Raw genomic sequence first — 62,820 nt, 5'->3', positions numbered from 1 at the left:
ATGAAGGGCAGCTGAGACTGTATGTGAAGATTAACTGGAAAAAAAGAAAACAGAAGGGAAAACAAATTTAGATAGGAAGTCTGGAGCTGAAGGCTGGGACCTGCTGGAAGTGGTGGGTCACTGCTCTCCAAGGATGATAGCTGTTCCTCAGGGAACCTTGGCCTGCCTGTCCCAGCACAGAATCATACAACAGTTTGGACTGGAAGCGACCCTGAAGATCATCTCGTCCCAGCCACCCTACCATGGTCAGGGACACCTTCCACTAGATCAGGTTGCCCTAAGCACCACCCAAACTGGCCTTGGACACTTCCAGGGATGGGGCAGCCACAGTTTCTCTGGGCAACCTGTGCCAGGGCCTCGCCACCCTCACCGGGAAGAATTTCTACCTAATATCTAAGCTAAACCTATCCTCTTCCACTTTGAAGCCGGTCTCTCTTGTCCTGTCACTCCAAAACCTTGTCCAAAGTCCCTCTCCAGCTCTCTTGTAGCCCCTTCAGGCACTGGAAGGGGCTCTAAGGTCTCCTCGGAGCTTTCTCTTCCCCAGGCTGAACAACCCCACCTCTCTCAGCCCATCTTCATGGAGAGCTTCTTCTGAGCATCTTTGTGGCCTCCTCGCTCACTCCAGCAGGTTCACAACCTTCCTATGTTGGGTGGGGGGGGGGGGGGCAGCAGATGGATATGCACACCCTCAGTTTTCTGTTAATCCCAATCTGTTAATGCCCAAATTGTTCCCTGTGACCCATTCTTTCTCTGAGATCCTGAGGACTTTCCAGGCCTGCCTTCTAACCAAAACACAACAACTTTACACCACAGGGGTGACACAAAAGCAGCTTAGAGGCAGTAACTGGAATCCAGTCAGAAATTTATTTTGCTAAAAAGAGGCTTTAAGGCACTTTCTCCCCCCACCCCTCACCATTTTAGCTTTCGCTAAAACTCTCCAGCTGCCAGTTCTGCTACTGCTACAGCAATGCTTCAGAGATGTTTGGAAATTTTTTATTAAATATCCTGTTATGTTATAAAAAAAATGTAACTTCACAACACCAAGATGACTCCCTTGGACCCCTTGTTATTTTCATAGTTAAATCAGCTGGGGGGAAATGTGCGAGTTCAAGGACTTCAACCTTAATTTTTTCCATCCCACTTCCTGTCCCAATAGCTCCACAATAGTCAAGAGTCCAATCAATACCTTTCAGTATCTTCTGCTGATATCGTTTCCAGCAAATAATTTGGCAGGGGAGACAAGAGAGAAATATTGTTAAAGAAATAACCCAAGCAGAGGAGGCCAAAACAGACATCCCTGCTCCAGTCAGGCACAGCAGAGACCTCGGCTAAACCTTGTGCATTAGAACCTTAATCACTGCATCACTGTTCTGTAAGGGGAAAAACAAGAACAAAAATCAAACCCTTATTTTCTGGTTTGTCCACGTGCAATAATGAAACGAAAGCAATTTTTAAACCAGCCTCTCGCTCCTCTCTCCGATTTCAAAACTGGCAGAACGTGGCCAACTAGTTAAGGCTGAGCTGTGAAATGGTGTCTCACTTTGCTATCAGAGACTTGAACTAGGACTGATAAAGACAGCTCTATTTCAGTGAATTCCTCTGGAATTAAGGAGTGGTCAGTGGATAAATTTGTTTAGAGACTTCAGTGAAGGGATGTGTCGACAGGATGAAAGGACAAAAGTCAGTAGATGTATCCTGCACCCTCAAAAATTAAAAAAACCAGACTACTACTTAGATTAATGCAAACATATTTTGCATTGTAACAGGCCCACCTAACAAACTACGAGGAAAGTCCTCGCCTTCAGGATTAATAATGAAATAAACAAAGATTCATCTGGAAAACCCCTCCTTGGTGATTTCCACTAATGTGCTTTTGTTCAGATAGATTTTTAAAGACACAAAGAACAGACTTCCCAGAGACTGGTTTATAAGATAGTAAGAGGTTTTCCTTCTAATCACTCTGTTTTCCTTGTCTGCCTCAAATCCATTCTGCTGAAGTTATAGCTACAGTTCACTATTAGTTCTGAAAATGCCCAAAGAGAGTTTTGTTCTCCTCCTATGATCTCACCCAGACTTGCTTAGCCAAGTCATGTTACCTTTGGCTCTCATTTTTTTCTTTCTGAAATAATCCCTTACTCCTAAATGGTTTGATAACATATACATTGCCATAACAAACTCCATCCCATCACCATATCCTGCAAGCTCCCTCATTCCAGTGGGGTTAAAACCTAAAAGCGAAATCAGTGTCTGATGTCAATAAATAAGAGGAGAATGTATCCAAAGCGGGGAGTGACTTTGAGATTCAAACACTTTTTGCTGAAAAAGGTGGGTTTCAGTAATTTGTTGAGGACGCTGGTAGATGGGATGAAAGCCCACCACTGACAGCACAGTGCATTGTTTGGAGAGGGATGAACGGCTGCAAGGGAAAGCTATCTGGTAGCACAGAGGGGATGATATAGGAAAGGTAAAATAACTGGGATATGACTCACAGAAAAGAATGACTGGAATTGTGCTGGTGGAGAGAGGGGAACATATGGTATGACTCACAGAAAAGAGTGATTATTTTATCAGTCACATGTTTAGCTCATTACAGCTCATGTAAAGTCAGCCCATAAAAAACATGGTGTGACAGATGAGAATGTCACCCAAATTGAGAATTGGTTCAGAAACTACTGCAGAAAGGGACCCAAACTCTAAGCCACAGCATGGAAGACACCTCTGAATCTACCCCCAGCATACTTTGACCAAAAAGAAAAAATGAGCAACTTTGTGCTGCCATATAGCATTGTGGCTTTTAATCTATATTAACAAGGAACAATTAACTTAGTGGTTATAGTTAAAAGCCAACAGAGAATTTCAGCATAAATTAGAGCACAGAACTCACTGCCTGGCTTCAGTTTGAAATCACAGCCTTCTGATTTCAGAAAATTTCTGTCTTTCCTTTGCATGCACGTTTAGGGCATTAGAAATGCATAAATGGAGATTTCTTGTCACCACCTGATGAGTCCTTTGGTTCAGAAATGCTCTCAAAGCAGAAACTGATAAATCCTCTGTCTAGGAATAGGTGGAGAATACACACAACCCCAAAGCATAGACTAAGTGGAATATAAGGCTTTTCTGGGTGAATACAACCTCTGTGAACTTGATTTGGCACAAGATACTCATATTTCTTTCCCACAGGCTCACATTGGTGATTCTACCTTCTCCTTTTCCCTCTCACCTTTTTCCACAGAGATATACAGGTGTCTATAAATACACCTCTAGCCATTTCCTGATAATACTCCATTCATCCCTTCTGCATTCAAAACAGTTCCAGTTTAGCAAATGCAACATTATGCTTCAGTCATCTCTGAAAACAAAAATTAAATCTTTGCATAAAAATGCAAATGAAACATAAAGCTATGCATGCACATATCAGATAGCATCAATAGTTTCAAAGAAATGTTTAAGGCATTAAGTCATGTCAGGAAGAGTCTTTCTAGCTGCAAGTTTCATAACAAGAATAAATCAGTCTTGACAATGAACATGAAAGAGGGAAATAAACCTTTTTGAACACTCAAGGTGGTTTGTTCATTTCCCCCAAACCAAAACGAACTAATTAGTTGATATATATGAAAATTAACTTAAACTAACAACATAATCAGAGAAGATAAACTTTAAAGTTAAAATTACATTGCAAAGATAAAGATATTACTTGGGGCTGAGGAGAGCACATGGTAACTCCACAGTAGCTGCTGAGCCGAGCCTTTGTAAGTTAAAAAACGACAAAAAAAAAAAAAAAAAAAAATCCCATATATTTAAAAAGAGCTGACCTCAGCCCCTGGACTTTGCTCAGGCACTAATCAGACTTCCAATGTTTAGCGTTTATCCTCTGGCTACTGATTGACCATCCATACCTGGACACACATAAACACAGCCTCCAGCACTGGGGTAGTTCCTGAGGCTCCCTGTGCTAACCCTGCACACAAGTTTCACACCTTCCAACGCCACTCCCGTCAAATTAATTAGTCTCAAATTGCAGCAGTAAGTTTTAATAAACTTGGACGTTTTACTTTTAGTGAGAATATTAAAAAAACCTTGGACTAATAAAAACAAATTACACACGTTCCCATGATTCTGCTGTAGCAGCCCAATGGAGCTCCAAGTATTTCCACTGTGGAGTGTGCAGTTATTTATCGAAACCAAATGTATATTTAACTGTATATACTTAGGCAACATAAGAACATTATTTGAAAGCCCTAATGCCTGTTTATATAATAGCAGACTGTTTTTAAGCCCCAGGGAGCTGTGTTGCAGCAGGATATTTAAGCCTCAGGATGTTGGGGCTCAATGCAGGAAGATCAGGAGCAAAGTGACCACTCGTTCTGTGGAGTCTCAGCCCCACTGTGAATCTTATTAACTGCCATAAAAAGGTCACAAAGTCACCTTATCTTACTGCTGAAAAATCCTCATGCCATGAGGAAGCTGAGGAATGGAGAAGAGCAGAATAGGGCTTAAAGATAAGAGGGATATGGACCCCCAGTATGGAATACCTTGTTGGACACCAAGGAAGTTATCATGACACCAAGGAATGGGTGACATAAGTAGGAGCTCTAAGAATCCTGGGGCAGTAAAATTATACTTATGCCCTTTTTGTCTCTGCCACTCCACTCCCCAGCTGGTAAAATGCAACAGAACTGCTCTGCAGAGATGGAATGTCCTTCCGCTGGGGAGAGACATTTGTTCTGCATGGTCCATACACTCCATCTTCTGCACTGCTGTCTGGAGACACACATGGGGAATGAGACATTCCCTTCTCTATGAAAACTCAGTTACAGTTGATAGGTAAGGTCTGTGACAGAAGGGGAATACAGTGCATCTCTTCAGGAAGAGCTATGGAAACAGGGAATGAACCTTCATTTTATCTCAAGACACCTTCTGCCTCCACGAGTGCCAGGTCAGGGATGCTTTCATTTCCTTTAACATCTGTCAGCCCAAAAGCATCCCCCTTACTTCATTACCTTCTAAAAACACAGGGGCTACCACTGAGAACAGCTGAAGGAGACGAATGTGAGATACACAGCATTTTAAATACTATGCTGCAGGTGTAGATATTTATTGGATATACCAGAGTCCCATCCAACTTTAGACATTTCAGTCACATGTCCAATTCAGGAGTCTCATTCCCTTGTATAGGCAACGGATCAAAGCATCTAGATATCCTGAATTCCTTGGAGGGGTCTCCCTGATGGAGACCCCTCCGCCTGTCCGCAGTTTTTGAAAGCTCTTCACTGGAGGGGACAAAACGGAGAATAAATGACTGAATATTCAATAAACTTAATCAACAGAGTTAAAAAAAAANAAAAAAAAAAAAAAAAAAAGAAAAATACTCCAGCAAAACATAGAACATGCAGGGAAACACATGCATCTTACATTTGGACTCATAATTTTGATGTAATTTTTCCAAACAATGCTATTATAGGAAACATTCACCTGCCTAAACAGAAACCTTATATTCTGGCTGTTCACATTAATATTTGCATTGACATGGAAGAAAACACTAACAGAATATTATAATCACAAGCTGCAGAGCAGAATTATTACGTATCTTGTATTATTATTATAATACATAGTTGTAAAGCAGAAGGAAAAAAAAAAACAGCTAATTGAAAGGTACAATTATGGGCAACGAATTACGATGAACTAACAAAGATCAGAGGAATAATCTTCAGATTTTCCAGTAATGAGACATTTAGTAATAAACATAACACTTGAAAAAAATCACTTGTAAAAGCAAAAAGAAATTCGCTTTCGCAGCCACAATGAGCTCCCACGAAGCCCAAAACTGTGATTCTCCTTTTGGAGCCTGACGGGGGCTGTCTGCTATTAGTTTTATCTATTCAATCTCCAAATCCCAAACTCGGAGGTTACTGGTGTAGGTCAGTTGGGAGACCGTGTTGACTCTCTTGCCATTCGACATGGAAAACCAAACAACAAAGTCTGCACTATGTCAGCAAGCATTTCACATTCTTCGGTTTGTCATGCAAAGCACAAAGGCCCCCGATACAGTTCAGAACAGGTCTTTGTATCTACAATCTTGTTTACCCTTGGAATACAAGCTTAATTTCCCACATGCCTAAAGTGCTTTAAAAGCCACTTCATACAACAGAAAAGACAGTGCTAATCTCTGGCAATGGAAGCAGAAATAGAGAGTTTCAGAAGAGCCTCCAAATCAGCAGCGGGATCAGCTTTATACTTATACACCCCAAGTGGGGGAGTATGAAAGGAAGCATCTCTTCAGGAAAATCTAGTTCTAGTGGCGTAGGGTCACGATTTTGCCATCCCCAAAAGCAAATTATTCATCTGCTTACACTAGGAAGTTTGTCCTTTTCCCACAGAATCAGTATCCAGAATTCTGGAAAAGGTAAGGTCCCTTCAGTTGTCCACACAGCGCAGCCTTCCAGAGGAAGTGACAATCTGTGGAATCCAAGGGCAAAAAGAAACTCCTGGCTCAGCCGTGATGAATTGTTCCCTTCAGGGCACCTCCCACCTTCCCTTAGCTTTGTAGTGCTCCTGACTTAAACATTTTAATTAGACGCTAGAGGGGAGATGTAAATACCCCCTAACATACAGAGGAATGCAGAATCCAAATCACAGCGACAAAAGCAAGGGCCGTGACACCAGGGGGAAAGTTTCAACAGGAAAGACAGCTCCTGAAGCTTAGATCCAGCCTACCTCTCCAGTGTTTACATCTAAGCAAAAAGGCAGTTCTGAAGAGGTTTAGAATTATAGTGATAGTCAAGCACGTAGAGATTGCCTAATCTACTGATTTCAGAGGGAACAGCTTGCAGCTGCAGGTTGGTTTTTAGTACTGAGTGGTAGAATTGCCCCTCCTCAAACAAAGAAAGTTCTTGAAAAAGATGAAGAAATGCTCTCAACTGCCTTGTCAGCCTCTAAACCGGGTATTAGAGAATACCTGAACAAGAGAAGAACAGGATAATTCTTGGCTTCTTGGATGCACTTGGATAGGATTTAGGACTTGGATAGGTCCTAACTGCAGTAAAATCTGCTTCATTTTTGTGGCCATGAATGCATGGAAAAGGAATTCACCCACAGGAAAACAAATTGCATTTCTACAAAAAACCAGTTAACTAATAGGCACAAAACTGCTTCAACTACCCCATATCAATCATATATACCTGCTATTGCTGTATGATGTGGTAATTTGAAGCCTGGATTGAAAATTTTACACTAACACAATTTCTGCTGACAAAATTATCTACTTTCTTAATTCATCCTCTCCTCAAAACTCTCTCCAGCCTTCAAACAGCTCCTAACCTCACTAAGTTGACTGTTGGAAGCAAGCTCTGTGCTACCATCATGCAATGGGTAAAATTAGATCCAGCCTGGGAAACAAACAAAACTTGCAAGCCTGTCTCCATTCCATCACACCTCTCTAAACAGAACTGACACTATCACCAAATCCTACAGAAGTATATCCCAGAATACTTCATCCAGTGTACCATATGTATCCCCAAAAATATGTCTGTGGAAAAAAAAATAAAATTACTGTGTCCACTGAACAAATCCACACAAAGGCACAAATTTGGGCAGAACCCAATTACTCAAGGGGGTCATCTCTGACCTCTTCCTTCTCATCTTCAAGGGAGCTCTATAAAGCACCTTCATAGCATCAAAGAACAAACCAGAGTATGAAAATAATAGCAGTAGTGAATATTAAACCCCAGATTCAATAAAGAGACGGCCCTCAGAGCCTGCAATAATCTGCTCCCTCTCCCCAGTTAACCCCTCTGTGTTACTCAGGTGATAAATCATCCATCTCTCTCTTTTCTGCAGCACAGAAATGTCACATCACACCTTTCCTTGCTAAATCTTCCTCTGCTTTGTCTAAGAGTTGGATTTAGAGCAACTGCTCCTCAAGTAGATTTAAATAAAGAAAATTAACACTTCTGTTTCAGGCCTGAAGTTTAGATGCTGAGAAGTTTGTCATCTTTAGGCCACTGGAACAGATCTGTCAAAAGACATTGCATCCCTTGACTAACCTTTTCTTGTTTGGAAGTGGAGTGGCCTTTCTTTCCTCCTGGTAATGCTAATTTCAGCCCTCAGGTATAGCTACTACACCTCTGCTTTCAACTACTGTATTTGTTGCTTAACTTGGCAATTACTTTATGTAACCTAAAACCACTTTGGATTACAGCTTGTGGAAAGAGTCCTTGGAAAATAAAAGTATATGGTATTGTGATTCTAATCAGCAGATCCCAAGGCCATAAACTTCAAAGAATCTTTGCAATGTGAATTTCCCCTGTTTCTGAGAGTCAGTTTGCAAGATAAAATGTGGGATCTTTCAAAGACAGAGAGATGGGTATCTACAGGTACCCGGGTCCAACCTGCATATTTAGGAGCACCAGTACTTTTTTTCTAATTCAGTGATAAAATCCAGATGGTCAATCAGAGCAGACGATCTGTTAGGCATGAATAATTTCACCAGTCCTGTGACTTTCCTGTTAAGCATCTCTAGATGGGCATAAATATACAAACTGCAGTGACTCACAGCACAGACACAGAGAGCAATGAATGCTAAAAAATACTTTTTGATCTATATTATCTTAGAACAATTCAGAGACTTTTAAATTATTTTCTACAAAATTATGCTTATTTAGTATACAGGATCCTTAAGCAGGGGTGTAACACTGTACCAGCAAGGAAAAGAAAAGGGAAAAGTTGGCTTTATAAATTATCCTAATCATAAAAACTGAATGCCAGTACAACTGCCAGGGCTTTCTGGAAGTGAAGGAACTGTGAACTGATGGCATGAAATCTTCCAGGTAGAGTGGTAACAGTGCAGCAGCAACTTCCTCAGCTGAGATCTCCTGAGGGCCTGCAGACGATTTCCATGGATACAGTTACTCCTTCTCCTGACAGAAAGGACACCCTCCCTCCGGAAACTCCTTCACATAAAATACCAGAGGAATCTCCCTGCAAGTTCATTTACAGTGAAACTCCACAAACACTTACATCAACACTCCTCAGAGAGCCCTGCAGGAGAAGGAGATGCTGCGGGGGAAGGAGATGATGGGAATTCCATTGCCTTTACGAGGCAGGAATATCTATTTCTAGGTATTATTACAAGAGCTGGGTCCATCTCAAGTTTAAGATGTAAGCCAGTCATGCTTTAAGATTTTAAGACAAAGACTACCCAGTCTTTTGTCTATATGCATCTGTTCCAGAACAATTTTCTCTGGTTTTCCCCCTTTCCTTATGCATCATGCTAGAGTAGTAAAACTACAGCACTGATGAGATGGGTAGTGATGGGGCAGTGTTGCTAATGGATATTTTTTGTGACTGGAGGATTTAACTCCTCGTGCAAAGCCAGGAATTACAGACACCTTCATTTAACTTTAGCTTCACTGTCTCAGTTGAGAAGAAAAACCTAAACCACACAATCAGTCTTAAAGCTGTTCTTATCTTACTATAAAACTACATAAAGAACATCTTAACAAAAAATTTCCATTTTCTTTTCCTTGTAAAATTTTCCATTGTCTACAATAAAGCAGCATCAAAAAAAAAAAAAAAAAAAAAAAAAGGGAAATTTGATGCGGCTTCTTAAGCAACACCCATCAACACCATGGCTGTAATTCTGCTTTCAGTGGAATCTGCCTCCTCCCAAAAGCAGTGACATCTTCTCTCCCCACTTTTCAGAACAGGCCAATATTGCCCCCAACCTGAGGATTTGCTTCAACTTGCTTTCCAGCCCTTCTGAAGTGTGATCCAAGTTCCCATGGTTATGAAGGCAATCCAGCAATCTCCCTCCCATCACCAAGCACTAACCCATCTTTTCAGTCATCTCATCACTGTAGCAGGATTCAGGAAATTAAACTGTAGTTAATGAATTTAAATGTACTCCAGCCAAAGGGGTTTGCTTCACAAAGAAATGTGAAGCATTGTCTACCACCTGAGCCAAAAGGCATATAAATAACTTTAATCTGTTTTTATAAAATGCAAAAATAACAGCAAAATACTACTCTTCAGCTATTTTTGAAAGCCATAATTTTTACCATTTGTAGAAATTACTAAAAATCTGCACTCGATGACATTCTTACTAATGTTGATGTCTGTGTGCTGTGCATGGAATGTCCCCTGGCTTTCTGCTCGGCTTCTGCTTCCCTTCCAATTCTTCTTTCCTGTCCATCCCCTGTCTTGATTCCCCAGTCTCCTCTGAGATTAGACAAAGAGCTTTCCAAAGGCAGGAAATACCTCTAAAATGCTACTGACTGCCAGGAAGCAGCTTCAGTCACAAATCCTTCTACGAGTTCAACTGAACACGGACTTTTTTTTCAACTAAGAGTGCGACAAGGTTGGTATTTTAGCCATCACAGATGGCACAGACACACTCAAAGAGCACACTGAGCACCTGGGCCATGTTCTACTTAGAGATGCAGCTGCTGAGAGTATCAAGACAACATAATCCACTATTTGATGAGACAGGTCCTTACAGTCAGAAGCTGGGAAGGCCTTTTTATGCCTTTATGCAAAGTTATGTAATTCATGCAACCTCAAATAAAATTGTAATAAGGAAACAACACAAGATAATCACGCCCAGAAGTAGTCATTAAAGCACTTCATCCCTGTAGGATTTTTTAAAAGGTCATATAGACATTTCCCTAATGACAGCGTTGAAGTTACTCTTGACAAGCTCACATTCATTAAACAGCCTCCTGTCCTAGTCACAAAGATATGATAAATCGACACGGGTCTGAATTACCTTCTCTAAATAACAGGTTACACAAGTAAAAGATTACAGAAAGATTTATTCAAATCCAAGTTTCAAATGTCTTCTCTCCATTCTACACATAAATGCAAGTTAAGGAGGCAAAGGCAGAATTTAGTCTCAGATCAAGCAGCTGCGTCTGCCAATGTGAAATCAACTTAAATAACCAGAGGGTAACCAAGTCCATATATACAGGAGTGACAGAACAATAGGAGATTAATTTCCAACCTCTTAAAAAAAATAACCAAAAAGTAAATAAAAAGATTTTTAAATGCCTTTTTTATTTAAAATGCCTTTGTTCTAGGCAAATACCAATTGTCTTCAAGTCAGAAAATAAGCTCAGCTGTGCTGCGCAACAGTTCCATTAACCTTGCAATCAAGCATTAAATTCAAGTGCCTTGTTTGGATTTCCCTGCTGCAGGGGAAAATGTACCTTTCTAAGGTCTGTGCTTTATGTTACCAGAGCCAATGAGCAAAAGCCTCACAACTAAACTTCTACAATTAAAAACACAAGAAACTAAACAAGCAAGCATATTGCAAGAATTCCTCTGATAACTTTTTAATGATTAACCTCATACTCACAGGTTCACAGTCTTTCACACTTGTTCTCCCATGCATTCAATTAACATCTGCTTTGAACAAGTTAAATATAATCTTAATATGTTTTCTACATGTTCCAGTAAAGCAACTCAGCACTCCTGCTCACTGCTCCCATTCACAGAATGAAGAAAACAGTTACTGCCTTTTTTATTCAACTCTTTTTTTCTTATGCCCATTTTCACCTTGAAAAACTGCTGCTCAAACTAAAATTAATTTTTTTTTCTTTTGTTTAAACTGCACAGCATGGTCACCCAGCAAGCAAAGAGGAGCTCTTTTTAAATCACTGTCCTATTGTCAGAAACCTCTCACCTCCTGCATAAGGTGAGTAGCTTTATATTCTAAACAGAAAAGACTAAATCAAAGCAGCACAGAGCAAAATCACCAAGGGTAATTATTCTGTGATCCTGTGTCGCAGATAAATCACCAGCCACACAGAGAAGGGATTGTGTGCAAAGTCCGACCCCTCCACATGAACTGAAAGGATGATTTTCCAAGCTGAAACAACTGACAAACTGAGGATTGCATTTCAGTGGGTCACAGTCCCAGTCTAGGTGGAGTACATTTAAACACACAAATAATCTCTCTTGTCAAATGTACCTAATTGGTACCTGATGTGTTGTGTCTTCGGGGAAGGAGCTCAGCGAAGGAAAAGTGTTGCAAAGCACAGAAAACTTTGGAAGGGGGAAGGAACCAAGGAGGAGGAATGTTATCACTGGCTCTCCACAAGTCTGACAGTTGGTTGAACAATAATATACTTTATCTCAGACCAATGCTGTGTTTTAAACCGATGCCTGTGTTACTGTGGCAATGGTCAGAAGCCATAGCAGGGGAAGAGGATGATACTTTAGATTATTGCATCACAAGGTGGCAATGCCTTCACCCACAGCACCAGCAGGGAGGGCTGGTTGGGTTTCAAGCCGCAAATTTCAGAGAGAGATACGAGCTCCTGAAAAAACCCAGGCATATTTTACTACTGGCAAGCATATGCTGACTTGTAATTCAAACCGAGCTGGGATTCTCTGCGAGGTTTTAGTTCTTTTGTTTAGATTTACCATCCTGCTCTCTACTAATATCACGAGGATGCCGAAGCAGATTTGGTAGAGCCAGCTTAGAAAACAAGGCCAAATTCTCCACCACTTGCATTTCCTTAGGAATAAAGGCATCACTATGAAGGAAGTGTCATATCAAGCTCAGTCAAGTGCATTATGCCCCAGGAATGACTTATTGATAACAAAAAAACTTTAAATTCAGGTATTGGTTCTAACACGTACCTCAAAATTCATATTTTATACTCAGAGGCCCCTCATGGAAGAAAAAGGATATGGGTCACTTACTGCATCAACAGTAACACTCATCAGGGTTTGGAAGGGAAAGAAGCAGCTATATGCTGATGACATTAAAAGTAACAGCATTTAACCCAGTTATCTGAGCTCCAACAGAACATATCCATCTCCCTGGGTTCTTTTCTAATTGCGCTCCCATAAATTACGGATTTTCAGTCCCCTAATTCTTGATCTTTGGCCTTAGCTGTTCACACTGAATCACTGGACTTGGAAGAATCAGTGGAAATCAGGACAGGATTAGGTCTTTTGTACTTCAAACACTACTAAAATAGAAGCTTTACGTTTCCTTGTGCTACATCCTGTCCGCAAAAACCCAGAGGAGATTTCAGCAAGGCAATCAGAAGACATAAAATCAGCATTTATCCCGGCACCTCTGCGAACACATAACACAAAAAAAAAAAAATGGAGAAACATACATCCCCAGGCTCAGCCTCTGAATCCCCAAAGCCATTTAATCTCTCTCAAGAGGTCCACGGTGCGGTGGACACAGTGGGAATTGCACCACGGCTGAGGCCTTACCTGTCAGCATCCCCGAGCCCCAGGGACGTGTTCCGCTGCAGCGTCTCCCGCACCGCAGCCATTCCATCGGGAAGCCGGTTCAGCCTCCTGGTGTAGAGGCCCAGACCTCCATCAGTCATGTACCTTGGGCACAGCAAAACAAAAAGTCAGGCTCAGTAAAACCATCCAAATGTGACATTTCATTGCGGCCCCCGTTTTCTGCGTGTCTTTAACTGCGGGTTGCGCTTTCCCCCCGCTTTTAAACCAAGGATAGGACTTGGAATTGGAAGCAAGGAAAACTTTATTCTTCATCAGATCAGAGATGATTTTTGCCTCTCATCGCTCTCCATTACACTCTCTCTCATCACTAAGAATTGAATTTCAACATAAATGTGATAAAGGAAGAAGACACTTCACTTTCATTAAGGATGCCTACATGGAAGTAATTTAATATTGTGAATGCTACCATTAATGATCCCTTCCTGCCCAAAAAAAGACATGGTTTATGCCATCCTGGATTTTTCTGCACGGGCTAAAACAACACAATTGAAATCTCAAACCTTCACAAACCAGCTACAAAAATCACATTGAATTCACCCCTGGATTTGGTCAGTGATCCATGAACATTAAGTATCCCACGATTTATAGAAATCAAAGTTGCAGCATGACTGAAAAGTTTTTTTCAACCTTGTGATATAGTTAGTGAATAATATATTTTAACATATTAACAGGGAAATTAAGACGTTACTCCAGTCTTGCCTTCTTGAATAACTTCTCAACCAGATGCCCTACACCAATGTTTCAATGACGTCTTAAAATACTTCGTGGCATTTTACGAGAGTAGTAGGTCAACAGGTGTCAAGATAAAACAGGAGGATTTTTCTCTTGGTTTAGGCTTCATTTCTTTAAGTATTCTGACTACAGATACATGCAAGAGCTTTAAACTGGAAAGGCAAGTCCCATTTCACCTCTAAAGACATTGGCATGGAGTGGGCTCTGTGCTACCACCACCAGTTCATCAGCCCACGCAGATCTCCATGAGCAGCACTGACAGCTGAGTGAACAGACCATTAGGATTTTCACACACCTGAGGCTGAAATAACTCCAACAGGCCCAGCACTATGGTCGCTGTTTCCAGCATACTGCTGGACACCTAACGTACCTCAGCGAGTTCAGAGCTGACGGGGTTGTGTCTTCTCCATCCTTCAGCCACTCAGCAAATCCACAGCAGCCCACAGAATAATATCCAGACACTCAGGACACCTTCCCTCTTGCTTAAAAAACAGCACAGAGCTTTCTCCCTGACAGGGAGACACCCTTATCCACAGCAAGGAAGGAGAGATGCTCTGAGCTGCAGCCAGCACCTTTATAAAAGTGGGATGGTGAAGAGTCGGGAAGCCTTGCCCAGTCTGCTGGGTAGCATTTCACTTACATGTATAAATAAATCTGCACAGAGCCATCCCAGGAGTCTCTGTGGAGTTTAACGAAGAGTTTGTTGCTCAGCCAGTCAGAGCAGACACAAGAGTATTCTCCATTCAGCAAATCTGTGGGGACTGACTCTCCAAACTCGTAAACAAAGACTGTGAAAAGCATGTTTACAGTTGCCCTGTAAACAAGTGGAATTCGCCTTAGGTCTGGCATTCTAACTTCTGTTTGACAGTTTATAAATATTTTATCGTGGAAGAATATTTTTTTTTTTCCCCTAAGCTACTAAAATAAAGGGAAATAAGAGAGAAGCAGAGCTTAGGACCACACTGTTATACCAACATGCAAACAGCATTTTGCAAAAGCATCCAATGTACACACACTAATTGCTTTAGTGCAGCTGCTTGTCTGCACATGAAACACATTTCTGTGTGAGATACCCATTGCACACGTATTGGAAAATGAAGCCTTTTAGCTCTGCTGTCAGATTTCTGGCATATGATTAGCCCTTTAACAAAAGAGATCTACTACAGCCAAAATACACTGTTTTCCCTACCTATTACTCGGAATATGTGAAAAATAAATACGTTACTTCCAAGAGTTAGCCATGCCGAAATCAATGCATTTTCACCAGCATCAGCATATTTCATGTTCTTACACAGAAGCTCAGCAAGCTCAAAGATGAGAATAATTCTGCAGGTGCATCAAACTGAAAACTAAAGAGTCAGGTTTTTATTGCTTTCAAGCACTGATGAATCTTACATTAAGTCAGTGGAAGTTGGATGTCTTTGGCCATAACAGTTTTTCTAACCAAGACCACGGGAAAAAGCACAGACATAAATGATGACTTTCAGCCCCCACACCACTAGGACGAGTTTCTTACATGCCAGAACAACACAAAGGTACATCTTTGTATTTGGAAACAGGCTTGTGTAATCACAGTTTGAAAGCTTTATATCTTATTTTTATTTCACGCAATATCCTCTACCCACAAATGTTTAATTCTGAAAGAAGCCAAAACCAATGACGCCTTCTCAGTCCTGCACGCAACAGTGAGGTGAAGGAAGAAGGAAAGGTACTACTTCTAAAGTTTGGGGAGAAAAGCACATTTACAATGAATATACTTTAAAATAAATTAAAAAAAAAAAAGTTCTCTACTATCCATTTGTTAGTACAGAGGAGATTAAAAGTTACCAGTGCCACAAAACTCCAACCATTGCTTTCTTTTTCTTCCTCTCCATCCCTTCAAACTTAAAACTGTCTTGGCTCTAAGAAACTGTCTTGCCTTTATGAATACATTACTACTGCTGTAGATATTTGCTTTATGAGAAATGAGAATATAAGGAAGGCATATTTTTCTTAAGACAACCTTACAACGTTTGACTTGGGGAGGGATAAAACTAGGAAATATTATCCTGGATATAATTGTAACAGTACTCAATGTTACCTGAATTTATTGTCCTATCACACCCACACAATATGGAACACAAGAATATCCTCTACAATGACCCACCACAGTTCAAACAATTGTATTAGGCCAGTTATCAATTAGGGGTAATTTATTTGACTTTTCTTCTTAAAAAAAAAATCATAAACTTGCACTAGATGCCTTGCTAACTTCATGACTCCTAAAAACTCTGCCAGCTCACTCAGTGCAAAAAAACTCCAGGGCTTGGAAGTATTTTTTCATCTGTCCCAAAATAAGAAAAAGTTTAAACATATGATCTGGGGAAGAGTGTCATATCCAGACTCCAACTTTCATACAGATGGGTAAACTCCACAAAAAATTCAATCTCACACATGCTTTAAGAATGGTACCAAAGGCCAGTGGGGAATGACTGCCTTTAATGAAGTTGAATGTAATAATATTTAATGAATGGACAGTGACACAGTGATGACATTGGTTAAAAGGAGTTTCTAATCTTTCCAGGAATCAATGTTTAAATATTCATCGCTATAGTTTCACTCTTCATCAGCAAGGAAAAGAAAATAACCAAACTCCTGTCGATATGAAAAGAGTCAGGTTAAACAAGAGAAGTATTATGCACTTCTAACATAACAACTGAGACTTACAGCCCACTTTCTAGGTGACAATTTTTTTTCCTGTAAGAAAGTGGCTCCCTGCCCTGCATTACAGGCCTAAAGTAATTTGCTTTGGACAACCTGGACCTTTAAACTCCTCTTTTCTTTAGCCAAACACACTCTTTCTGTGCCTCTGAAATTCTGAATGCCATAACAAGCCCTTCCAAGTGCAATATTTTTAGGGTATTTCTGATGCTGAATTGATTTATTTCCCTTTCCTGAAAGGCACGCTGAGGAAGCAGGAATGGGTTATGCCAGGGATCGGTAAAATCCAGTGGTCTGAATCACTTGACTTCTGCCTGCACTCCCTACTTCCCCATGGATACAGCCAGCCAGCAGCACACTTACGTTTATGGTCTGACAAGTCTACCACTTCATATATATTCACTTCGCTCCTTTGTGTCTGAATGTGAATCTTCCAAGTTTGAAAATAGATAGCCAAGGGACAGGCATTCTTCTCTTGGGTATTAGGAAGAGAAGGAGCAGCACCTCTTGGTGCTTTGGTTTCCAGGTTGGTTTGGAAATAGCTGCCCAGGTATCTCCTGGCAGAAGACTTGCCCAGCAACCCCAAGTGCTGGAAGCTTTAAGAAACAAAAAGCTTGTAGGAATTACAGCCCTTGGATTCTACCACGTATCAACATCCGCTGTGACGTGCAGCAGTGTTCTCCTACAGACAGTAACACTGTTATCCTTAATGTTTTCTTTTTAATGTTTCATTTTTTCATTAGGCTTCATCTGTCTCGTCGTTACAGTCAGTTAAACAAGATCAAGAGGCTCAGCAAGCTTTGAGTATCAAAGAACAAAACTCTGACCTTGCCAGTCGCTAAAATCCAGCAGCAGAAAATTCTCCACCGCTGTGTCTGAAATACGATCAACGGGATCAGAGCGATCCCGTTACTGCAGCAAGGAACGTGCCCTAAATATGACATAAAAAGAAATGCTAGCCTAATGGCAGGATGATGACAACTCCAAATTTCTCACTTTAACATGAATCTGGTGTGCATTTTCCATCATAACCTTGGCATTAGGCCACATGGCCTTTCCCCACCTTTATATCTCCCAGAAGTCTTTCCAGTCCCTATTCTTGCCTGGCCACTCTCTGTTAGAACATCCTCCCCACTGGCTGATAGCCTGAAGCCAGGGGAAGGCTCACAAGAATTGTTCAGTGGGGCTTTGCACGTGCCAACTTTGATTTAAATGCCTAAATCCTTCCTCAGAATCTATTTCAATGAAAATCACAGAAGTAAGCAGTGGAATAAGTTTCATTACCCTCTTTAATTTTGTTCAGGAGAGGAATGGCCTGTGACCAAAGAGGAGTATGGAGGAAGTGCTGCTTCTCCAGAGGTTCTCAGCAGTGCCAGCAGCAGAGGAACTGTAACTCCACAGCGACTCTGGATTCCCAATTCCTGCAGATGATCCATATTGACACAGCGTGATTGCATCCCCCTCTACTGGTTAGCCCCAGACTGGGACTATATTTTGAACTTTAGAAACTGTCCTTTCACTGAAATTACAGCAATCTGTTGTCAGTGATGCAGCAGTTCAAACACTGCTGAGGTGTTTATTACAGAAAGCAGCTCAGAGTGGGATAACTGTAATTAAATGGCATTTTGGTAACTGTTATTCATGTCTCCAGTACAGAAGTATAAGTGCAGTTCTTGGAATAACAGTGCCATAGTTTTTTCTTGTTATTCTTACAGCACCCAGATGTCTATGACTTTAAATCCAAACTCGCTTTCAATCTGGTTTACTACAAAGTCTGAAGTCAAGGTTTCCTTACACCTTATCATAAAAGTCAAACTTTTGATTTTGCTTGCCTGACCCCTTAATTATTTGTGTTAATTATCAATTTACCATATATAGATACTATTCTGCAATGTTGAAAAGATCAAAATGTAAAAGAAGTCAGGCCTAACAAGACAAAAGGCAGTTCAAATAAACACTCTGCTCAAAGACAGAAGAAAAATAAAATAAACTTCCTAACGAGTCTTAGTCATGTTGAATTGTTAGAGCCATATAAGGAATGCAGTTTTACCCATCTGCTGTATTTAGATGAAAACTTATCACTAAAATCATACCATTTAAGGAGCAATGCCCAGTAAAGGACTAATCCACTGTAACTCAAAATGTACAGAAAAAAATACAGTGATAACCACGGCAAGAAATAGGTCAGAAAAGACTATACACAGACACTGAATCAATGCACAGGGCACACACGTTCTCACTCAGCCCAGGATTAGCTCAGCCACTCCTGATTTCCAGCCAGCCCCGTGTTACCTGGAGCAGCAACCATTCCTGCTGCAGGAAGCTTAGAAGGGAAGGGTTTATCTTACCTACTGTTACCACTCATTACAGCAAAATGCACAGCCCTCCTTCTCTTTCTCTGAACCCTCAGCCCAAGGGAAGGTCTGTTATGCCACGTATGGCCCTGACATCTGAAAAAGATACATCACTGCCTGGCTGACATACAGCACAAACTAAGAATCCTATAAATGTCAAATACTTTCAACACCCAACAAAATCAGCCCTCAATTTCAAGCTTTGCTTTGCCTCATGACAGATATAACTCCTAAACTTAAGCTTACTTCAGAACTCTATTTCAGTGATGGTTTTGATCCATTAAGTGCTTCTGCGTGGGTTTGATAGACCTGAGCAGAAGAAGGGCCAAAGCCCGGTTCCCCAGTCCAGAGTGGCCTGTTCTCCCTTTTAGCATCCTTTATCCATGTTCCAAATTCAACTGCTTGCAGTGCTTGTATAGAAAAACCCCCAGGGAGCATAAAGGTTTGAATAAACAAGAAGGAATCTTAATCCCAAGAGCATTTTGCACACAAACACATTAAAGAGGTTGTGGAAGTTGAGAGCTGTAATGGGAATGTATCAGCCCCAAATCATCATAAACTGGGGAGGTTAATAAAACAGCATGTTTTATTTATGTGTTTCCCCCCCACCCCACCCCAGTAACAGCCACTGCAAGGAGAGGTCACTGCAAGGAGAATTTTAACACAGTGGCCCTGAACATCGTATGCAGGCTGTGCCCTTCTGTCCTTATCTGAAAGCTGAGGGAGCAGTTCACTGCCAGGCTGGCCAAGTGAGGTTTGAGAGTCACTAGGCAACATTTCTTAATGAGAGACACTCCAAAGAGTGAGCTGGGCATGCCTCAAAGCCCAGCCTGGCATGGACCCACAGCCCAGGCTGCTCACTGCCCTGCCTCGAGGTGCAGGCTCTCAAGTGACTGAGCTGACAAACCATCAAACCTGCATTCTGTTGGAATACAGCTGGAACAGCCACTCTTCTGCCAAAAAATGATTTTGACAAAGGTGTGTTTGCAGAATCAAAGCCATTTCCTGAGAAAACAGGTGACCAGCACTTTCTGCAGAGAAAGCTGCACACTAAGGTAATGAAAACAGGGACAGAGCATTAATTAAATTGAAGGCAAATAATTCTAAAAGTTTTTTGTTTTTTTTTTTTTTTGACCAACAGCCCTGTTGCTGCTTTCTAAAGATAGATAAAACCAAAATCAGCTCTACATCTCAATAGAGAGAACTGGAGTGGGGGAGAGACAAAGGTAGGAATGAGTATGTTAGTAGCTAAAGGGAGACTGAACTGGACAAAACCTTCTGAACAAACCCAAAAAACCCAAGAGAATTAAAATCCCCACCTGGCACAGATCTGTTCTGGGCTCTGAGATGCCACTTTCTGATGAGGCTCTGAGCCTTGAGCTCTGCCAGCCACCAAGGGGAGGGGGCTGGGGGCTCACTCCCCAGCTCACACAGGTCTTAGTCCTCTTGCTTCAGCATCAGGTTATGTTTTAGCTCCCGCCATAAGGCAACTTCTTACCTTTGATCCACCCCCTGGAGACTTCCTCAGTTTAAGAGCTGTTTTCTGTCCATTTGGCAAAGATACTCCTCCCAAGCCTAAGAAAGCAATCCTGGTGCCTGCCAGAGCTCTGCTTGAGCCGATTCACTCGAGGAGGCCAAACGAAACTTCCCATGACCCAGTACATTTCAGAGAAAGCGTCAGGATCACAGGGCTAAAATAGTTTTCCTTGGCTATTGGATTTATTTTGGCTGTAACAAATATTTTGGCTTCCTTCCCTATCGGTTTGCCAATGAAAACACAGATCCAAGGTTTTCAGACTGCAGGATTGTAGCAATTCTGAAAAATGACAAAGTGAAACACATACCAGCTAATAAAGAGCTATTCATGCTCTAAATACCCTCTTGTGCTGCTCTCCACATACTGTAACTCAGCTTCTGGAAATACTGAGCCTGTTTGCCCTAACACTGATCTTGGTGATTTGTTCTGCAGCAAGTCACACGGATGCTTTCTTTACAATCAACCTCTCTGATTTCTAAGCAGTTTATTATCCCTGCCCCACAAAAACACAATGCTATCCTATTTTTTTTTTTTACTATTTGGATTTAACTGACATTGGGGAAGATAATTTACGGAACAGGCTACCAAACATTTTTTCACACTGGAGATGGTAGCCCAGTGTCATTAGGTGTCTCACTGACACTCATTTTTTTCACTCTTTTTTTTTTCTCTCTCTCCCCATTAATATTGGGATTATAACCAATGCTGTTATTGCAATATTCCCTTCCCTGGGAATCCACACACACAATTACTCTCCATAAACTTCTAGCAATGCTTCCTCCAAGTGCCCACCAGTGCAGCAAGGAGAGGACTCCCAAACTGCTCACCTCCAAACCCTGCCCACAACCTGGAAATGGAGCTGGATCTTTCCAACAATTGACGTACAGTACCAATTCTGCCCTTGGGACGTAGTCAATGACTCCAACAGTGCTGTATAAACCGATAAACCAACTCATATTTTTTAGCAAAACAGGTTTTTGTAGCTAAAGGTAAAAAAATGTGGACTGCTTGTCTGAAGAACTTTAAATTGAGATCTCATTAATCAATCTGTGGCTAGTTATATGAGTAAAAAAGTGAAAAGTTATCTCCCTCTAAAAACCACTGGGGAAAAAAGAGTCAGTCAAAGATGTCCTAACACTCAAGGCTAGGAGTGAGGTGGGGATATGAGTCTTTCTGCAAGATTCATCATTGTTGGCATTATTCTTAGAATATAACAGAAGTACCAACTGGCAAAATAATTTTATTGCACTATTAGTCCCTTAGACCCAGAATCTAAAGACCACGCTTTTACTTTCAGACTATGGATCTGAATCCTTTTACCATCTTTTACCCTGCTGGATGACCAGACTGACACAGAAAGAAAAGGAAATGATACACAGAGATGAGTGAGGGCACAGATTTCTCTGGTGATACCTTTCATAAATTCAACAGCTTTCTTTTTCCTCCCTTTTCCTCAACCTGGAATCTGAACCTAATACACTAAGTAAAGATCTGCAAGGACTGGAGCTCCTCTGGGATATGAGCAGCAGAAGCCTGAACTGCCAGAGATACTTCTCAACTCCTGCTCAAGGTGTTTTATAGAAGCCACGGTGCTACTCAGAATTTATTTTCCTCACTTCCAGACCAAAACTGCAGCCACAAGTTTGAATAAAATTCATAGTCTAATGAAAAAGCAGTAACTTACTATGATAAACTCAAGTGTAAGTTGATTTATTTGGGAAAAACAAGGTGCTTTAGGGATATGATGCATTATTAATGCAGTTACAGCTACTGGTGCTTTATCCAAAACAGAATTTCATGCTGGTTTTTTGCATCAGTTTCTTCACTATACGCTTCCCTAACAAAGAATTAAAAATAAAGTGTCTGAGTTTTTGGAAAGTGTGAAAATATCCAAGTATTCACAATGGACAGAATGAATGGAGGTTTCCAGACGGTGTCACTGAACTGGTTAAATCAGTGGCGCAGCAGCAGGAGCTGGATTCCAGCTTTCTATTCCACTAAGAGACACTAAATCTTCCAAAGAAGCCGATGCCACAAGAAATGTCACATATAACAAAACTACAAAGAAGCAAAGGACGTAAGATGGCCAGACAGGGGAAAAGGCTGATGCAGTTGAGCTAAGAGAAAATGACTCTACATTATGGTGGAAACCGAGAACAGACATGCTGAATTGAATACTGACTTCAGAGCAAAAGAACAAATGCTTTTTCCATTCAAGGCAGAGATAAAATGTCCACGTAAAACCTTGTTAATAATTGTCTATCCTCTCATAGTTCTGCCCACTAACTTGTTCTTTAAACTTTATTTAGCGTGTACACCTATTCTACCTAACCCAGAGATGCCAACTCATGTCCTTCCAGTGAACTGTCCCCTTACAGTTCAGACAGCAAAAGAGTTCAGTGAAATACAAAAAAATGCCTCACTCTCTCCATCTCGTGGGCACAAATGAGTGTAGCAGCACGTGCTTGACCTAACTACAGCGAACCTCGACTCAGGCAAACTTTTTATCACGTGCAAGGATATGTTTATACGCAGGAATGTTTTCTTAACACGCGCTTAAAACTTGAATCGTGCGTTTTAAATCCCACTGACTGAATTATCTGTGACACCGGGCTGTCCCTCCAAACACTTATTGAAACTACTCGAACACGTTCGGTGTCGGTTCAAATTCCCCCTCGCGATAATCGCGGAAACGAAACGCGGCACCACTAAAAAAAAAAAAAAACACCAGAAGAACGACACGAAGCCGTCAGCTTACCCGCTGGTGATGTCGTCAGCTCTGATGTTCTTGCCCAGCACGTCCCCGTCGCTCATGTAGCCGGTGGCGTCCATGGCGATGCCCTCCAGGTCCATCTCGTCGCCGCCCTTGTCCGAGATGTCCACGTGGCAGACGCCGCTGCCGCGCGACGCCAGCTGCCGGCGCAGGGGGGCCGAGTACACGTAGCGCCCGGGCTCGGCGCTGGTGAAGCGGCTGGCGTTGCCCCGGGGCGGGTACCCGTTCCCCATGGACGGGGCGTCGCCCGCCTGCAGGCGAGGGCTGGACTGCCCCAGCCTCCAGGACAGCGGGGTCGGGCGCCCCGTCAGGCTGAGGATGCTGCGGCCGCTGATCTCGGTGGTGACGTTGGTGTCGAACGTGGTCTCCAGCGTGCTTGAGGGGAGAGAAACAACGAAACAAAACAAAAAAAAAAAAAAAAAAAGAGATGTGCAGGATTAAATGCGGCTGCTGAGGTTTCAGGGGGCTGCAAGACCTACGGCCTGAACGCTCGCCAAGTTGCAGGTTGCGAGGAACAGCACTGACAGAATTCACCTGCTGCAAAGCTCTGTCAGAGTGGGAGTGAGGTCCATTCCTCCAGGCACTCAGACCTCAGGTGCTCAACGATGCAGGAACTTTTTAATGGATTATCCACAGTATCAAAGCATAACTTTTTCATCTTCAGTCATATACAACTCCATTATGCCATGGGTTTGCTGCTCTAGGCAAGGGAGTGGGACAATAAGATGGCTAAAGAAAAACTAGCTGAAGTACTACTTTTCTGATACATTTTCTTTTTTTTTTGGTCTGCATTTATTAAAGTCCTAATATTCTGGAGATGTGTCCAGCACTGAGACGGAAGCTATTTCTACACTAAGGAGAGGCCTAAATGAAAAAAAGTAAAAAGAAAGGAGAAAAAAAGTCTCTTTCAAAATGTATTTTATATATCACCAAACCAATGAATGAACTAGCAATAGTTTTGAAGTTGCTCAAACCCAAACATGGGAGTAAACCCAGGAAAAATATTTAATTACTTACATATATGCATGACTGGGGTATATTTTTAAGAATATTGGTATTATTTCTACATGGAACCCTAAAAATGGGACTGCTCCACCATGACACCTCAGGTGATGTGTATACATTGCAAGACTTCACCCTGAATACTCACAGCTTCCTTGCAGCTAATCCACAGCTGCAACTTCTCTTGCCCACATGAACTCCTCTTTTCCTTTCCTGCTCAACTGTGTCCCTTTTTTTTTTTTATTATTGTGGATATTTGTTAAAATAAACAGCACTGTACCATTCACAATATAATGCTGCAGAAACCCACGTATCCTCTGGTTACAGTAATTAAGTCATAACAAGTTGACGCATTAATTGAAATTTGAAAAGAAAAACAGCACTGGGAGTTTATCTTTGCAAGCTCTGCCTCAGTTTTAGACATAAAGCCAAAAAACAAAGCGTGCCCCCAGTGAACTCATTTAGGTCTGGAGTCCATAAGGCCCAGAACTCATTAGGGGCCAAACAGCTTATTCTCCCAAACCTCCTGTTCAACACTGAAAAGGTCTAAGTCACGGAATGTTTAAATGCAATAGCAGTCATTGTTTATTTACAGCATATTTTAAATATTGCTGAAGATTTCCAAATGCTGCTTCACAAAATAGAAGCAGTTAAATACACGGATGACTAGCAAAATCACAAAAATTTGTTTGACCAAAGACTGGTCAGGAATTCAAGGTATCCACTTGATAAAGTGGGTCAAGCACAGTTCACCTGCTTATTTTAACAAAATATTACACAGGGGAGGTGGGGGGGGTGTAATGCACTTCAGCTATTCAATAGTAAGATGAAGAGACATTTTACTTATATTCAAACATCACCTCACACATTTAACAAGAACTGATTATTCTCCGCCTCTTACTCTGTACACAGTGCACCCCATCAATTACTCATCAGACATCTCAGCAACCAGTGGACAATATGCAGAACCAGTGCACTACAGACAATAATTACAAGACCAGCATCTTCCACTGTCAGTGTTGATCATTTTTCAAGGATGCAACCCAGCCAGGTCTAAGAGGTGGAAAGAGAGAGCCCAGTGATTTCTGTTTTCTCGTGGACAGGTGTCCCGTTACCTGTGAGTGACCTGGGTTCCCCTCAAGCTGGACATGGTTTCCTCCAGGTTCTGCCGAAGGTCAGCGATGTTCTTCACAGTCCGTAACCGCCGCGTCTCTGGGTCCTCTCCTGCAGGGCAAGACAAGCCATGAGAAAGGCTAAGGCAGGAAACAGCACAGAACCCAGCTGTTACCTGTGCCTGAATCTGGCTCAGACACACTTTTTCACTGACTTTATAAACACTTTAAATTGATTAGGATTGAAGTTCCATTCCCTTCTGCATTGTCACATCCTGACTGAGACAAGCTCTGTGTGGTCAACTTCATTGCCCAGGCTGCCTTTGGGATGTTGCTGTGTTGTCATTTTCCCATATGACCCAGTTTAAATTCTGGTTAACTTTCAACCTCATTAGAATACACACTCCATCAATACCACCCTTTCCATCTCGCATACTGACACAATTAACATCAGCCTGACACTGCCAACTTCTCCAATGCTGTATTTCCACTAGATCTTCTTTTTCCTATTTCAAATAGAGCTCATTCTACAGTAACAGCTTTCCAGTAAACTAAACTGTGCTGACTGGCTGCTCCATGCTGAGTGATGTTTCAGGTGAAACAGCAAAAGTTCTTCCTTGTCAACAGCACAGCACAGTTGCTGTTACCCAAATGTGCTACGTAATACAGAGCTGGCAGATGACTTAGTTCTCATGGCATTTAGAAACCCTGCTTTTTTAATACTCCGTTCTAAAACACATTTATGTCCTGCTCCTTAAAAGTACAGTTTACGTAAATGAAAAAGTCCTCCTACTGCCTCAGTGTAATTTATTTGCATGCTCTCAGCTGCCAATTCAGAAATGCTTTGGTTGCTACCTCAGCTGAGCTTTATAGAGTTAAACCTTCTAAGAGGCTGAAGAGAAGTGAACTTCTAGTAGTGCCAGCATGTTCTTTGTAAGCTGAAAGCTGGAACAGAAAAACTCCGAAAAGTCATCACAAAGCTTCTTTTGGGCACAGAAGGAAGTGATTTCATTCTAAAGGGTTTACAACTCATGACTAGAGAAAATACTACAGTAAATGTAAAACTTTTTGCATTTTGTATCCGCCTTGTCTGTACAAGTGATGCATTCTTAAGCTGCCAGAATCCTGGTCATCCATACCATTGCGAGTTTAGATGGATATCTATATATTACAGACATCAGAAGTGTTAAGAACCAGCTAAATAAGCTGTTCTTGGAACTTCCTACATTCTTTGTTTTATATTTCTTGTTTCTAAAAGATGCCAGGTTGGTGGCACAGAAAAACACAGTCACACACGCTGCTGCCCACAAAGCAGCAGTGGCACAAATTACAGACTAAAGTGCTTAGTGTCCATGTTAGCAATTTTTTTTCCTCAGTCTCTACTCCCTGGGAAATCATCTCCCTGAGTTACAATTCACTTAAGCCAAAGGGTCAAACAATTATGGTCTGTTTCTGGACTGGAAACATCCACCTAACAAAACAAGACTGATTCCTTTAGCCAAAGGGTCTCTGGGACAGAAAACATTTTCTATACTCATGGATCTACAAATTTTTGCAGTAAAGAACATAAAATATTCATAGGCCTTTAGCTTAACAAAGGTCACAGTACTCTTTTACAGATCATTTCTCTCATACATACGAAGGCAAACAGTAGGGAACTTCTTAGGAGAACACACAGGAGACAAACTAAACCCATTTCCATTGAGATCGCTCTTAAGCCTAAATTCATACCAAATTTTCACTTAAATTGTATTCCACTGCTTAAATTACAGGTATACTTAAAAGGCAGATATCGAATAGTGCAACTAGAACTTAATTATGGAACCACTTAGCTCCTCATGAGCAGGCAGGATCCTGAAACAATTCCACTTCCGTTTTTCCTACCCATGCCCTCTTTTGTTTTATATGTGCTTTTAAATGAAAAGCTGTGCAGGGAGAAAATAAATCTGTCCCTCACTACTTCTAATTCAATTGGGTTCAGGGACTGTTTTGTCTTGTTTGCTCTGTTTCCCCCAAGACCCCTTTCTGGATGCTGCTGTTGGGGTCTGGCTGTGCACAGCTGGGGTTTGCATCTCTTGTTGGAGGTTGTCAGCTGTCTTCCGCTTTTGGATCCCAAAACTTATATATCACATGTAAGTAATAGTTTGTGTTTACATAACATCTGTCATTAAAGACTGATAGAGACCCTTTTGTAGTCTATAAACTCTTCTCAGTTTACAGGCTGAAATACATCCCAGCTAGGCAACATGATGATTAAGAGGTAATACTGAAAAAAACCCTTGAGTTTCTTACTTTGTACTCTTATGAGTCCAAAAACCCTGTCATGGATTTTATCCCTTGAGCTATTTCTTTGCCTTTCAAGTACTTAATCCACCTATATATAAATTGTACACACAGATACATTCATTTATGCATTCCTGAAGCTCTTTTCCTCCCCGACTCCTCTGCCTCTCACCTTTGCCATCAGCACACGTGCACACAGGTATAAAGGCAGATTTGACAGAATATGTAATGCAGTATGAAATTAACCTGATGGTGAAACTTTGAGCCACATCATTTTCCAAGAAGGGCATTCTTGGAAAGTTTCAAAACCCACTTTAAACTGGAGGACTCCAAGACCAAGTAGATGAAAACAAAACCTGATATATTCTACAGATTGGATAAATGCAAGAGCATGCAGTGAGCAAAGTCATTGATCTTGCTGAAATTATGCAGGAGGAGATTTGACTGTGACTTTAAAAACACATTTTAGATCAAATCAGTAGAATCTAGTAGATTCTACTGTACAGCTACACATTAATAGAATATGGTTGCTAAAAATGGCTTTGTTATACTGATAAGCTTAAAACATTTTTGCTAATTATCATATACTTCTTAGAGTAGTAGGAATTCCAGATAAATACATGAAGTACTTTCTAATTTAGACTGCTAGTATTCCAGCAACAATCAGCTTCAGCTTCTGTATATTGGACAAGGTAAATTGTAGCTGGATTTTGGTCCCCTGCTGCTGCAAAGGCTGTTTCTCAAATTGATCAGATTCACGTGAGTGACGCTGAGATTCCCTCAAACCTACAAACAAACCAAAACCTCAAGAAAATGAACTTGATCTTAAGCTCTGAAACAAAGTTTTTAAATGCAAACAATAAATATCAAATGCTCGGCAGTAACTTAGGATCCTTATAACAGCTTCATCCTAAAAAAATGCTGCCTGTCTCCTAGAGAAACATTAGGTACACAAAATTCCTAATGATCTCAAGGAATTTGAGGAGCACTCTGTTGTGCTGGACTCCAGCATCTAGCATTCAAATTATTGACACTCAGTTTCCAGTGCTGACGAGCTGAAAGAAATATCATAACTCTTGGGAACTAAAGCATTAGGAACAAAACCAACTTGCTTTAGCCCATTCTTATTTGGCCAGACCACAGTCAGTAACTGGTCACATTGCCAGGACATACCTGAGAGGTCTTCGAGAGCAGGCTGGGCAGTTTTGACATAAAGGGCAGAATCCATGCTGACCCCTCCTGTGCTGGCCTCGGCTGTTACGTTCCCTTCATTGTCCTTCTGAGATCTGGGAGGCAAAACAAAACAGGGATGTGCAGTCACTCCCCATCAAAAGTATCTCCAGTACAACGAGGAGACGAGTGCACCTGCCATCAGCCACTCTGTCCCACTCTCCAGAACAGAGCAGCAGGCTGATTTTACATAATTCATTAGTCCCATGTTGAATTACGTCCTAGAAATGGAAACAAGCACTCAAGTGTAAAAGATAAAAAATTCATAGTCAAAGATAGGCTTCACAGCTCTCCAGACAGGGCCTTAAGACATTTGGATTTCCAGCTGTATTTTAGTTATCAATAACATCAGTTGTCCTGGCTAATTTGATCCTCTCTAATAAAGTCTGTACTGCATGAAGATAAAGCAGGTAAGTGTGTGATGGCATGTCACACTCCTGCTACTTTCCCTTCAATAACTAGCATTTGTATTTTAAAAGAAATGACTGGGTAAAAAAAAAAACAACTTCAAACTCCAACGTCTGATATTGTGGGTGTCAGGTAATGAACGCTGGTGTTGTGTGAATATATTGTCAGATTTGAGTAATAAATTGTGACTCATTTCACTTTGTTAATAGTGCCGTGTTTTGCTCATAGAGCCACAAAACCAAGCCTCTGGAAGTTCTCCCGCCCAAGGGGAGGACTTTTGCTGTACAAAAGCGAAGACACAGTGCAAAATGACTATTGCAATATTCCTAATTTCAGCTGACCCTTGCAGGAGGATGCTCTGCCTGAAGTGGGTGTAAAACACCTTGAACAATACCCTCTTTTCAAAGCTGTTGGTGGTGAAAGGAGAAAGGGGCCTCATGCTGCTGAATTTTGGTGTTGAATAACGTTGAAACCAGCCTGACTTATTAATCCCAAAGTTAAACATCCTGATAGTGAGGTGAAGATGTGGCAGCCCTGATGAAGTACCTGATAAAGGAACAAACAAGTGATATAATTCCTTCAACATTCCTTCAGAACAGTGCACTATACTATACCAGCAGTTATAGCTTCCCATACTCTGTAGTAAATAATTCTGATTAAGGTATTTTAGGCTAATCATTATCATAATAAATAATTTATCTTTGTATAAATATATCTGCTTTGCCATCCTTAACCCTGCAGGACAAAGTTACATACAAGTTCAATTGTATATAATCCTTTAGGCATGAACAAAGCTGACAAAGTCTGGGGCTAAGACTGGGTCCAGCTGCACCTGGACTCCTCTCTGAGGAAGAGTTTAGAAAGCAAGAGGGTCCTTTCTGCACCTTGAGACTCGACCAGAGTAGGTATTAAGGAAGAGAAGGATGTGATAGAGGTCCCTCAAATCATGAGCAGAAGGAAGATGATGAAGACAGAATAACTGCTTGCATCCTCTTCCTATGAAAAAATTAAGCGGTGTCAAAGAAAACTAAAAGACATCTGTCCAAACCAAAAATGCCACCATCCAACCGAGGAGCTTCTTGTGTTCCCAGTCACGTGTCTTTAGGAATCTTTGCTATTGATTTCCCTCTTGTCTAACTTCCACTGTCTAACAGAAGATGCTTCAAGCAGAAAACTGACCAGACAAAGGTTAGCTGTGACCTCATTTGGCTGCTCTTTTGCTGATCTCATTCAGGGTTAATGCACAGAACAGCAGACTTGTTGTGTGCCCCTACCTATACTAAGTGATGTTTTTTAATAAATTTTTTAATTTCCCATCCCTGCTTATAGTGAAGCATCTCCACCACTGTTGGCCACACTGAAGACCACGAGTGTATCTACGTCACAAATTGGTGGTGCTACAACTTTTAAAGCCATGATGCAGAAAACAAACCTGATACATGTTCTTGTACCGTGTGGAAGAGCAGCACCTGCTCGAGAAGGTGTTCAGATTCTCATCTTACCTATTAGTAGGGGTGGCTACCACAATCGTTCCCCCTCCTATCTATCACGACATCTTGGTCTGACAGCCTTCACCCTGACTTTTTTTTGTGTAAGGGTATAAATTGTCTACTCTCTTAAGGCAAGAACTTTTACATGCAACAGCATTTACACCTCGTTGCTTCACATCCCACACCTCCCCCTCCCCGAAAAGAGCATCCAGAATGAACCTCCCCGAGCATCCCACTGGAGGATCCTCCCGTACCTGTACATGAAGGGGGCGACCGTGGCGGTGTTGGGGTGGCTGTATTGCTGCTGGGGATGAGGTAGCTGAACGCTCACAGTATTGCTCCCTGTGGTGTGCGTTGTCACGGCGGGCCCGTTCACAGCCTGGCTGCTGCTGCTGCTGTTGAGGCCTCCCACGCCTTTTCCCTCGGAAGAAGCCAGGCTGGACGAGGAGCTGGAGTGACGGCCGTCCAGCTGGGACTTCTGGTGCGAGAGCCCCGAGCCGGCCTTCCCGCCGCGGCTCCTCTCGCCTTCCTTTGCGGGGACGGGGGCACTTGAGGATTTCCCTGTGGTGTTTTTCATTCCTGGTTTTGGTATTCCACTGTGCGAAGGGGCAGAGGCCTCCTTCTTGGCACTGTTCAGCTTTCCTCCTTTAGGGATAAAGCTTGCGATCTTGGAGGACTTTTTTGGCATCTCTGTTGTTGCTAGTGCTGTCTGTTCCTCTTTTGGTTCCTCTTTCAGGTCCAGCTTTTCGGTGATAGATGTTCTCTTTGTAACGTCTTTACTTTTATCCTTTTCCTTCTCTTTCTGTTTCTCCTTCTCATTACCCTTTGGAGAACTTTTCTTATTAGTTAGCGCCCGGCTGAAAGTCCTTTGTGCAATTCCCTTGAGTGCAATTTTGGGACTACTGGACATCGACCCCGGGTTGTTCACGTTCTGATTGGCGGCATCGATCTCCTCGCTCTCCTCGAAGCTGAGAAGCGCCTCCAGCTTTTCACAACTGTTGTCCCGAGACCCCGGAGCCTCCAGCGCCGTCCCTCCCGCTTTGGAACCTCCTTTGCTGTTGAAGAGTTTTAGTTTCTCGAGCATGGATTTCTGACCGTTGGGAGTCGTTTTGGCGATTTCCGAGGGCGGCTTTGGAGGCTCCACCGTCGGCTGCTTTACGGATAACATGGAAGACGTAGCTGTGTGCTTAGCACTGAGGGACTTGCTGCGCCAGGGTTTAATAGCAGAGCTGGGCTGAGGGATGGCTGATGAGTTATTGCAACTAACAGTGCTGCCGCAGCCCTGAACTGAGGATGAGACATTTTCATTCATTCCTGTGGGCTGGGAGGCTGTGCTGTCTGCAGGCTCTGGGGAAAAAAAAAAAACCCAAACATAAAAAAACCAACTTAAAAAATCCAACGCGGTAGTAGCTGGTGTTACAGTTAACGTAACATTATTTCTGTCATGAAACATTAAGAATTTTACACCAGTGTCATTAAAAAGACACCTATCGGTGTTTTCAGCGTCAGTGTGATTTAGAGAAAATAAAAGCCAGTTTTCTTTTCCTACCCAGCAGAACAGCAATGAGCTCCTACTGTATAATTTACATTTACTTGCTGTTTCAAGAAGGAAAAAAAAAAATCTCTTCCAATTCAAACCAAAATGTGTTTTGCAATGTGTTCTCCCTTATTAAGTCCACAATACGTTTTCATTAGCAAAACACAGCACTATTTTCTAACTAGGGGTTCCCTCTGCTTTTGGCAAAATACTTGCTGTCCAAGTTTGATTCTTAGAAAAACCTCAAACATATAAAGAAAAAAAATGCAGGAGTAAGGAAAAAAAGCAAAACTGAAGTCTTTTCAGTTATTAGGGGTGGTAAGATTTTCATATGCAAAAGGTAGAAGAAAACTCCACATACAAAAATAAAACCAACTGTGTCCCTTTTGCAATGAACCTAAATTAAGCATTACTACATATCTTAATCCAGCTGCAAGAGAAACTTGTGCCAGTAACTGTACAGCCCTCCCCTCGCAGAGAAAACAAATCTTTTATTTAGTTAGTTCCTCCTAATGTTATTTGTTCTTTTTGAGAAACTATTCGGAGCTTAAAGAGAGCTTGAAAAAAATCACACTCACCTACCAGTGGCCACTTCTCCTCTGAAGTTTCTTTCTGCTGAGTTTCCTTTCTGGAGATGTTACTCTCTCAATTATCACAAATATGTTTTCTGTTAAACTGCTCATGTTTCCAATTAAGTTTTGTCATCTGTGTCTGTTCCCCTGCCCAGCAGCCTGCTGGGGATTAACGGCTCTTACCTATATTTCCCTGCCCTCTCGCACTAGAGTAAACTGTGTACAGAGCTGCATTTTTTTAATTCAAAAATCAACAGCAGCGGAGAGCGTGCGTTCTCGGCGGCAGGAGCAGCCCTGTGAATCCAGCCCTGTAAATCACGAGCTGCTGCAGCCACACAGCGACTGCTTTCCCTCACTTTCAGTTGCTCAGTGAAGATACGGCTCTGTTAACCTCCCTCCCGTGATCCAAAGCAGATCTACTGAAGATTTAGAGCACATACATCTTCCTGTCTTAACGCAGAATCAGGTTTCTAAGAGTGCTAGAGGCTTCTTAATAATAAACTCAGCCATTTCACATGGTTATGGACAAAGTGGGACAGTAGGAAATAACGATACTTAAAAAAAAAAAAAAATTACTGAAGTCAGAAGATTTCCAGGACTCTGTTATTAACCAGCAACTATTACACTAGCCAGGTTTGCTAGTCCTTTTCCTATGGCAAACTACCCACATGGAGCTGGGAGGAAGCACGAGCTGGATTACAGACACAGAAAGGAATCACGCCTCTTTTATGCTTGTGCCAGCCTGCTGACTTCCAGGGCACTGCTCCCAGTTTACTCTAGCACAGAAAGAAAACCAAGCCAGCAAATGTCCCAAAAGGTAATGGCCACCTGGTCCTCTGGTTGCTCTGCTCAAGCCTTCTGAACCCAACTCAAGAAGTGATGGCATAGGAATCGTAGAATCATTAAGGTCGGTAAAGATTTCCAAGACTGAGTCCAACCATTAAACTGGCACTGCCAAGCCCACCACTTAACTCTAAGCACCATATCTACACCTTTTTGAGCAGTTCCAGGGACAGTTGATTCCATCGCTGCACGAGACACAGCGACTCCCAGTGCAAGGGGCAGCAGTGACCTGCCATCGCAGACACGAGAGAGGAAGGACGGTGACAACTTCTTCACAAGCTGCTGGCAGTGCTCCTCCCCCTGCTTCCACAAGCTGTGCACCACTGCCCTTCCCTTCATGTCTCTTACCCTACACTGCTGCTTTGTTATTATTTTTATTTCCTGGAGCCCTCCTACTCATCCCAGTCCACTTCCCATTGCCACACCACGCCAGGCTCCTTTTGTACACTCGCAACAAGCGAGCCTTTGTCTCAGCCTGCCTTCCCCAGAAGACACCCAGCAATGCAGTGAAAGCTTCATGAAAATCCCAGTTGTGCATAATTTACAGTTAGTTTTTATAGATTATTTTTAAAAACAATAAACACAGAGTTAAATATCGAGATTCTGCTATGGAAACTGGAGATTGACAGTACTTCCAGCACTAAGTTTCTAATCCACATGTGTTCTGACCTCATCATTCTCAACAAATCCCACGGCAGCACAAAGTATACTCATGCCCAGAAATCACCAGAGCTGCCTGGGATTCATGAACATGCCTAGGAGGGATTTACAACCAGGTCCAGGGAGGAACCTTGATGTACTAATCAATATGGGCAGAGAAGCCTTTACTTGTTCAAAAAACAGGACTGGGACAATAATAAGGGTGACAAAAAGAAAATTACCAGTAAGGGATGTAACTACAAAACAGAAGAGCTGGTTGTACACTCTGTTAGTACAACATACGCAAAAGCAAACTCAGCTCAGGGTCTGAGCACGCAGCCACCCAAACAGACTTGGAAAAGAAATCTGCCTTCTTCTCAAACAGGTCCTTCACAACAGTTTACCAGCTCTACAACGTGAACTGAATGGAAGTTGTTGGGTCATTTGGGACCTCAGCTTCATCCTAACAGCCCAGATGACTGCTCCAGTGCACAGACTTCTGGGAGGAAAGGCTTGGTTTGGATCAAGTGAAATGGCTTGTTTTCCAAATCCCAAAGCATTGCTCAAAATTTATTTCCCAGCAAAATCCAGAACTTTTCAATTTCTCTTTTTTTTTTTTTTTTCCCAAATGTTTTCAGGAAATTAATTAATTAATTAATCCTCTTTGGTCCCTGACCAAAATAAGCTTTTTTCAGTTTATTTGTTTATAAACACAACGTTCCTTTGTCCCAGCTCCCCCACATACACCCTCCTGTTTGGAACTGAATTTTGCTTCCGTTGCCAGTGGCGTAGGATGAGCACAAAGTAGCTCCATTTACAGACAAGTCAGAGAGATCAGAATTAGGACAACAATACTATGAATGTAACATTAAAAAATATATATTTATACTGGGACATTAATGCAATTTTCAGAGTCTCTGTTTTCCACAAAGTGAATTCTGGATGCTACACATCTGAAATGAATGAAAAATATTTACAAGCTCTTAATATACATGTTAAGCAGCAACACTTTGGGAAGGAAAAGAAAATACTTTCTCACACAACTGCAGTGGATTTTGATTCACACTTGGGCCAAATACAGCAAAACTGAAAACTGACAATCCTCCAGTAATTTTTTACCTTGCACCATGCAAAGCTACTGCAAGAAATGAAACACTCTCATGAAAAATTGCCTCAGCTTAAGAAAACTTCACTTTTAAAGATTCTCTGTTTCTTTTTTACGAACAAGTCTGCTGGCTCTTTCACTCCTCTGACCAAGCCTGGTAAAGGAAAGGAGTTCTGCTGCCAGAATGCAGCTTCAAACGCTGGGTTTCCTAATGAAGCAGTAACATCAATTCGTGGGGAACACATCAGCATGCAAAGGGGAAAGTTTTATTCAGCATAGCATAGGCCCTTCTTTCATGAAAAGGAGAGCAGGTTTCATGCATTCAATTAATAAGCTTATTATTTCCCATGTGTTTCTTTGTGAGGGAGATATTTTCTTTCTTCGGCAAGTTGCATTAACTAAAACTGACTATAAAAGAAATGTTTTCAAACCCAAGCTGCAGTCTACAATAAATAATGATCGCTTTCCTCTTTTCAAGGTCAAATCTTGGCCCGAAATCTATTTTGTTCCTGTTAAAAAAGATGTTGGTGGTCTAGTTCCAATGCCAATGCACACTGTAGCATGGGTAAATCTGATTTCAGCTGCTCCTGCAAAGACTGAACTGCATCTGCAAACCTACCCATTTGTGAGGGGAAAAAAAAGAATCTGAAGGCTTATGGTTTAATTCTTCCACTGAAGTCTTTGAGAGCTTATTTTATAATAAAGTCAGGAGCAAATATATGCAATTTCCCATCATTTGTCATGTTCACTCCAAGTAAGTGGACTTTGATTTGTTATAACTGAAAACTTTCAAAAACCATCATTATAAGCATGAAAGGCAACACACTGACAAAGGATGTTCTCATAGTTACTTCTCCTTAGGAGGGTCAAGAACTTAACAGCATTTTTATCCATTTTCAAATGAACAAACTGTTATTTTTTTCACTTCACAGCTATGGGAAAAAATAAGAAGCTCTTATGAAGAGAAATAGTCCAGCCCATAGATTAGATAACAGATACAATAACAAGTCCACAATTCTAATTTAGGAAATAAAAGCAGCTCTGCTCTATGACATTAGAGTGTCAGAACTGCAGAAACCACTGTGACAGTTTCATCATTTCCCATCCTGAAGAATAAATGGTGAATCTTGACCCTTCCCATCCACCCACCAGACAACTACCCTTAAAAGCACTACAGATAAAGTCCTACAGAGAAAAATCTTTTTAGCTGTGCTGTTCTGTTCTTCAGTAATCATTTATCATGCTCAGCAACCCCTGGAAGTACGGAAATGCCTGCATTTCTCCAGGAGCTGACTATAAAAATCACAAATCTTTCCGTAATCCAAACCACAAGCAGGTAGGGCAGAACATTCCCAACAGGAGTAACCTGGCACACAGTCCTTCCTCAACATCAGCACAACCCTTCTGGCCCACAGGAGTTTCCATTTCAATTTGAACACTGAGAGGACAGGAGAGAAGTACAGCTGGGTGGAAGGGGCTGGCTGAGACAGGGCTCAGGGGGGGCATGGCCTCCACCCACAAGATGACTGAAGCTTTCTGTTCTCTCTTCTATTCTGGACCACAGAAAAAAGCAACAAAAATTAATTTTTAATTTTTTTTTTTTTTTTTTTTTTTTAAAGCAGAGATTGCCAAATAGGGAAATTCTGCATAACATGAGAAAAGCCTGGATAGGAGACATTTTGCTTTGCTGAGGACTAAAAATCAGAATCGTAGAACCACTAAATGGTTTGAGTTGGAAGGGACTTTAAAGTTCACCTAGTCCCAACACCCCTGCCATGGACAGAGACACCTTCCACTAAAACAGGTTGCTCAGCACCCTTTCTAACTGAGCAGAATTTGGTTCCTTCAACTTCTGCCCACTGGCTTTCCCTTTGGGGCTGACTCAATTTATTGTAACACAAGACAAAAAATTACCTCCACTTATATTTTTTCTTTCCTTCCACCATATCTACTCCTCCTTCAATCCCACTGCTGTAAACTCTGCAGCTTCAACAGCAGTTCCATCCATGTATTCACAGAGATGTGCTGTGAAATCTCTGAAAACCCTCACAACCAAAGCCTGTGGATGTGTCAGAAACCCAACCTGCACGTTTCTGCAAAGTCTCCCTCATTCACCCAGAGCTCCCAGCACATGAAACAACAGCTCTGCTGTTGGCCAAAACTCGGCGTTTCTGCTGAGGTGAGGGGAAATAAAACTGGAGCACAGGCAATCCTTGTCTCATTGTCTCGACATAACCAACTAAGACACTTGAATTCCTTGTTGTTTTTGTTTAGTTACTGTAAAATTCAGAACGCTGTCCACATGACTGCCTCAAGAGAGAGGTTGGAGGGACCTCTATCGACCACATTCCGGTTAGATGATCACAAAAATAATGAAACCAAGTTTACTGTGCCATTCAAAACAAGTTGCACTCTCCATTTAATACTAGACAAATACCATTCTTGTTCATTCCTCTCCATTTCCTTCTCATTATTTGTACAATCTAATCCCCCAAGAGTTCTCACAACAGACTTATTCAAAAGCATTAATGAATTCCAGGCAGGGAGCTGTTATGGAGTCTTTCATTAGATTTTATTCTTAGCTGGAGTGGACAATACGTACTCTTGGCAGCCTTGGTGTGACACATCTCTCCTGCAGGTTATATGAAATAGGGCATATACAAATTAGTGGTCTGAGAACTGCAGTTAGGGAATACTGTCCAGCTGACTATTAGCAGTGGCTCCAATCAGGGCTTGGGATGACCACGGAGGAAGAGATGGAGGAGGCAGATTTTTAACAGAGAAGGGACAGGCAGTAGGAAAAATTATATAAGAATGAGCAGACAATGTGCCAAGGTAAAATGCATTTCAGCTCAGAAATACCCCGCTCTGCTCAGTGAGGAGTCACACACTGCACACAGCAGAGTGGTGAACAGCAGTGCCCATGGATGCACACCCATGGAGAACACCAGTGCACCCTGAAACGTGGATAGTCCACGTCCAGACTGAGGAGCTGAACCACACCATACAGAAATAACACACTTTACCACCACCCACCTTCACACCTTCGGATGAACGCACATAAATACGCGAAAATCTAGTATATTTTTATAGCAAAACCAACTGACAGTCATGTACTACCCTTTATGGCGGGGTCTTCATTTACTCTCTCTAGTCAATAAAACTACCCTACAATCTGTAGCAGCAGATCTTTCAAACCAGGCCAACGGGCAGGTAACAATATGCTATTCATGACAGTAATGAAGGGTTGGACCGTGGCTTTAGGCTCATCAGTCAGCCCAGAAAGTGGTGGCAGTTCTCTGGTGCCAGTCACGGATTCTTTGGATCCGTTTGGTTGTGGATGAAGGAACAGGCACAGGACTCAGCAGAGAAGCCACAAATGGAAGGACCAGGGAGGCTGGACGATGCTGTCACCCGAGGAGAAGGGGATCCTACAGATGTGGTAGAAACATGCTGGCACTTGGAGAAGTCTGGGATGCAGCATCACGGCTGTTTGCTTTCCGATGACTTAACAGTGAACTTAAGTTTCCACGGTTGTTTTTCTGGCACGCGTCACCCAGCAATAAATTTACAAGAAATTTGTAAATATTTATTTTAAAAGGAAACATCTAAGCGCTGTAAAGGCCGTGAAATGCTGGACCAGCTCTTCAGCTGGTATAAATTAACGTGGTTCCACCACCTCCAGTGCAGCTCTGCAGTGTACACTGGGCAAGAAGCTGCTTCTCAAGGTTACATTTTACTTCAAAGCTCAGAATTTTATCTTCATTAACTGTACAGTTAAGAACGTGTCTTTGGCTAGTTTGTTGTGTTTTTTTTTTTTTTCCAAAAAACTTCAGTTAAATACACTTTTGGCTTGTTTTATGTATTTCTAAAGCTTATACAACTGTGGCAAAGTCCTGTGGTCTTGTAAAGCTCCACTTGAGCCATGATTAAGCCTTCAGTCAGCCTTTGTTTAGCTAAAAGAGGCCATATTTTCAAATGCCAGATTCAGCCAGTTGAACAGCTGTAAAATTAGGCATGAATATGATTTACTGGGCACTCTTATCTTGTCCTATAAACGTGCCACACTGCTTATTTTCTGACAGTCTTTAAGCTGTTTGATGGGCACGAACCCAACATAAATATGTCACTAAAGATTTACTAAGATGAGCCAATCTTTCAAAAAGTATGTTTGACTAGAAAAGTGAAAGGGTGCAAACAATACCCCAGGATATACTTATATCTCCACTGCCCAAAGATGAGCGGTTTGTTTGACACTAAGAGCTCTCATGAGGGTCACCTTCTGACACAAGGCAGCAACCTCGTGTCTGGGGAAGGGAGAGGCATTAATATATCTGGTAAACTGGAGAAATAGACTGAGTCAAGAAGATTTCATTCACTGTTGAGTGAAAAGGTTTGTGCTCAGAAAGGAGAAACTGAATGCCTAAATACAAAAGGTCAAACCATGGGCTGTGCAGATGGACTGCAGCAAAGAAACAGGAGTGACAGCAGAATGCAGCTGCACACTTCATAATGTGACACTAAGGAAAAAAAAAACATCATTCAGAAATGTATTATGAGTGTTATATATGGAAGCAGACGCTTGCAGAATCATAAGACAGAGAACTTAACTATTCCATCCTCCTCAGCACTAAATTAGGCATCAGGAAGAGTGCTGTGTCCAGCTCCAGCACCCCTCTAAAAGAGAGTGACAGACTGCAAAGAGGCCAGCAGGGACCATCAAGACATGTAAAAGATTTATCACAATGAACCTAAGAGAAAAAAGTTGGAATGGTAAAGATGTCTTCTCCTAGAAGAGAAAAGACTGAGGGGAGACACTGTAAGCCTTCAAACACGAGTACTGTTATAAACAGGACAGAGACCAAGAAAGAGCAAAAATGTGCCTTATTTTTAGCCACACAGAATGATTTTCATATACTGTTTTTTAATAGCTGTCTTTAAGACCAAATGGATACTTGAAGGGATACACTTTAGAAGATGATCAAGTCCAGCCATGAGACATTTCAGAACAGACAAGCAAACACCTCTCGGGTGTTTAGATACAGTTGATTTTTTTATTTTTACTTTTGTCACATCAAATTTGTGATCACTGCACTATAATTCAAAGCAAAATAAATCACTCTGAACATTTGGTAATTCACCTTCAGTGAAAATTATATGAAAAAAATGGATGGGGTTATTTCAGCATCTGCTTTTTGGTAGTGCATACAGCAGAACAATAGAAAACACCACCTGCTCTGGTTATGGATTTCTTGAGACTAATTGTGTAAATTTATTTTACCATCAGTCTGACTCACAGGAAAAACCCTTGGTCAGTAAAACCAGAGAGCATCTTGAGTGCCAGCACAGATGACCAGAGGAGCAGCATCCTCAACACTAAGCAGAATATGATGTTTGCTTCATGCCTGACCTAGATGAAACACTGCTACGTTTTTACAGTGTGGGATGACTGAAATTTAAGTAATCATCATGTTCTCACATTGTTGAGACAATCACAATTTTTTTTTTAATGAAAATGCAGCGACTGACTGGACAGGGAGCACTGTGATAATTAACTCAGGGGGTTTGTAGGAACTCTCTGTTCTATAAGACACCACACACCTGAACACTTCAGGACTCTTCAGTCTTCGATTAGTAAAAGATGCAATTAAAAAGGATGAGACTTATTATAACAACTGTTGTGCAATAATATCTAATCACAGGACCATAGAATGGTTTGGGTTGGGAAGGACTAAAGATCACCCAGTTCCAACCCTGCTGCCTTGGGCAGGGACACCGTCCACTATCCCAGATTGCTCAGAGCCCCATCCATCCCGGCCTTGAACACTTCCAGGGGCAGAGCAGCCACAGCTTCTCTGGGCAACCTGTGCCAGGGCCTCCCCACCCTCACAGGGAAGAATTTCTTCCAATACCCAACCCAAACCTGCCCTCTGTCAGTTTAAAGTCATTGCCCATTGTCACAAGCTCCCCTTTGTAAGAGAGTCTGTCTGTTCAGCCATCCCAGTAACCTTTTGTCAGCACTGAGTCAGCTGGCTCATTGCCACAGGGATTGAATCCAACACCTCTGTCGTATCTGTCGTGATTAACTATCCCTGTACCTGAGGCCATAAAAAGCCTTCTCTTTCCCATTCAGGCTGAATGCTACTATAAATGGGGAAAAAAATAGCAAAATGTTAACCCTCTAAGACAGATTTCTATCATGCTTTACAAGTCTAGGAGCTCTTTTTTCACCACCGTTTTTTCCTTTTTTTTTTCTTTGTGTTTTGCTTTTTTTTTTTTTAATTCTTACACTATTATTCAGCACAAAGGCAAAAGCCTGGGTTTTGTCTCTGTTAATTATTATTAATTTACTTGGAGTGGAAAAACTGCATGAGGTTAAACACAACACAGGGTTTTTCCAGCAAGGAAGCCTGTGCAACGTCACTTCACCATCCTGTAGTTGGTACAGGAACCAAATCCAGTCATTCAGAACATCAAATATTTAATCTCATTTTATGTGCAGCTACAAAGGAGGACTTGTCCTCCATCTCGACATCCTTAAATGAAAGATTTTTCATTCAAGAAAACTCCTGGAATCATCTAAGTTGATGTTAAAGATAACAGCGATCAAAGACTTTAATTCAGTAGTTTCTGAGACAAAACTGGAACCTCTGTCTGAACATCAGCTCTGGGCAAACATTAAATTTTGACTCATTTTGTCTGATTTAATTTCTTTCAGTGGCTAAGCATCCTCATTCTTAAAATTTCCCAGCGTTCTGGGGTCTGAGTTGGGCTCATTTCAGATTCCTAATAAATGGATACTCATGTAGTGTCTGCTGAAGTAATGAAGAATCGTTGTTATCACAAATGTCACTACCTACAGGTTTCTTGCAGGTAATAAGAAAGTTACCTTTGTTTTACACAAAACCCCATAAATTAACCTTTAAAATACCTCTGGAGACTTTCCAAAGCTCTGATTATGCAGTGCTCTTCTCTGTGTTTTACCAGCATCCCTCCATTTCAGAGAACACCGCCGAAAATCTTGGCCTTCAAGACACAACCCACAAGAGCTCTGAGTTTTGATCTCCTTATGCACATTTCTCGCCTTGCTCCATGTGAAGAGGAGTTTTTCCTCCTCCCTGTTACTGAAGCAGCATTTTTAAATTGAATCTGAGGGTTTGGCATAATCCAAATCCGCCACTTTTAAGTGACCTTAAGCGACACTGACTTCAGGGCAAGCCCAACATCACACAGAACCAAGCCATGAGAGTGTATTCTCCTTGGTATTTTTATATCAATTAAGGATTGAATATGAAACATTTGTATCATTAGCAGGAGAAATTCCAACGGCTCAGTTCCAGGTTTAGGATTTTCTACTCTCCACGCAAGAGGACATTTAAAGAAATAAATAAATGTGGATTTCGTGGTAAAGCTGACATGAAGATACTGATTTAACTTTTAAGAGCTGTTCCTACCGAGGCTCTGACAAGATATGCCGTGGCCTCTTGAACTGTGCCCTTGAACTTGATGCCATGCCCTCCCGAACTCGATAAATATAACTGCCTACACATGAGGTGCACACATTTTTAGCACACACATGGCATGTGTAACCACACACCAATTTGCTCAGTGGAGGGGGGGGTGTGTGTGTGTGACATTTCCTTGCTCACATTCTGTTGGTGGTAGTCAGTCCTATTTTGATAACACAAAGTTAAAAACCTGGAGGAACGAAATTCCTTAACGGTCCTTCAAAATAATACCTTAATATATATCTTCCTATTTAACTAGTTTGTTCTTAATAGAAATTTTGAAGGAAATGATATCTAAAGGCGTCGTAACGTGGTAATTTTACACCCACCAGAATCCCTTCAATAAATCACTGGTAACTTTTTAATCCATGTCCAGTATGTTTTTAAAAGTCTGAGAAACTAAACGTACACTCAAAAAGCAAAAATAGCAGAACAGTCTAGGCTGGAGGAAACCTCTGGAGATATTCCTTCCAACTTCCAGTTGAAAGCAGAGCCTTAGAGGAGGTTATCCAGGGCTCTGTCAAGGCAGATCCTGAACAGGGACTTGCAAGGGAGATCCCAGTCCTCCTCTGGACAAACCTCTCCAATGTTTAATTCTTCTCCTAGTGAAGAACTTCATCCCTGTTCCAGACAGCATTTCACCAAAAGGAATGTAGAACACTATCTATTTAAGAGAAACCTGATATCATTAGCACTGCCTTCTTCACAAATCTGAGTAATAAACATCCCCTTTGACCTCTTTGAGGTGAAAATGGCCAAATTCTGGCAGTGGTTGTTTTTTCTACTGATATTTTTACCTTACACTCAACCCAAAGGAAAAGTGTCATTTCTTTTTTTCCCCACAGACTTCTACTGCCCTCTGTAGGATTATTTTAAATAAAATATCAGGAACAAAACAGAATAAAAAAAAAAAAATAAAGTGTGCAAGCCTGTCACATTACTGCATCACATCATAAACGAAGTGGAGATGGCATATTACATTGATATGTCCTATGGCTTCATAATTTCATTGATTATATAAACTGGGTCCAAGTAATAAGCAGAACATTTCCTTACAACGTTACCAGACTTTTGAGACTGCGAAATGCAAACTGAGGGCCTGCAGAACAGTGAAGATATGAGGGTGTTCAGAGTTAGTCAAAAATACCCACCATTTGGCCAAGCTGGAGGCTGCTCTCAAAGCACATCTCAAAAGATGTATGTAAGCAAAGCACTGAAATGAATTAATGAGAAAAATCTAGGGTATCAAAGTCCTTACTGAAGCTGTATGTTTCAATATATTTAAGTTTCATTCTTGATACTACCTAAGACACAGTTCTGCTCCACCTTGCTCTGGTCAAAAAAAAAAAAAATATATATTTATGCAATCTAAATTGCAGATGCAAATAAAATATTTGCTATATTTTGTTTGGTGATCATATTAGACAATTAGAAGGACATGGTAATGTGGAACCTCAAAATAACTAGTAACTAATAATTACACAAAGGCACAGAAATGCAATGCTCATCCGCCTCTTTATACTCCTTAGAGATGTTTTTGATAATTTAAATGAGTTCAGGACACCAAAGTAAACCAAATGTACACTTAGAAATGCATGAAGTAAATACAGGGTATTCTAACACAAGAATGGACTAAGTAACTGAGAATTCAGAATTGAATTAAAAAGCTCCAGTTGTATGAAGGGATTAGGAAGATATTAAAAAAAAAAAAAAAATCACAAGCCTAAGTTGCTTTTTCCCCTGCAATCCGAAAATGCAATTAAAACTTTAATTTCATTTTTCTTCAGGAAAAGCCTGTAACACCAGTTACACACTTAAAAATACCCTGTCTAGAACGTTACTGGAATTATAAATGGCTCATTACTGTGCCAATAAATAAAAAGCCATACCATAGCATGTTACCACTGAGGTGAGGTGAGGAAAAAGGGCACTGAAATTCCCTATAAGATGGGAATTTTTCATCTAATCTGAGGAGCTAACTCCAAAAAGCAAGTTAAGGCTGTCAGGCCCTAACCTCAAAGAAGGTGCCCATAGCACCGAAGTAGGTGTCTAACTCATCCTCACTAGAGAACACTTCTCTCTTTTTGATATGACTTTAATCCTTTCCCCAAGATTTCTAGAAAAATCAGTGGTCTCAGCAGTAGCTGATTCACAGAATCTTTCAAAAAATGTAGGTTATTTATTTCCCAGTAGCTAGCTGTTCTTCCATGCTCCATTTGCTGACCTTTTCGTTTCTGATGCATTCTCTCTCAATTAATGCACTTTCGTTGCCACAAGACACAGACGATTGACTAACAAGACAATCCGCGCTTGGAGGGAAAGGCCACTGATTAATAAAAGCTAAAAACTACAACCTACTTTGTAAGAAATGACTCAGACACAAGGCACTGAAGGCCACCTTCTCTCGCAAAAGTGACCAATCGTGCCAAAAGAGGCATTTCCACCCTCAAAAACATTCAACAGAGCTGGGCACTGGGTAAAGAGAAGAAAACTTCCCAAGACTGGCACATAACACAGTCATTTAAGTCCCATTTTCTCAGGCAAAATACAGGATATGGGTCAGAAAATCTGAACTGTCTTAGTACCTTGACAATAAACTTTATCTGGCAGTGTTACAATTACCTTCAAATAAGCCAAAAATTTGTCAGACCAACTGCTTTTGTTTCTCATGGATGCAGCCCAACTTTGTGTCACGATTATGTTTTTAAGAAAAGTTCAAGTTCAACTTTACATAGGTCCTCATTTTTAATTTTTTTTTTCTAAAAAGACCATAATTTATGACTGCAAATTTTGACCAGAGCAAAATTCCGAGTATTTAATGCAATTTATGTAGATTGTCGGCCTAAAAACCAGCCTTGTTTCTTTCAGTTATCTGTAATATCCATAGGAAGCAGCTCATCCCATATTCTTCTTCTTCAGCAACCAGTTTATCTTTCTCAAGAGATGAATTACAGTGAGGAATGAGGGTTCCCAGAACTGCCTGTCTAAAGCAGTTGATATTTTAGTTACTCAGTTGACAAATTATCGTTGTTTCTCTGTATGCATGAGGACTTGTGTTTTTTTCTTTTCTTTTTTTTTTTTTTTTAAAGACTAAAACCAGTACTTTACTTTCCTTATTTAGTCATCTGGGTAAAAAGCCAAAATAGACCCAAGCTCTCTCTTCCATGCAGCATAACATCACATCATCCAGATGTAGAAGGGACCATCCAACCCACGCTTCAGGACAAGACAAAGCCCACACCACATCCCCCCAACCCAGCAGTTATGGGACACGAGCAGAAGAGGAGAGCATTGACACAAGGAGACTGGGGAGATACTACACAGGAAAACAAGGTTTCCTCAGTAACCTACCTTGTAACCTATCTTGTTCTTTTAACTGAAAGCCAGGCCTAATTCTCATTTAGAGATGACTCTTGTGTGCTGATGTTACAGTTAAATCACTACTGTTCACACAGTGTATCTTCTAAAAGAGTAAAGCCTGGATTTACCAAGGTAGAACATTGCTAATTTATCAGCATATTATGCTAATGCATTATCTTGTGATATAATTATAATAGTTCTGTTATAGAGTGGGGAATTTAATGTTTTCCTTTTACGAAATCCGATCAGGGTGCTGCAGAACATCCCTGGAAGATGCTGAGGACCCTCCACTGCCATCATCGCAAGCTGAGGTTTTGAGGTAACACTCCAAAATCTACAGACATGCAGTCCTAGGACAAGAGTTTGTAGAGAAGGAAGAACACTGTTTCCAGGAAAGAATCGAGCATGAGAACCACAGGCAAGCTCAACCAGACCAGTCCTCTTCCCTCCAGCAAAATCCTCATTACAGTTATTAGAGAACTTTTGCACAGGCAGCAAGGAGACTTTGAGCCTCAAGGTTGCTGCTGTCAAGTCACTGCAAGGAGATTGTCCTGAAATCCAGTGTTGATCCGTCCTCACCCGAGAAATGATTTTAGGGATACGGAATCAGCCGCCAGCCTGAGCCAGCCTGGATCAGACAGGAGCGACTCGCTCAGTTCTCACCAGCCACATCCCCTCAGCCCCGCTGCTGAATGCTGCATTACAGAGCCCGGAGCTACAGACTCCAGCTGATGAGTGCTTATCAGATCACGAAACTACTGAATGGGACACAAAGTCAGGAAACGTCACTCAAGAAAGCTCTGCTTCGGACACGGCGCGGCACCGAGCGTTCCCGGTGCGCTGGCACAGTCATTTCACTGCAACATTTATGAAATATAACACCTTCCTGCCTTCAAACACAGCGCTGGACGATTCTTGAAATTAGATTTAAGGGATCTTCCACGATAGTGAAGGATATGAAAGCAAACGGAACTATTTATCCCATAAAAACATGGAAGAAATCCTAAAGTCCACCATTTTTCATTCTTGTCCAAACTACTAATCAAAATGTCCCATTTTATGATTAATTCACTCCCCCTTATCTGTGCTTGAAGCAAAATGAAAAAAAACATGGCTCACCAGTGCCAGGGTTGGTTTTTTTTAAGTCATTTTTTGGATGCACCTTCAGGACAGCGAGTCACAACTGCAGTTATGTTAAAGGAGGACTAAAGCTTTTTCAAGAAAAGCCAGCTGGTTCTTGGCTTGCAGATGCCATGTTTACGACACACAGCTTTCAGATACAACACACAACTTCTGGAAGATTAATGGAAAACTGAAATTCCCCCAAACGAAGCCACTACAGAGTAAAACCTGAGGAAGCCAAAACCTCCAGTGCTTACCTTTGTCACTGCTGCTTGTTGGGGTTGGAGGAGGAAGTCCAGGCTTAGATTTGTCGTAGTTGTTAAAGCTCTGGCTGCGTCGGTTGTTGGCACTAATAGAACCACGAGCTTTGGCCTCACTGCCAGCAGTGGACACCCTCGTGGTGGGACCTGGAAGTCTGATGAAAGAATTACAGCATGATTAAATACACTTAAAAACAGCACTCTGGGAAAGAAACTATGGGATACCATGCACAAGCTGAAAATAAAAGGGTCAATAGTGCAAGTATACACTTATAAGGGTATTTCTACTTCCATAAGAACAGAATCAAAGATACATCTTAGATGAAAAGTGTATGCCAAACAAGCTACAGTCTGAACTGGTTTACATCGTAAAAAAAAAACAACCCTGAGCCAAAATTAATGGTCACTTGCCATAAATCTTGTGAGTCAGAAACAGCTACAGGTAAATTCAGTGGAGCAATACCACTGGTACAAGGCTAAAACTAAGTGAGGCACTACTGTTCTTAAACCAGACTGCTGGACATCTCATCATATGCTGCACACGTTTTGGAAATACTGATGAAATGGAATCTGGTTGCCTTTTCCCTTATAGAGAAGCGCATCACATCTCTACTCTGAAAACTATAAAACTCAGCAGCCAAGCCCAGCAAAAGTTGAACTTTTAGTTTAATTATCTGAGCCTATAAAAAAAAAAAATCACACATAGCTAAAGTTCCTCCTCTTAGAGCAACCACATTACCAGTGAGCTGGTATAAGCCTCTGGTTTAACCTGGGGATCTCTCTCTTCCAGTATTTTCTTACCATAGCCTGTGTTAACCAGATTTAGCTGATTAACTAGAAAAAAAAAAAAAAAAGTAGTTGGGATTCTGGAGTAAGTAGACAAGCTTTCATGTTTTTCAGGGCAAAAGGGAGGGGGGAGACTTTTCTAAAAAAGCCCAACAGAATTAGGAAAGCCACTGACATCAAACCTGGGAACACTATGCGTGCTTGAGTCCTTCAAAGACAACGTTCATACATGAAGTTCTCACGCTTGTACTGTATTCTGTGCACTAACAAATACATATTTATACACACCAAAGAGATGAAATATTAAAAAGTTAAAGATCTGGTAGTTGCTCAAAATGCACACTGAGGACTTAGTGAAACAGCTCGTGGCTTTGAAGAGCAAGGGCATCACATTAAAGACTAAAAGATAGAACCAGTTCACATCAGCTACAGCAGCACTGGAAGGGACCACTCTTTGCCTTCTTTGTATTTTCTGTGTGGTAGAATCTTTGTATAAAACACTAAAATCTCAATATTTAAATAATTTGTGTCAACAACAAGGTAAAAGGAAGAAGTCCCAGTTGTCAGAGAGAATAGAGATGCAACCCACCAAATCACCATTGTGCCTCAGAGAAGGAAGAGAAGCCAGGAAGGAACCTGGCAGGGCTTCCTAAATAACTTCACTTCCCCAAGACCAGTGAAAGAAATAGAAAATATCAAAAGAAACATGAAGAAAAAGAGCAAAAATGTCAGCAGCTGCATGCACATGCTTTCAAAGCTCAAAAGAGCGTAAGACATAAGGGCATCATTCAAATACAAACCCAGAAATTAATTTACAAACTCAAACCACCACAGATCTGGCATAGCACATCATGGTTCTGAGGTTGACTTCGCTGAAACCTTTCAGAAGAGCATCTCAATTAATCCAGCCTCTTTCAACGCTGGGGGGTGCTAGAAAGTTGTCCACACTCATCACTGCAGACATGAGAACACCCCAGAGATGCTTCATCTGCAGTAGAGGAGACTACAGGGCAAGCAGCAGAGGGCAACCAGTGACAAACACTGTTCTTTAAAACTTGAAAGTCAGCAAGACAAGGAAGTTCATTAAAAGTTTATTTTGTTTGACAGGTTTCCTACACAGCAGCTTAAAGTTACCCCCCTCGAGTTTTGAAACGCTGAGTATGGGCCAACCACCCCAGGAGAGGGGAGTTCTCCAGCAAAGGTTGGCAGGAGGGAGGGGACAATGTTCCCATACTGATGGATAAGAAAAGGCTCCCCCCACACAAGTTTTGCAAATCTGTCACATTTGAAATTAAATAAAGCTACTCAAACCATGTGACTACTTGAGAAGCGACAAGTTTTCCATCCCAGTCAGTATTGTCACTGCCAGTAAAAACACACCAAGAACAAAAAATCTCTGTGCTAAAAGCGCCCTTGAAGATACCCTTTGTCTTAAGACTTTTTTTTTTCCCCTCTGTAGAACTGACTGGTTTTAAGCCCCTGCTTTTGGTATTAATTTTTTGGTATTAATTCACAGCAGTGCCTGTGAAATCTAAGGGGGGGAAAAACCAGGTTTTGGGAGACGTTTCCAGGTTCTTGCTGTTAGAGACAAGGAACTGAGGTTAGAGAACACTCTCCTTAACTACTCCTCAGCACCTCTGATGGGCAAATATGAACTGTCAATCCATAATTATGATCAAGGGAGAGCATGAAAAGGAAACAAGGAACTTTTTAACAGGGGTTATTCTGCAGAGCTTCGCTGTCATCATAAAAGAAATAAGATGCCGGAAATAAATCCAAATTTTACAGCAGAAATAGCAATCTAGACAAACTGAATAAAGGTCATAAGTTATAGTTCACAAACTTAGCAAAAAGGGCACCAATGTAAAACTATGTTCTAGTGGAACATTTAAACATATCATAGTAGTAAAATAAACATGATTAATAACACAGCAACCCTTATGATCACTGAGATGAGATGGTCAGATGAGTTGGCATGCAAGTCATGCTGGGACCCAGGAAAAAGCTACTGTCCTCACTAGCTGAGACCTGATGCAGCTCAGGTGGGGGTTGGAACCAGGTGATCTTTAAGGTCACTTCCAACCCCAAAACATTCTATGATTCCGTGATTTCAATAACGCAGAACAAAGTATAATTAGTACAGTGGGGCAAGAACTCCCAGAACCATGTTTTGTTCTCAAAAGCAGAAGCTCGTAAGAACAAGAAAATGAAATTATTGTCTTGCGGGCCCAAACGCATTCCACACCCCACCAAAAAAAAAAAAAAAAAAAAAAAAAAAAAAAAAAAAAAAAAAAAAAAAAAAAAAAAAAAAAAAAAAAAAAAAAAAAAAAAAAAAAAAAAAAAAAAAAAAAAAAAAAAAAAAAAAAAAAAAAAAAAAAAAAAAAAAAAAAAAAAAAAAAAAAAAAAAAAAAAAAAAAAAAGAGAGAGAGAGAGAAAAAAATTAAACCCATCTAAAACTTTCACATTTCAGCTGTTTGTAAACACCTAGTCACAAAACTGTTTTCAACAGGAACCCTAAACATGCATCCAGAAATGTTGCAAAAGGATTATTCATGCTTTGCAGAAGATGAAGAAATGCTAACCTAGAAGACCTTTTCTGACCAAGAGTGAATCGGATGATTTTGCTTTGGGATGAGTCCCTGGGAGATGCACTGTGACAGGAAAGAAAAAGCGGAAGATAACAGTGAACAAAGAAAATTCTTTTTTTTTAAGCCACTGAACTTAGTAACCAGTTTTAGGGAGGAAAGAGCTTTTATGAATTTTCACAGAAATAAAAGCCTTCTGGCCCAAGTGCGACTTCAGGTCAAAACTCCTACAATTCGAAATTAAGTAATTTTTACAGAGTAATGAACGTGCAAATCTGCATGCAACCCCCAACTTTATTCCTCTTTTCCTTCTCAATCCTTTATTATACGTATTTCCTGCAGAATCTCAGCACTTTGGGATATACCGTGAAAACAGGACATTTAAGAACTTTGGGATATATGTTTTTGAATAATTTGAAACGCAGTCTGATCCACACAACAGACTGAAAGTATCAAAGTGATGCTCAAATGGTCCCATGCATCTCTGCATGCTTTTGACGGAAAAGCTGCAGAAATATGTTCGAACAAATCTTTGTATTATGCTAATTATTTCCTGTACAAGCTTATACATGCTGTAGCAAGATTGCGTTTTTCAATTACACAAAGCTACTGCCTGAGCCCAAATGAGCATAATTAGTGGAGAAAGACATAGAAGCAAAACCCAAATAAGCTCTGAGTAGTCTCAGTTGGAAGGCTCCAGTTAAACTGTTCATATCCCTCACGAAGCAGCAGCTAAGCCAGCGTTCACCTCAGTGTGTGTTAACACAAACACACCTTAATTTGAGATATGCAAAAACCAGAAAAAGCCTTTATGCTTCATCAGTTGTGCAAATATGGCTTCTGCTTTTAATTCTGCCCACTCATCCCCACTAAAGCCTCGCTGTCTCAGCAGTGGAAGGGTCAGACCAGCAGAAGGCTCTACAGGCATTCACTGTGGTACAGCCTCATAAACTGTTTTTATTCTAAACTGGACAGAGCACTCCCAGCATTAAAGACATTCAGGAAACAAAGACCCCTTCTATTCATCTGTACTCTGATCTGGGAGCGCCAACAAACACCAATTATGAAAATTATTTTTCATGTAAAGCCAGCAGCATATTCTTTTTGACCAAGCAGCCTAGATTTGAGTTTGATTGCCACCAGGTGTTACGAGCTTTATTTCTTTTACCACTGTCAGAGCCTTCCACTTCTTAGTGGGGACTGAAACTCTTGTAATCTGAGAACTGAAGTCGGTTTTCATAAGCCTAAAAAAGATGTTCTGTAAGGGCAACAACATGCAAAGCTTTGTGAGTAGAAAGAAGCAAAAGAAACAGTGAGAGAAACATCCTTTTAAAACACTGTGTGGGTCTAGCAGGTATGTAACACCCATTGGGGCTGCAGATTTCCAACACTGAGAAACATATTTAAACACATCTGTTTTGGCTTCCGAAGGCATGAATTCCTACTCAGCATTCCATTTCCAACACACTTTATTCCAGAGAAGGACTAAATGAAAGGAGTTTCTTTGGCTTTTCAAGACCTTTAATGAGAAGCAAATTAAAAAAAAAAAAAAAAAAAAAAAAAAGAGAAAGAGAAAGGTAAACAATGAAAAACAAACAAACAAACAACTCAAAGGAAACTTCCCCACCTGGACTGCATTTCTGGTTGTGCTTTGAACTGGTGCTGCGCAGCTTGCGGGGGCTGTTGGCACGGAGTGTGGAGCGGAGCTGGAACCCCGACCTGGCACTGGGATGGAGGCCCTGCTTGCTGGGATGCTGGGGGAGCCTGCTGGGACGGATGGTGGTGTGGCTGCTGCTGCTGTTGCTTGTACCGGGATAAACTGAAGAAGAGGCCCAGGATGGCCTTTAGATTCCCATTCCTGATTTCTGCAAGGCAACGATCAGAAGTCACTCGTCAGCCACCGGTGATTTTTTTCTCTCTGACAGTACAGCGGGTCAGCCACTGCACCCCCAGAACTCTGTCTGAACCAAGTTCCTTTGGGATATCCTTCAGGACAAGTTTCTTTCTGCACATCTAATTGGCATTACAGTTGATTACCAGTGAGCACCAACGACAAATAAATAACTAATTTCTTCCCTGCGGTGACTGAGTGATAACTCACATTTCTGCTAGAGTCTGTGTTAATGCCAGTCTGCTTCAAAAGCAAGTTCCTTCAAATCTTTCCTTTAAACTAAAGTAACTAAAAATACCCAAAACAGAACCCCCACAAAAACAAGTGCATTAATGACAGCACACTGTGAATGATTTCCCAGTCCTAAATTTGCACAAAGCAGAAAAACTATTTCGTTCTCACACAGCACTGTATAATTTCTGGAATATCATACTAATGATTTCCACTAAGAAAGTCTGATGCAAGTTTTGCACTAGAAAATATGACTACTGGGTGAAATAGCTGTATTAAAATAGATAATTGCCAGCTTGATACTATCACAGGCTGATAAGGAATATATACCCAACACACCCAAAGAGAGCTTGACATTGAATGCATAAAGTTTTAAATTCCTAAATGCCATCCTGTTCTTTATACAGTATCAAATGCAAAAATGTAAAAGCAAACAGAAATAAAAAGACGAAGAGGTTTATCAGACCATGCAGTTGATAAATAATAGGCAAGAGTGCAAACCGTCTTGCAGACAACCTTAATGTGCCGTGCTTTAATTATTTAGGAGGTTTAATTTCCTTAATTCAAAAAGTGAATTAAGAAAGGTACATCAAACAGCTGAACTTCTGCCTGTGCTATACAGACCACTTGAACAAATCCAGCTTACTGCTGCCCTATGCTTTTGTATCCCTCTGTGTGGGTTAGTGCAAGATGGGAAGAAAAGGACACGTGGCAAGACATAAAGGCAAGAACCAGAATTTTGATTTCTGCTCCCAGTTCCGGTTGAAGGGCTGCTCTGAGTTTGTGATGGGCTCTGCTCTATCCTCTACTCCCTCTCCCAGCCACATTTCTGCTCATGTTGCTCATCTTTGCTGTACAAACCAGCTCCTGCTCTTAAACACTTTAGCCAGCAAAACTCAGGCTCACAGCTTAAAACTGTTGCTTTCCTTCTTGTACCAGCTTCCATCTCCTTGTCTATCTGCACCTCAATCTACTTTTTCTTCCTAACCACTAACAGAATTTACTTCCACTCTTCAATTTGTCTTGGCCCATGTCCTCAGAGAATCCCAGACCTTCCCCAAGTGGCCCCATCACCACACCCAGACCCAGGATATTCCTTTCCTCTCATTCTTTTTGACTCAATTTCCTACCCATTTTTTCCTCCCTGCAGTCTGGCCCCTCCACCAGTGCCCTCTCCCATCACTGCCTCCTCATTCCCTAGTTTAAAGGATTATCATTCCCACTTTTGTTGCACTCTTGTGTTTTCTTGGCCAGTTTTAGTCTCTCCCTGAACAGTAGGGCCCCAATTAATCCTGCCTTTTTCCCCTTCTCCCAGTACACTCCTGCTCCCATGCAGTGCCACGAACAAACACAACCTTCTCCCACCGCCATCAGCATCAGGCAGGTTCCTTCTCTAATCTGCAGGTTCTCTTCAGTAATCTGTGTTTAGCTAGGGAGGACAGGGGTGGAAGGAGACAATAAGGTAAAACAGACACAAAAGACAGCAGAGCAGGCTAAAAAGGATCTCCTTATCTCCAGCAAAGAACTCAAATTACTCATGGGAATTGTAAGGAAAGTAGCATTTAATCGCAGGTTGAAGCATAACTAAACAGACCCAGAGGCACTGGGAAGCTTAACTGCACAAATACAGGCCAGAAGATAAAAGAAATTACCATGGGCCTGCTTATGTACATTTAGCAAAGCTATAAGCAACTGGAAACTGATTTCCATGTGAAATGACAGGCAGTTATAACAATAACCCACCTAAAATCTGTGGCTTTCTATGGCTGCCCGTCTTCTGTTGAATTTATCAGAAGAGCAACCTGCTTCTGACTTTTTTCCTCGGGTGACCAAAAAATGATAATAAAAAAGAAAAACTCCTTTAATGAGTTAAAGCAGTCGCTTTCCCTCTGGATTTGAAGCAAAATATCTCAAACCAGACTTTCAGAGGTAGCCCTGTTTCTCTTATCTCTAAGACTGAGGTAATTCTCCTGGCAGTTCACCCCTGTACTTTGTACAAAAAAGAGTATTTCAAAGAGTACTTCAGCCTCCCTGCACTCTGCCCATCAGCACAGTCTCAACTGCTTCCTGCTTCAAGTCCCCCCCAGTCCATGGTCAGCTCCAATATTCCTATTGACTTAGATAAGGACAAGGATGTGACCCATCCATTTTAAATGTGGGGCCAAAAATTACTGTCTTGGATATTGGAAACAAACACTCTGGATATTTGAGAGGAAACTGGAACTTGGTTTTCACAGGAACTCCCACAGATCTACTCTTTGGAAATCTTCACCCTGGAATATCTCTGTTGTTTGCTTGTTTCCTGTACAGCTGGAATTTCACCCCTGTAACCCAGGGGAGAACACCTCTGCTATGAAGAGAGGGGACTGGGGAGTGTACATGGAAATCCATTTACCTACAGAAGCGTGAATGTCATTTCAGAGGCAAAAAGCTTGAACTGTGGTTGTTCCAAAATCTAGAAAGGCTTTTTCTTTCATCGTTTTATGGTCCCGTGATTTGTGCAGCTGATTATTATCCAGCTAATCTGCAACCCAGAAGAGGTGCAGATGCTATCTGGGACATCAGTTTGAGTTTCTGCTCCACATTTATGTCCTCCATAATCTTCAAAATCTTGGCAGCAAGGAAATATTGTGTGAAGGAGAGCAAGCTTCGCTGGGCAGCTGCAATTCCAGGAGTCTAAAACCTCGCTGAGTGTGGAGACAATTTTAAGAGCGTGGGTGTGGAGAGACAGTTCAAAGCAATGGACAATAAAAAAATTGCAGCAAGAAGAGAAATTAATTGTCTCCATAGTTTTCTTTACAAAAGGGGATCTTAGGATCTAAAAATCTTTGACATGGGAATGCATTTTGCCCCCACGTTGCTGGGGAAGGGGACCTGCTTCTAGCATAATAACGTGGTCATCATCAGTGATTGCAGACCCTTAGGATCTCCACTGCATAAATCCATAAAAATGGACTATGTCTGAGTGGTACACATATATCAAAGCCGGACTTTTCAATAGTGGAAGAATATGACACATGAAATTCCAAATTATTTCAACATCTAGGAGTCGTCCAAATTCCAGCTTTGACTCATTAACCTCCCTGCACACTAAAACTGTACTATTGAAAAATACATGTTCTTAAGCAACCCAGGAGACTTCAATAATTATTCCTGTTTGGAAGCAGTCACAGCCTTTTCTCTCCTCCTAGATGAGGATCTGCCAGTGAAGTAAATAAAGTTATTTGCATTGACCTAGCAGGCCTTGGCAGCTTGCACAGAAACACTGGCTCATTTGGTAATGGTACTCCTCATTTTAAGTGATCCTGTGTTCTTCAGCACAGTTCAGGAATGAGTAAAAAAAAAAAGAAATTTACTTTATTTTTGCACTTGAAGTCTTTTATTTTCCCTCCCCTCTCTAGTTGTCACTCTCTTCCTTCAGTGTTAGTGGTGGAGCCAGTAAATGCTCTCATTTGTGTGTTGGCAGCGAACATTACAGGTCCCTTCTCAGCTTCCGTGTGATTTAATACACTAATTCCTAGACAGTGTGAAAGAAAGGAAGAAATACCAAATGAGGGAAGCCATGGGACAACATGGATCCTGCTGGGTCCGACTTGAGGCTTGGCAGGAGCGCCAGGGACATTAATCATGCTGTCCCTTCCCCAGCGTGAGCAACGCTACGCTGCCAACTTCGTACACCCAGACAGTTTTCCTGTCAACTGCTCTGCTGTTTCACTTGGATTTTGCCTTGTATCAAGCCAGGTAAATAATGTGAAACTTATTGTGCCTTTACAACATTTACGCAATCACGTCAAGGTCAAAACTGGCTTTTACAACAGACCCTGTGGCATTTTCTTTTTCATCGTTTCCTGGTGAATAAACTCTCTGCTGTTTGAAATTTTAGCTCGTGCTTCCTTTTCTTGACATGAGAATCCTCCTGATTATAACTGAGCAATCAAGGCATTTATTGCTGTTCTCAGGCAGAGCTTAGTAGAGCTTCTCTTCGGAGGAAAATACTTGTTGTTGCTGTTCTAGACCAGCCTAAGGATACACCCAACACTCAGCCTCCTCCTTCCATTAGTTGTGGTATATTCAGGTTAGAACAACGTGTACTAAACATGTGCTATTCTCCTTCCCACACTCACAAACCACCTCAAAGTTAGTGACACTGCATTTCAAAAACACGTTTTAGAGTGACTTGTAAGATGAGATAGGAAAGTTACTTTGGGGGACAGCAAGGAATGTTTTAAGCTACTTGCTTAACTGTCAACATGTAATTTTAAACTCTAATTTTTAATGATCTTTTTTTTTAAATAGTAGCTTTAATTTTCTGGTAATTTTATATTTTTTTTCTATTTTTATGGTTTTTTTACGTGTAGGTATGTACGTAAAAGCTGTGTACACGATGGGTTTCACCATCGGGGACATCCACAGTGGTTATCTAGCAAACATTCCATTAACATCACTATTCATCAGCAAGGAAAAGCGTGTTTCAGCCAACACTTCAAACCGTGCCCATAAGGAAAGTTTTGGATTTGTGACTAAAGCAGCGCTGACAAGGCACCAGCTCTGGCTGTTGCTGAGTGGTGCATGCACAGTGTCAGGGCTTCCCCTTCATCCAACACTGCCCTTCCTTGGGACGTGGACTAGAGGTGGGCAAGAGGCTGGAAGGGGGCACAGCCAGGACAGCTGACACCCAAGGGACATCCCATGCCACGTGACATCACATTCAGACACAAACACTGAGGTAGGTGAGGTGGTGGGAGGGTGTTGAGGGTGTTTGTTTCCTGGCAGGGCGTCTGTCTGCTCGTGGGAGATGGTGAGTGATCGCCTCAGCATCGCTTGTTTTGCGTTTTTCCTCCCCTTCCCCTCGGTCACGAGACTGCCTTTATTTTGATCCACGTGTTTTGTCACTTGTGCTCTTCCTGTCCTCTCCCCATCCTGCCAGGACTGAGTCAGCAGCCATGTGGTGCTCAGCTGCCAGCCCAGCACACCTACACATCCTTTCCTGCCTCCCTCACTTGAGCTGTAGGATTCCTTCAGAGTTAAAAAAAACCCATGGCTTTTAAACATACAGGCACTCCAGTTAAGGGCACACAAGTGCATGATTTGATTCTCCTCCTCCTCCAAACTGAGCTCAGGAAGAGACTCAGTCATCAAATGTAACTTGAAATCTCACCTGATGCCACACGTTTGCTCTGTGAAGCACTGATGTCATATAATATATTCAGCTACTGAACCCAGTTGCTTTTCCAGCACATTTAAACTAAAAAATACAAGTGAAATCTGGTGCTGAGGATGACAGAAATCTGTTTGATCTCTTAATAAGATAATAGCAAAACAGCTTCTGAGTCAGTAGGTATCGTTCACTGGCATAAAGAAATATAGCAAATTGAGTCATGTTTGGGTTTCAAAAAAATTCTGGTGCTCTTCAAAAGCAGAATGAATAATCAGAAGTCAAAATCTCATCTTTTTTGCTTTGGTTCAAAACACTTGAATTTTATTGTTTCGTGCATTTGGAAGCAAATTTTCTTAAAAAAATAACCTTTCTTTAAAAAAAAAGAAGAAAGTTGTTCGGGTAAGAATAATTCAAGAGAAAGGAAATAACTTTCTTTCTCAACAGGCAAGCAACTGCCAGCAGTTCACTTATATCTGTAAAACATACACTGGTCAGTATTATAGAAGTGAGATAAGAAATTTCTGGTTTTCAACAGAAAGAAACAAAAAAGTGACTGGATTCTAATTTGGTCTCATTGATTATTTTTACAAGTCAGCTGTGTAGAGATTAGAATATTAGAATTTTACTTACCTCTCATGCTGACATGGGGGGAAAAAAGCAGCAAAGACTGTCAAAAATTAAATTTACACTTCACGCTGTGGTTGCATTTACAAGTAGTAACTGAGGTTCCTTATTTAAAATCAAATTTTAAACAACCAATGCACTCACCTTCTGCTGACAGCCCCTGGATGTTAATCCCCTTAGCAGCCAAGAAACTCAGGCATGCATCTATGTTTTCAATCTGTTCAAGAACAAACAAACAAACAGAAAAAGGAAACACAAAAAGAAAGTGCATTGTAATGATTATTTACTTTCATCCCCCCCCACACTTGAGCACAGTTAGTCTTTGCATCCTGTAGAAAGTCCCTCTGCTCATTATTTGGAAACCACGGTAGAAAACCCCCTAAAGTTACTGAGGTCCTAAATGGATTATTACATTGATTGTAAATTGATTATTCCACGGGGCAGGGCTTTCTGTTATCTGCACTTGCACGAAGCAGGTTAGTTAATGCTCGACCCCACAACAGGCGATCACTACACATCCTACTAGAGGGTCAAGGGTGTTTTGTGCCAGGATTCTTAACCTACAGTAAGTATAACAAACATGGAACTGAAAATAAACACGGAGGCCACATTTGTTTGAGAGGGCAGATTGCCACTTGCCCCCAAGTTGACAGCTGGCAAAAGTTTCCAGCCACACAAACAGTTGAATATTAAAGCTGTAACTGGAAGCCCCAGCTGGAATCCAGAAAACGTTCACTCACGACATTCCCTGCGTGTCAGAAATGACAGGGAACGCTGAGGGCACATCCTGCCCCTCAGAGAGAGGCTACAATGGGAATATTGTGCACGGAATAAAACCAATTTTGACCAGGTAGGGACCTTATATACAGACTGGAATCAAATCCTACCTAAGAAAGTGAACTCCAGAGAGGCTGGATGACTCAGGCATGTTTTCCACCGTATCTCAACATCACAACAGAGATCTTGCAGTAACCTCCCACTTTAATTTCCCACCAAGTTCCCACTGAAGCTCTTCTGTCATAAACAGAAGATGCAGAGAGATGCCAGCCCCCACCCCAGACCAAAACGCTCCCACGCAAAAGCCTAAGCTTTGGCGCCTTGAGGGGCTGCAAGGAACAACATTTTAGGAAATGTGATGTTTCTTGTGTGGTTTTTTATTTAACCACGGTAATCAGCAAGTGATAAAACAGAGCCTCTGTCTCTGAATATCTCTCAAGCGCTAATTTATTAATTCCCAAAACACTGCAACCAAACGCTGCATCCACAATTTGGATAAAGGAAGGAGACAGACACCAAAGCCCACACTTGCTCTTGCATAACTACCTTTATTCTGTGCAGTGTGGAGACATCAAAAGGAAATGTGAAAAATCCAGTTGCCCCGTGAGTCCCGAGGTTTTTCGCTCTCAAAAAACCCACATAAGTGAAGGTTGGGTGGCATTTTAGAGCCTGAGCTCCCAGCACCTGACCTGAGCTTCCCATCCTCCTCAAAGTAATAAAAAAGTAGAAGGGAAGTTGCCAGAAAACCTTCCATGCCTACCTTCTCTTAAGGTACTTTCATTTATTGCCAGAACAATAAAATATTTTTTTATATTACGGGGTGTGTCTGTGTGTGTGTGGGGGGAAGTTATTGGCATTGCTGCACTGGGATTTCAACAATTATAAACACCAATACACTCAAAACTTTTATCAACCTCATTACACTTTGAGATACACTAAAAAGTACACAAAGTACTTTGAGTAAATGATACGCTGCAAAAACCAGGGCGACACCAAAGAACGCGTTTCCTGTAATGCTCGGAGCAGGGTGCAGTTCAAAGGTTCATTTATCCACAGTTCAGTATAATCTGTCAATCTCAACCCATTTCCTTCCTCAGCACTCAACAACCCTTTCAAGTTTTAAACGTGGCTCTTTTATTGAGGTGATTTGGGACTTTGCTGGAAAACCCAAGTTCACCTTTCCAAGAATAAACGTCACATAAAAGAATCAAACCATTTCTGCTACCTGCACTTGACAAGCTGCATCATTCCAAGAACACTTCCAGTCTGCCACAGCTGTGAGTAGATGGCTCCTCTCCCAGTAAGCAGGTTAGTGAGTAAAGATAAGCAATATTTTATCTCCACTCCTGATTTGCAGCAGCTCTTTCAGTCCTGCTCTGCTTGCTTCTCTTCCCAGGTCCCTCATCTTAGCTCAAACTTCCCTCTAGGACTGAGTGAGCACAGGATTAAAATTTACATTTGGGTAGTGAGTTCTTCATCCACATCCTCATTCTTGGTTCTACACAGCAATCCTTGCTGACCTCCTAATCCCATAGTAGATCTTATCCAGATTCAAAGAGCCCCCTTTAAAATCATTCTAGTTCCTGGGACAAACCCCCAATTTTTACTGAGAATTTGAGCCACTGGATTAAGATACAGCACCCCCAGACTGATGGATGACTCCCCATCACAGGTCTGTATTTGGACCACAGATTGAGCAACCTGGACCTCACTGTTGTATAAAATTTCAGACAGGCTACTTTGACACTCCAGTCGTAATGTTCAGCTAAAAGCTGTGAGAAACAGGGGCTCTTGCTGCTGGACTGGTATGGAAAAGGAGTGAGGGAAAAAAAAACCAGAGCAACACAAAATGTAGAAAAAAATATACAAGGCATAGAAATAAAAAATCTGTGACTTGCACTACAGTCAAGAAATTACAAGAATCAAAATATTATAGAAGCAGGAAAATACCCTAATTTCAGGGTAACTTAAAATCAGATGTGATGACATAAAGTGGGAATAAGAGGGGTGTGCAAAAGCAAACCCTTTATGTTTTGAAAGTAAAGAACTACAATAAGATTCTATAGGGATGTACAGCACTGCACATACAAGGAATTCACTAAGAGAATAAAATAAAAGAGGATATAAACGTATCAGTGGCTCCAATGCTAACATTTACACAGTGTATGTGATATTAGCAACATTACGGGGCAGCAATGGCAGAAATGTGAGCAATTAGCTGATTTTGAAAGAAAGAAATAGAGCTCAAAAAGGAAAACAGAAAGGGAATTTGAGGAAATCCCAGAAGAATGTGAAACACTGGATGCTCACCCACTGTGTATTTCAGATACTTCAAGGGTAGGTTCGTGGCTTCTCTGGATGCCCTATCCCTGGAAGTGTCCAAGGCCAGGTTGGACCAGGCTTGGAGCAACCTGAGCTAGTGGAAGGTGTCCCTGCCCATGGCAGGGGAGTGGAACAAGATGATCTTTCAGATCCCTTACAACCCAAATCATTCTAGGATTCTATGACTCTAAGCCAAAACCTAATGACCTGCATCATGGTGGCTTCCAACACAAAGAACAGTTGCCTCCTTACAATTGCAGCATTCAGCAGCAAATCATCACCAAGACTCCATGGGCCCTTTTTTGGCCAAGTCCACATACTGCTTAAATGCTCTAAGCAGATGTGAGAAGACTGGATTTGCCAAAGGGGAGTGGATATTTTCTCCTTCACTGTGAGCTGCAATTGTTCTTTTGGCTGACAATTCTGATGTCTCATTTGCTTTGTCAGCGAGATTTTACACAGCAGAAGCAAAGCAGGAAAGATGGCAGTTGGATGCTCTCATTTTCTGCCTATCCAAAACTGGAAAGCTGTGCAAAAGAAGCAGGAAAACCAAGGACAGCCATGCCCAGTGATTATCTCGCTTGGAAACATTACCAGGAGTCTCCAAAAC

General features: G+C 41.4%; 1 protein-coding gene across 1 annotated transcript; it reads right to left on the bottom strand.

Moving 5' to 3' along the window:
* Window positions 1-13,230: 13,230 nt before the first annotated feature.
* Window positions 13,231-59,328, bottom strand: LOC114070828 (neuron navigator 2-like; the record flags this gene model as incomplete). The annotated part of the gene is made up of 9 exons (XM_027908419.1): window positions 13,231-13,353; window positions 23,351-23,740; window positions 25,483-25,591; window positions 28,936-29,048; window positions 31,145-32,237; window positions 47,834-47,991; window positions 51,205-51,273; window positions 52,835-53,072; window positions 59,256-59,328. Coding segments are annotated over 9 exons (2,366 nt in total), but the record flags the coding sequence as incomplete, so codon positions are not given.
* Between the last annotated feature and the right edge of the window lie 3,492 nt (window positions 59,329-62,820).

This window comes from Empidonax traillii, unplaced genomic scaffold (assembly GCF_003031625.1).
Source record: "Empidonax traillii isolate 1590-97213 ecotype Southwest subspecies unplaced genomic scaffold, ASM303162v1 scaffold1704:size71334, whole genome shotgun sequence".
NCBI classification, from domain to species: Eukaryota; Metazoa; Chordata; class Aves; order Passeriformes; family Tyrannidae; genus Empidonax; species Empidonax traillii.
Note: the sequence above shows the minus strand (reverse complement) of the source record. Positions and strands in the feature narration are given on the sequence as shown.